Source organism: Ovis canadensis, chromosome X (assembly GCF_042477335.2).
Source record: "Ovis canadensis isolate MfBH-ARS-UI-01 breed Bighorn chromosome X, ARS-UI_OviCan_v2, whole genome shotgun sequence".
Lineage (NCBI taxonomy): Eukaryota > Metazoa > Chordata > Mammalia > Artiodactyla > Bovidae > Ovis > Ovis canadensis.
The window spans coordinates 102,251,705-102,323,793 of NC_091727.1; the positions used below are offsets into that span (position 1 = coordinate 102,251,705).

Genomic DNA, 72,089 nt, shown 5'->3' on the forward strand with positions numbered 1-72,089 from the left:
TTCAGTAAAACAGAATTGTGTTCTTGGGTTCATACTTCCATGCATGACTGGATTTCAGAAACTAGACCGAGCTCTTTTGCTAGTCAAATTTCAGAGGCCTGTGTCCTCTTACTACACACGTAAGTCTTGGTAGAAGGGGAACTTCATCTTGTCGGATTTCAGTGGTTCAGTAAGAGCCATTAATGTACTGTTTTTTTTCCCCCCCTTAACTATTTCTCACTTTAAAAACCGTTGCCAGAAAGAAATCTGTTTATCAGGGGTGCTCTTACACGTGTTGTTTTTATTAAGTTTACTTTTGTATATGTTCTTTGGTGAGCTTGAGGCAAGAGGGCCAGAGGGATATTTTGGGGGAGGTGATGACAGGGTATTACTATTTGGAGAGTTGAATGAGTTACCTTGATGTTACATAAAATTAGGCTTGTAGACTCTCATGGTTACATTGAATGCTGCTAGGAAATGGGGTCAATCTTAGGAGGTCAGTTTGAGTTTTGATTGCCAGTCTGATATTACTAGATTCTGAACACAACATGAAATTGGGCATATCTTTTGCAATAAATGAGGGATGTTTTTTCCTTGTGTTGTGAGAGCTTATCTAATAGTTCCTCTATATATTAAATATCTTTTAACAGAGGAAATTGAAAATGTTACCACATTTAATGTAAAAAATTACAGAATACAAAATTATAGCCTTCATTTTAGATCTTGAAAGAGTAGACTGATTACAGACAAAATAATTAGATGTAAAAAGCATTTACTTCTCTTGTATATGTTCACATTTTGTGAAAAACTGAAATAATTTTTTTCTAAGAGCTTAAAGGAACCCTGAGATCATCCATTCAACCCCTTCCTGACTTTGTTTTAGACTGTCTCTTATTTAATATAAAATCTTTTTGTATCATTTTACTACAGAAGGAATCTAATTATTTAGTCAAAGTAGGTTTTCTTTTACTCCCTTTGAGGATGTAAATTATATTGCTTACTGGCTCTATTTAGAGTATTACACTGATTTTACTTTACCAGTAGTAACAGAATTTTCCTTACACGTGCTTATTAGACTTTGTTAGGTTACATTGTATTATTTTGCAGTGAGTCTTAAAATTTACTTCATTTTTTGATGGATTCATTTATGCACTTCATGTGTATGTTGGTATTCAGGTGTAAGTGCATTTATGTTTACTGTCACACAGTCCATCATAGGGGTAGAACTTGTGTTGTTTTTATTGTTTAGTCTCTCAGTTGTGTCTCTTTTGTGACCCCGTAGACTGTACGGGCTCCTCTGTCCGTGGGATTTCCCAGGCAAGAATACTGGAGTAAATTGCCATTTCCTTCTCCAGGGGATCATCCTGACCCTAGGGATTGAACTCAGGTCTCCTGCATTGCAGGAGATTCTTTACCGTCTTAGCTACCAGGGAAGCCCATGCATACATTCAGGTAAATACTCTAGTTAGGAAAATTGACCAAAGTAAGGAGACTAGGACTACCCTTGGTTTGTACAAGCTTCTACATTTTAGGCCTTTTGGAGGGGACCCCTGACGGTAAAGCTGACCTGTTCCGACAGTAATGGGCAAGGTTTTCTAGAGGAGTTCTTAACAGAGAGCCTGAACTTCCCTCTAACATTGAAATTTTAGACCTCTTCATCTTACAAGTTAGGTCATTGTAAATCTGAAGTTGGTAGTAGAAAAATGTTCTTTCAATGGCCGTGCACTGTTTTTTCCCTTGGACAGTCTGGCAGAAAAAAATGTGCAGCAGTTATTTTGAGAAGGTACCTCCAGTGTCTAATATAAACCCAAGTTTTCTGTTAACCTAGTCCTGAGAGAAAATATTATCTTGTATTTTCATTATGTTCTGGACTTATAACAAGTGTGTGCTCATAGCATCTATTTGGTGACAAAGAAAAGAGAGACTTAAATTAGTGGTTCTTTGAAGATTGTGTAGCTGCAAAATATGAAAGGGCTGGATAGAGTTGAGGTTGTTTACTTTTGTTCTGTTTGTTATCTCTAATACAACCTGTTTTAACTAAGCCAGTTTATCATGAAAGACTGGACTATGAACCTCAGTGTTCTAATTAACATAGTTAGATCTTAATTCATTTTAAGATAGTTTAGAGGAACCATGTCAGATTTAGAGGAACCATGTCAGACTTTCTTCTTGAATAATTCCATTCATATTGAGCTGTAATGTTTTCAGTGTTAATTTTTACAATGAGAAAGTTTCTAAAAATGGAGTAAATGTTTTTCATATGTTGTGCATACAGAAAGTCTCAGATCAAATACCCCCTTGTCAGATTTTGGACTGGACTTAAGGAAATTTAGCTTTTTAAAGATTTGTGGTTTTGGGGAATACTTGATAATGGATTTTTAGTGGCCATTTTGTGTATCAAGATTATCCTTATGCAAGTTTACGTCTCCGCTCTCCCCTCAGAGTAGTTTTCAGGTATTAATATTCCATATAGCTAAACATAGTTTGCTTTGATTTGTTTACACTTATCTCATTTCCTATAAAATTCACTAGGTTGAAGGTTATGGTTTTTCTTTGAACCTGAAGGTGCTGCTGCCCTAATAGTGTTATTAGACATTATTTCATCTAGGATAGACCATACCTGTTCACACTAGAGGCTGTTATCTGATAGAATCACATGGCCGGTAATTGCCTCCTATTAGTGACTTCACTTTCACTTTTTACTTTCATGCCTTGGAGAAGGAAATGGCAACCCACTCCAGTATTCTTGCCTGGAGAATCCCAGGGACAGAGGTGCCTAGTGGGCTGCCATCTATGGGGTCACACTGAGTCGGACACGACTGAAGTGACTTAGCAATAGCAGCAGTGTAGTTATCCTGTTTGTGGCTACTCCTTAAAGACTTAACTATTTCATAAGCATATTAAAAAAGGGAAGGAAACATGACCAAAGGTCAAGTTATTGGTAATATTTAAAAAAAAATTTGTAAAAAAAAAGATGAAAAATAAAAAAATAAAAGCTATCTGCAATATTATACGTCTGACTTAAATCTATTTAAGTAAAACAGTTGTTTGGCTAAAGTCATAAATACCCAATTAGCACAAAATGTTAAACTAATGGCATCAAGTCCTGGTTCCAAATCAGGAAAGGAGTACATCAAGGCTGTATATTGTCATACTGCTTATTTAACTTATATGCAGAGTACATCATGAGAAATGCTGGGCTGGATGAAGCACAAGCTATAATCAAGATTGCCAGGAGAAATATCAGTAACCTCAGATATGCAGATGACACCACCCTTATGCCAGAAAGCAAAGAACTAAAGAGCCTCTTGATAAAAGTCAAAGAGGAGAGAGAAAAAGTTGGCTTAAAGCTCAACACTCAGAAAACTAAGATCATGGCATCCAGTCCATCACTTCATGGCAAATAGATGGGGAAGCAAGGAAATAGTGAGAGACTTTATTTTGGGGGGCTCCAAAATCACTGCAGATGGTGACTGCAGCCATGAAATTAAGATGCTTCTTGGAAGAAAATCTATGACCAACCTAGATAGCCTATTAAAAAGCAGAGACATTACTTTGCCAACTAAGGTCCATCTAGTCAAGGCTATGGTTTTTCCAGTAGTCATGTATGGATGTGAGAGTTGGACTATAAAGCTGAGTGCTGAAGAATTGATGCTTTTGAAATGTGGTGTTGGAGAAGACTCTTGAGAGTCCCTTGGACTGCAAGGAGATCTAACCAGTCCATCCTAAAGGAAATCAGTCCTGAATATTCATTGGAAGGACCGACGCTGAAGCTGAAACTCCAATACTTTGGCCACCTGATACAAAGAACTGACTCACTGGAAAAGACCCTGATGCTGGGAAAGATTGAGGGCGGGAGGAGAACGGGATGACAGAGGATGAGATGGTTGGATGGCATCACCAACTCAATGGACATGAGTTTGAGTAAACTCCAGGAGTTGGTGATGGACAGGAAGGCCTGGCATGCTGTAGTCCATGGGGTCGCAAAGAGTTGGACACGACTGAGTGACTGAACTGAACTGACGGAATGGCATCAATTCATTCTTGACTACATTCAATTTATTCTTTAGGAACTTTTTTGATAACCAAATATTCACGTATTTTCCCCCTAATTTATTTACTTATGGCTATGCTGGGTCTTCCTTGCTGCGCAGGTCTGTCTCTCGTTGTGGCGAGCAGGGACTCCTTTCTAGTTGTACTGTACAGGCTTCTCATCCTGTGGTTTCTCTTGTTGAAGCACAGGCTCTAGGGCACTTGGACTTTAGTAGCTGCAGCACCTGGGCTCAGTAGTTGTGGCTCCCGGGCTCTAGAGCACAAGCTCAATAGTTGTGGCTTATGAGCTTGGCTGCTCCATGGCATAGTGGGATCTTTCTGGACCAGGGATCAAACCCTTGTCTCCTGCATTCACAAGTAGATTCTCTACCACTGAGCTACCAGGGAGGCCCCTATTCACGTTATTTTTACCCTTATTTCTTATTTTATATTCAGACATGCAGGTGTTTGAAATTCTTAAATGAAAAAAAATTCTAGCAGATAAGCTAAAAGCATGATATGTATATCAAGTCATTTTTTCTAGTTAGTCTTAGATTTTATTCATACAAGGACAAACCAAACTAGTTGAAAAGGTCAAGTGATTCTACCTTATTTTTTACATAATTGAGCAGTTGTTAGACAGTGTTTGGGGAGTAGGAACCATCTCAACAGAAAAAGGTCATAGGAATTCTTCAACAAAACAGTACAAAAGCCCTTCAAGTACACTGAACTGAGTCACATCTGACCCTGGACACACAGAGAAGATCCATCTGGTGACAGTGAACAGCTATGAGCAAGCTGTTACTTTTCAGAAAGCAGAATGAAGGGAAACGATTCACCAATAATTAATATAAATAATAATACATATAAAACTGTTCATAATACATATGAAACAAAACCTTTTGATTTAATCTTTTCACAAATGAAATATAGTGTCCAGTTTTCCAAAATAATTCATATTCCACTCTGAGATATAGTCTCTTTGGTCTTTACAACAAAATCAAAACTCCACAGAATTCTCTATAGAGCATGTATGTTTTTTTAAAGGCTCCACACCTCTTTTTCATTAAAAAGCACTCCTTTGGAGTAGCAGAGCAGGGAAGCTTAGTCCCTATAGGTGGACTTTTAAATTGGTACAAATTTTTTGGATGGTGATTTTTTAAAATCAAAACTTTAAATGTACATACCCTTTACTTAGAAGTTCCACTTCTAAAATATAGCCTAAGAAATGAATTGCTTAAGAACATGAAGATATACATGAGACTGGACAGAACTCCAGTTCATCCATACACTCCAATGCCATGGCGCTGCTAAACAGAATGTGAGAAATCTAGTTGTGCTGACCCTTTATAGTGTTGTTCAAGTGAAAAAGACAAGGTGCAGAACTGGAAGTACAGCATGAGACTATTTATGCTAAGTTATATCTTAACATAAGCATTTGGCAGAATACACATCAAGTATAGGGGAATAGGCTGGTGGAAAGGGGGCATTTTAGCATTTTGCTTTATGCATCTGTATATTTTCATGTTGCACAATGACTACATTTTTTTAAACTGAGGTAAGGTTCACATAACATAAAATTCACCCTTTGAAGTATAAAATTTGTGGTTTTTAGTATAGTCACAAAGTTGTATAACCATCACTACTATTTAATTTCACACATTTTCATCACCCCCAAAGAAACTCCATGCCAGTTATTTCTTACCCGCCCCCACCCCCCCACAGCTCCTGGCACCCACTGATCCGCATTCCGTCTCTATGAATTTGCCTCTTCTGGACATTTCATATAAACAGAATCCTACACTATGATGATCATAGTGTAGTAAGCTGGCTTCATCCATGTTTAGTATGAATCAGCACTTCATTTCTTTTTATGGCTATATATGACTTTAATAAAAAAAAATCTGTAAATAGCTCTGATTTTAAAGCTACTCAAACAGAAAAACCCTTACCCTTTAGTATATATGACTTTATAGAAACTCAACAGCTCTAAATCCAGTGTCCATATTACAGTTTATTTCTACCTCCCTGCTCCTAACACTCCCTTGAACATTTTCTCTCTCAGGTCCCATTTAAAAGGTTGCCTCTTCAAACAGTACTTTTGTTTTCACATAAATCTATTAGACTATTATCATCACACAGCAGAATGCTTTTTGCCCAGCTGTACCTTCCCTAGCTCCCCACCACTGGTCCCACCCCCAACATAAAACACATTTGTAAGTCTATAGACGTGTATAGGCAAAGGTAGAATTTGGGAGTTTATGGATCCACTATCTTGACAAGGACCTGGGTCTGGTTGACTTCAGTACATTTACCACAGGCAGAAATGTCTGCTACAGTGTAATGAAGTAAAATGCTATCATTAACTTCCATAGTAACTTATGATTAACTTCCATAGGTATTTTATAGCTTTCATCTTCTGAATAAAAATCAAGACTATATTTTTGATTTGTCCTTCAAGTTTGGTTACCTCATTATCTGAACAAGGCAAAATTATGTAATACTGGTTGATACATAAAGCAGCACTGTCACAGGGACTGGGTTTTTCTCTTAAAAACATGGACTGGCCATAGAATTTTCCTAGGAAATTCTACCGCATTTATGCTTTGGAATGACCTCAGCAATGCTGAAAAAAGAAAACAAAAACACCCCAATCCCAAACCCCAGCTGTAAATAGTTTCAATTAGCTGAAGAAAAGCACCCAATTCTCTTCTCCATATTTTTATTGGGTAATTAAAATGAAGCTAAGTAATGGATTTTCAATGTGCGTGCACACACACACACACACACACACACTCACTCAAACATGACAGGTAACATCTGCAATAAAGCACACTATAGTTCTAGTTCCAGCATTAATCAGAAATCTCTTGCTTGATTTTTTTCCTCTTTGAGTAGGGATGCAGGCATGCAGGTTAGAAATTATATGTATGGAATGAGCATATTCTACCAACTAAAACTTTGATTTCTGCCCTCAATAGGACCACCCCAATATATGAGCACTACTGCTAGAAATAAGTTGTCCACAGTAAAGGGAGTACATTTAAATCTTTAAGGTGGAATTCCTTTATGACAAGGATATTAACCTTGCACCCTTATGAGCAAACTGATAAACTATACTAGGAGTTTGGGTTTATCTTTAAAATCACCTTCTAACTAGGTTTCAGAGGATCTGATGTAAGTCACAGGTATATGAATCCTGTAATGATAAAAGAAACAAGATGTAATGCAGTTCTATCATACTTTTGAAAGATTTGCTGTTTCTCTCGCTGATAAGGCCTTATGTGTGAAACGTCAAAATTAATTCAAATTCACATTTTTCTCTCTCTCATACTTATTTAACCACAAAGTTATTAAACAAGCTAGGCATTTCACCTTGAAATAATAGCAAGACTAAAAGGAACATAATACTATTGCAGTTACAGATAAGCTTCATCATACCCTTGCACAAAAAAGACATAAGTACAAACATGAAAGTCATAACTCATTTATTGAATGAATAGTATATGCAAGAATACCAATAAAAGGAAACTAATACTACAAACTACAATTTTGAAAATAAAGCCAATATAACAGGAACAAAATATACATAATATGAGAGGAATGTTTGATTTTGACCCATAATGCATTCCTTATCTTTACAATAACCTAAATGTCTGTTAGAACAAAACTGTATACCTTGGTCTAACTTTAGTGCTTCTTAAAAAAGCAACAACATTCTAGAACACTTTTCTTTTGCTTTGAGATATTTAAGATTCACACATTTGTTCAAGTACATAGATTCTGATTCAACAGTAGATCTACATATCTTGTTATTCTCTTAGTATCTTGAGTAACACGTACTCCTGAGCAAGTACTATCTGAAATTCTCAAACTGCTGATCCTTGAAATAAAATGTACTTCAGTTGTGGGTTTTTAATAAATTGAGATAAAAGTAAAACTCACCCTTCCCACCCCCCTCCCCCCAGGAACAAAGAGCTCATTAAAGTATAGAAACTCAAGTCTATCTTTCTACTCTAAAGAACATTTCTTACTAACATTTCTGGTAAGGCAATAAATGCTCCAGAATAATCTTCAATATATGCTTGCAAAGATTACACTGTTTAATATTGATAACAAAAACAAAACAAAAAAAAGGGAAAAAAGGAAAAAAGAAAAAATGCTTCAAAATTTTAAGCTAAAATATGCATAAAGGACAGTCATGGCAGTATTTTTGGAAATGATGTAAATGTTATATACTTATCAAATAATGTCATGCTTATTAAAACTACAGTTAAGGACTTAAGAGATGAACAGTAAATACACTGCTGAGGTCCATTTTTCTAAATATTCATACCACAATGTAATTACTACCCAAAAGATGATGATGCTACTTGGGAACATAAGTACTGTACAATTTTTACATTGTAAGGCACTTTTACTCAGCATGTGACGAAAACATGGATAGAGAATCAAAATATTGGAAGTTTACAACCAAAGGTGATTTTTCATGTGACTTCAATTTACATTTCAATTTTTAATGAAAGACTGTTTAGCCAATGACACCACAGTGAGAAAAATAGGTAGCCAGCCACTTATCTAGCCAACCAAATGGTAAAGTGCTATTCTGGTTGCTAGTGGCAGAGAAAGGGTTGAAGAAACCCATACAAAGTCATACACTTTATTACATAACAAATTTATTAACTGACAGCTATAGTATTTGAAGATCATTACATGATTATTGACTGGCCATTATTACCCCTTGGCACCTTCCATTTTTCCTAAAAATATCATTACAGTAGTTGTCCAAAAATGAAGGTGCTCTATTATTCCGTGGGTAAGTCTATGGCACACAATGTAAAAATGATCTAGACACAGTGATTCAAAGATTTAAAATAATGGGTTTCAAGCTGCTGTAAGGAAATAAAGTACAGATCCTTTGGGAAAAGTCACATAGCTTGGTAAACAAACATCTAGATCTGTCGTTGCACTTCAAGTCATGGTGAATTTTGAAAATTCATCACATACATACACAAAAAAATCCAATGGTATATTTAGAGCAAAAGGAGAACAACGTATAGGGCAATCCACTACTAAAGCTAGTTTCCTTCTAAAAATAATAAAAGATGGTTAAAATAAAGCAATCATTGAGTCCCTTGATTTAAGTAAATGTGTGAATACACACTTGACAAATGTGACTTTAAGGGACTAGCAGTTATAAAAAAAATCAGTCATTAAGCACAGTGTAATTTTCCACCTGTTACATTTTTAAGATGCTTTTCCATAAGCTGCAGAACATCTCAATGTACAGTCAAGTTAACATGTTATTTCTTGTTGGCTAATCTGCTTTAATGTGGTAGGTTAATAAACCAGAAATCAGAATCCCTACCCTTGATACTGAGGTGCTATGGTAATATTAGGCAGAACACAACTAAAGTTTTTTTTGGTTTTGCCATAAAGAAATAGATAAATGTGCTTCAGCAGGTAAATGGAAGAAAATATCACTAGCTAGAAATGCCAGTGTGAAAATCCTTTCTAAAAAGCTGGGTTCTTAGGCTTTGAGAAACAATTCTGATGATCAATAAAACAATACTGAACGTTACCAGAAGAAAAATAGGTCACAGAAGCCTATTTTATAGATAAGCAAAGCAATGAATGAAAACATTAAATAAAGTTTCTAAAATAGTGGTCACAAAATTAAAAATAAATACTGTTTTATGCAAAGACTGTTGTTTTTTTTTCTTCTACAGCACATGAGACCTCCTTACATACTTTGGGCCAATATATGAAGTGTTCCACAAAAACACGGCACTTGAGAGGAACAAGTTTCAGACATGGTGGCTAAAGTCCTTAGTAAGTGGTAACCCCTTAAATCTTAAAGAGGTTTCATTTGCTGTTGCCAAATGTTAGTTTAAACTTGAAAGGATCCAATCATTTTGCTAGAAGCTCTTTGTATGACATGAAAAGAGAAGAGGTTTACTGTCAAGAGAATTTTGGCATAAGCACTGGAGCTCAAAGCTTATAATCACCAGTTGCCCGAGTCCATGCTGGTCAGTGAGAACAACTTTAACAGGAACCAAATGAAAAGCTTTAGCACACTTCTTGGAAGAGATTTTTTAGCATGTGCTGTCAAAGCCAAGAGAAAAAGAAGGTTCTCTTCATTTCTAGCCTCCGTTACTTGAGCGTGGAAAAAAAATTCAAAAATTCCCATGTGTTGCCACCAGAGGCATGTTTGCACTGTAAAGTGAAATTTGCTTACGCTTTCCCTTGAGTATGAATCCACTAAACAAACTTAGACATTCTAAACAGTAGAACTTTGTTCAGTCCAGAAATATAGCTTACTTCATTTCAATGTCTGCTTTAACTGTTGACACTATACACAGGGTTAATAGTGTTTCAATTGCTTCCCAGAAACTGCAAACTACAGCTACGTAATATCAACATGTCAAATCTGCCATCTAGTGAAGGCTCATAAAACAAACAAGATGCTTTTAGGCAGTTCAATGAAGGATCTAAGAGTTGGGCAGTAAAAAGTTACAAACCCTTTTTGATTTTAGAAAACAGTGAAAAAAGAATAGTAGTTATGGATGTCTTATTCATTCCCAGTTTTCTAACTCTGTCCCATGAACCTGTTTAAAAGATGATAAAAAAATGTAAAATATGATGCTTGAAGGGAGCACAATAAATAAAATGTTATTGAGGAGCAAGAATATCTTATTGGTTTGACACTACAACTACATTTATTGATAAAGTGGATAGCTTGTTTTTACAGTTACAAAATCAGCTAGTTAAAAGAAAAGAAAAACTATGCAAGCCTACACATCCTCAGCATTCTAGTAACATGCTTAACTAAATATAATAGCATTAAAAAAAAACCAAACTGCACATTATTAGTTCAATATATATTTATCAGTGTGTACTGTATTTTGACAACACAGCCAATATAGTTAACTTTCATACCTAGTTTCCATTAAGCTGCTGCTGAGTTAGTTGTTGCTGATCAATTTCTACTTTTCCTCGGCTTTTACTCTCTCGTTCTTCATCTTCTTCATCTCTCTCATCATTTCCACTATGATTTTTACAATATAGTCTACAATGATGAAAGATAAAAATCTCAAAATGTTTTGTCATTATTGATGAGAACATATTTACATCATTAGTGGATGAGGTTGATGCCCATTTAAAATATGGTCTCCTCATCCATGCTTAAAAACACTCCAAAATTAGGTAAAGGTTCATTTCTATTTAATAGAAAGGAAAGCACTCTATTAATGAGATACAAAACTTCATCTCAAATAAAACCTCTGGTTTAGGATGAAAGTTACCACATATGTCCAAATATAAGGCAATTCCTCACTTTGCCCAATGAGATTAAAAAGGTTTTCAGCCAACATAAAATAATATCAATTTTCAGTATATATGTGAAAGTGTCAGTTGCTCAGTTTTGTCTGACTCTTTGTGACCCCATGGACTGTAGCTCACCAGGTTCCTCTGGTCATGGAATTCTCCAGGCAAGAATACTTGAGTGGGTAGCCTTTGCCTTCTCCAGGGGATGTTCCCAACTCAGGGATCAAACTCAGGTCTCCTGCATTGGCAGGTGGATTCTTTACCATCTGAGCCACCAGGGAAGCTTTACTATTGGTGCTTTACTATATACGCACCAACATATTTTGCACAATCAATCATCTCCACCATAGTCAAAGAAGGGTGGGGGATGATCTGAGCTTAGTTTTAAGACAATTATACACTAGATGACAAGATGGAACAATGCTTAAAAAATGTTCAGTAGATGCCCTCTTGTGGGCAGTAATGGATAAAAGATGATCACATAAGAATTCATCTGCCACAGACAATGTAAGAGAGCTTTAACATGAAAGTTTCTAACAAGTGAGTAGAATAAACGGCAGAGGTGGGGTCGGGGGGGCAACAAGGATAATTGACTTCTGACATAGTTTTGCACATCACTTTTTATTCTTAAAACATTTTCAATAATTTTCAAAGAACTATGGAGAATTTCTACTCTTCAAACACTGCACATTAGGAATCATTTTTTAAATCATGACTTCAAATATCAAGAGTGAGACTTTTTTATAGTGTACCTGTGAAGTATCTTCCTTCAAAATACAACCTGAATCTAATTAAGCCTTTGAACCAAGTTATAAATGCAAGAAATAGAGGGGTACGAAATGAGGTATATGAAACCACAAACAAGCGAATAGATAAAATCTAGGACAAGGGGCTTTTCCAGGACAACTTATCAGGGTTCTTCAATAAGCAGGAGGAAAAGGCAAGAGTGGAGTGGGGACTGCTCTTTATTGACAGAAACTTAAGAGACTTCCATTAAATGCTATATAAGGACTGTGAATGTATTGAAATGTGAACAAATCAAGGCCAAAAGAACATTTTCAAGACAACTGGGGAAAGGTGCAAGTGGACTGGGTATGAGATGATACTAAGAATTCACTGTTAATTTTAAAAAGTGTGATAATAATCGCATAGTGATACTAAAGTATATAAGGATAAAATGACAGAAGATCTGGGATTCTGCTTTAACATAGCTCAGAAAGAAAAAAAATGTAGATGAAACAATTGTGGCAATAACTTGGTACCTGCTGAGACTAGGAGTTGTATAGTTTTAGAAATTTTTATAACAGAATTTTATCTAAAAGATGAGCTCTTTCTTTGTTAGAAAAATATTAATCTTTTCTGGGATTATTTTTCACTCAAGGACTATTTCCTATAGGCCTATTACATGTCTTTCCCCAGTATGGACACCTAGGCCACAGGAGTCAACCAGTCCAAGAAGATCTCTGCTGTCACAGAACTTACTGTTTTATGGTGGGAGGCTAAAATTTTAGAAAACTACATATTTATATAGTTTAGAAATAAAATAAAACAGGATACAAAGATCACTATATAATCTTCCCTTGCTTTTTTAATATGAATATCTTGATGATCCATCGTAAAGGAAATCAGTCCTGAATATTCATTGGAAGAACTGATGCTGAAGCTGAAACTCCAATACTTTGGCCACCTGATGCAAAGAACTGACTTATTTGAAAAGACCCTGATGCTGGGAAAGATTGAAGGCGAGGAGAAGGGGACAACAGAGGATGAGATAGTTGGATGGCATCACCAACTCAATGGACATAAGTTTGAGTAAACTCTGGGAGTTGGTGATGGACAAGGAGGCCTGGAGTGCTATAGTTCCTGGGGTCGCAAAGAGTCAGACATGACTGAGCAACTGAACTGAACTGATTCATGATCCAGAGAGGACTGGTAAAGAAAGAAGGGAAGGAAGCCATTTCATACAGAAATATTCCTCCTTTCATTTCCTCCTATCTGCCCATTCTTCTCTCCCCAAACTACTCGGTTATGGACTTATTTGAACTCAATGGTCTCCATGAAAAAAGCTAGATTCCACCTTCTAGAAACAAATTTCAATGTGCAAAAATAAAAAGAACATTTCAAATCATCATAGATCCCAGTCCAAATATTTTTGTTCAGAGATGACCACTGCAACATGGTGTTCTAACAACTAAAAAAAAAAAAAATCTAAACATCTAAAAGAACTGATTAAACAAGCTAAATCACACATTCAATGGAATACTAAACAACCATTAAAATGGTGATGTACTACTGTTTAACATCACAGAAAAAATGCCTCTACTAAAGATACAGGAAGTGGAAAATAGGTTATAAAATATTATATATAAGAAAGTTTGGATTTTTAAATGTATACATGTAAATAATCACATAAATGTCTAGAAGAAAATATTCCAAAAGATTGGGAACGCATGTAAGAATTAAAGATATTAAAATTAAAAAAAAAAAACTAAAAAAAAAAAGATTTAAAAGTTATCTTTGATGCTAGAATTAAAGTTGATACTAAGTTTTATTTTTATCTATAGTTTCCATTTTCTTTCGGAAATGAAAATAGATAACTATTGCAAAAAGAATATCTAAATAAAGTTAAAATTTAAATACAATAATTCTCCATATATTTGATTTTCAATATTTTAAATGAGCTTGTTATTCTAAAATATTATTGGGGGACTCCCCGGTGGTCCAGTGGCTAAGACTCCATGCTCCCAATGCAGGGGGCTGGGGTTCAATCCCTGGTCAGGGAACTAGGTCCCATATGCCACAACTAAGACCCAGCCCAGCCAAATAAAATAAATAAGTAAATAAAATTAAAAATAAAGTATTATTGGCTACTTTAAAAAATAATGTATTGCTCATGAACTATATAAAGGAGAATATAAAATTGTCTCTTCTCCTTCCCTATGCAATGAATAAGAGGTGACAACTATTACATTTGCTGACTATACTCCTAGAAATTTTTCTATGTATAAAAACCATGCGACTTCCCCGGTGGTCCAGTGATTAAGACTCTGTGCTTCAAATGCGGGGAGCATGGGTTTGGTCCCTGGTCAGGAAGTTAAGATCCTACATACTGTGCAGTGTGGCCAAAAACAATCTTATAATGTGATGGGATCTAAATATAATTTGGACAAACAGGCTTTAAAAAATCCACATATCTTGTATGCATGTATACATGTATACACATATCTTGTATGCATGTACTTTTCATATGCTAAAACAGAATTATGCAACTTTCCCCCCCTGACTGGAAATACCTCTTTCACAACTCTGCACGTGGGTCTACTTTATTCTTTAACTGCTGCATAGCATTCCACTAGATGCTTGTATGTACTAAAATTCATTTACTAAGTCTCTTGATGGAATTCTGATCTTTTTCCTTTCTTTCTTTTCTTCTTGCTATTGTAGGTGAAATGTTAATAAAAATATTTCCCCTTTCTGCATGAGAATTTCACCTTTGGTTAACTCTTTAGCTCTGTTCCCCTGGCAACTTAACAAACATTCAGTTCAATTCAGTTCAGTTCAATTGGTAGACTATATTGGGACTGAGGGCTTCCCTGATGGCTCAGCGGGTAAAGAATCTGCCTGCAATGCAGGAGACAGAGGAGACACAGGTTTGATCCCTGGGTCAGGAAGATCCCCTGGAGAAGAAAATGACAATCCACTTCAGTATTCTTGCCTGAAAGATAAATCCCATGGACAGAGGAGCCTGGCAGGCTATAATCCAAAGGGTCACAAAGAGTTGGACAAGACTGAGTGACTAAGCACATCATTGAAACATTACGACTTCTCTAAGCAGAAAGCCTCCAACTCTGTGAACATTTCCCTTTCTAAAATTAGTTTTAATGGTGTCCAAGTCCTTACTGGCAACACACACAGGTTAACCAGGAGAGGAAACTTCCTCTGTAAACTCTGCTTCCCCCCAAATAAAAGCAAAATATTTTAATTCTCTAAAGAACCACAGATATAAAATGGAGAGCAGTTTATCACTGGAGACCTAAACCTTAAACAATATATATCTTTTACTACTAGTCTGCTTGTGTGGACTGAGCAGACAACAGTGCAAAAACATGTATGTGTAAGAAGTTCCATTGCTTGTTAGTGCCAATACCCACTAAGGCATCTTCTTAGATTCTAAGATTCCAACAAAGATATGGATCTGTCTTCAGTGATCTTTATCCCTGGGCCAGTACCATATTATTTTCACTACTATACTATATGATTGGCTTTGATATATAACAGGAAGATTTCTCTTCTCAACTGCATTAAAATTTTTCTTGGCTTCATGTGATAAAGATTAGTTGGCTACTCCAACATCTATCCCTGCCCTTACCTACATAGTACTAAACCATATTTTGTTTGGGTAGCAATGTGTCCACTAAGAGTATATTTCCCAGACTCCTTTGGACATGTGACTAGATTCTGGCAAATGAGATGCTGAGTGTATGGAAATTCCAGGAAGGCTGATTAAAGCCTGACTCAGGTGGAGCAACAGCAACTTTGTCGTTTCATGTTCCTTTGCCCCTGCTTCCTCCTGCTTCCTATGGAAGGAGGAGACAATGGGAAGAAGGAAATGGGGACCAATGATTAACACTGAAAAGCTGCCTACCACTGCTTTCCCCTGGACGTCTTTCAGGAGAGAAACAAACTTCTATCTTGTTTAAGTTTCTATTTCTTTTTCCAGTTATATAAGGCAACAATCATTACTAATAGACAATATTACTACATTTACTTTTTTAGATAAAACTGTCAAAAAGTTGGGTTTCGTTAAAATTGTATTAAAATATATAACTTGGGAAGAACAGGTATCTTTCAAAGTTGAGTCTATCAAGGATCATAATATACTTGGTCATTCACTGGGGTCCTGTGTAAGATGCTATTTTTTTAAAACAAAGTTCACCTTTGGTATATATATGTGTGTGTGTGAAGAGGGGTAAGAGTTGGAGAGGGAGTGGGAGACAGTTTTCCTTTACATTTTTTAACTAGCTATTTGTTGTTTAGTTGCTAAGTCATGTCTCAATCTCTTGTAACCCTATGGACTATAGCCTGCCAGGCTACTCTGTTCATGGGATTCTCCAGGCAAGTGTACTGGAGTGTGTTGCCATGGAACTGTGGGGCTTTTTCTGTCATGGAATTGTTTTTAAAAATTCATCTCATATTCAGCAGCCTTACTGAGTGAGCTCTTATAAATTGTTAATAAATTCAGAGTTGATTTATTTGCATTTTCTTGGTAGACAATGAAATCAATGATATTGACAATTTTTTCTCCTTCACAATATTTACTATACATTTTCCTTCCTTTCCTTGTTGTACTAGCTTAACCCTCCAGAAGAACAGTGGAAGTGACTTTGGTAGTTGGCACCCTCGTCTTGTTGCTGATCTGAATGAAAGTGTATTGGTACAGTGGTTCTCAATTAGAGATGAACTTGAGAATCACTTAAGTGAAGTGAAGTCACTCAGTCGTGCCTGACTTTTTGCGACCCCATGGATAGCAGCCTGCACCAAGCTCCTCTGTCCATGGGATTTTCAAGGCAAGAGTACTAGAGTGGGTTGCCATTTCCTTCTCCAGGGAATTTTCCCAACCCAGGGATCGAACCCAGGTCTCTCACATTGTAGACAGACGCTTTACCATCTGAGCCACCAGGGAAGTCCTGGTGAGTCATAAAATACATGGTTTGGGCCCCAGCCTACTGTGAGGGTAGGGCCCAGGCATGACCATTTTTAAAGAGGGCTCCCTCTACCTTCTGGTTAAGAACCGTGGTCCATTTACTTTAATGCCAAAGCAGCTGTTTTTTTCTCTTAACACTCCAGTAAGACTCCTAGCTTACAACCAAGAGCACTTTTGCTACTTTACTTTAAAATTCAGAAATGGATGTTGAATGATATCAAACGTCTTTTCAGTTTCCATTAGGAAGCGCTAGGATTTTTCTTTAGTAATTTTAATAGGTCACATTCCTAATTTTGAATAATCTTGAAACTGTTAGACTACAGCCCTGGACTTGATTTTCTAGTATTTTATTTTGGATTTTGGTACATATATTTATAAAAGTAAGATCAGTCTCTAGTTCTTAAATTTCTGTTGTTAAATGGTATCTTTGTCAGGTTTAGTGTCACAACTATGAAAGTGTTACAGAATGAATCAAGAAGTTTTCCAATTTTTTGCTATGTGCTGGACTTTTAAAAATAACACGGGAATTATCTGTTCCTTAAAGGCTTGATGGAATTCATTTGGAAAACATGTGCCTTTATTATTAAGCAAAGTTTGGCCAAGTTTATAACACAGCATTAGCACCTCCTGCAGTTACCCAGATGGCTTGGTGACTGCTGACACAAACTGCTTTGTCCATGAAGTAGTTGACTCTGGGTCATTGGTTTATTGCACACTGGGAATGTGAGAGCAAAGAAGTCCTTTACAACTTGCAAAGACAAACCAAATAAATAAATATTCAGGGATCCCTATCAACTTATTCTCCATTTGACTAAACAATCGGAACCATTATAGATTCATATTGATACCACTAGTCCAATGCAGCACAGGTAAGGAGAAGACAATAAAAAAATGAAGGTAACATATAATCCCAAATCTCCAAACCTTACTCTTTCATCAGTCTTCCAAGAGTACCTTTAGACTTCTATCTTCACAACTACTATTCTAATCTACCAGCAATTCTCGCCTGGACTTTCAGCAGTGGTCTCCTACCATCACCCCCCCCCCCCACCATTTGCACCCTGGCTTGGGTACCACCTTAGGGCCTTGCACACACTGTTCTCTGCCTAGAACACCTTCCCAACACCCACATCCATTTTGCCTTTCATATCTCAGCTCAAGCACTATTTCCTTAAGGAAATTCCTAGACACTTCTCTACTACAGACTAGGTTAGCTCCTCCTCGTTATATGCTCTCACAGCACTTTGTAACAGAACTTTTACATCAGGGGTCCCAACCCCTACCAGTACCAGTCCATGGCCTGTTTAGGAACCAGGCTGCACAGCAGGAGGTGAGTGGTGAGTGAGGAAACCAAGTTTCATCTGTATTTACAGCTGCTCCCCATTGCTTGCATTACTGCCTGAGCTCCACCTCCTGTCCGATCAGTGGCAGCACTGAATTCTCACAGAAGGGCGAACTCTACTGTGAACTGCACGTGCAAGCGATCTAGGTTACACACTCCTTATGAGAATCTAATGCCTGATGGTTGGAGGTGGAGTTGAGGTGGTGATGCTATCGCTGGGGAGTAGCTGCAAATAAAGATTATCATTAGCACAATAAATGTAATGGGCTTGAATCATCCTGAAACCATCCCCCCACCTCCACCCCAAGTCCATGGGAAAACTGTCTTCTGGTTTGGAACCAGAAACCTGGTGCCAAAAAAGTTGAGGATCACTGTTTTATACCATTTATGAAGTTTGTGATTGTATATTTATTTATGTGGCCATTTGACTGATATGTTTCTCCCGCTAGACTGTGAGCTTCCATGAAGACACAGTCTGTGTCCATTTTGATCGCTGTTGTATGCCCAGCTCCTAGCCCAATGCCAGGCACATAGGAAGCATAACAAACACTGGATAAACAAACTAATCCAGAGATGTCTAGGCACAGGAAAATGTCATTGCAGTACTCTGTACAGAGTCCTCAGTATTCTATACTTGGCTAAACATCACCTAAGAAGAGCGAGCAAGTAAACTAATGTCATCTATTTAAGGGCAGTTACTTACTGCCAAGTTTAGGAAAATGGACAATTGTTGTTCTCTTACTTGTAAATTCCTCGTGACATATTTTCAATGTATTTAGCTTTGTCTTGTACTCCACAGTGGTAATGGTAAGTCTTAACACAGGCTTTTATTTCACATCCAATAGTAGCACCGGGCTGACTGCAAAGTGTACATTTCTGTTTAAGGGAAGAGAAAGAATAATTATAAGCAGTATTTCCAAGTTTATGCAATCTTATTTTTTCTATTTTAGCCATATTTCAGCCAAACATTCCATGCTACAAAGAAAAGTTTTGCTATTAAAAGAGAGTGCACTGAACTTATAGTATAGCATATATCTTAAATAATGTTTCAATCTAAATCATACTTTGACTTTCTAATATGTAGTCACCCCTGATGTTTCCATTATTTAACTCTACTAACCATTAGCAATCTGACATTGAAACATAAAGGGAACACTCCTTAATACTGGCAAACACACATAAAAATATATTCTGTATTTTAGTGGTTAGCTTCTTCTCTTCTCTGCAATCAGTCCCTTTCTTATTATGACCGGGGGAAGAATGAGAAGATAGGAAAGCAATGCCCCCCAGAAAGGGATTGCTACCAAGTAGGCAAAAGGGCAGAAAGAGACTAAGGGGCTGAAATTCTCGTAAGACTTAAGGTGATTGTTGGCAAAAGAGTTTCATAGTCAAAGAAGTTTGAGAAATGCTAGTTTTTAAACAGATTACTTGATTGCAGAACTTCTAACAGCCTCTCCTCCAGGAAGGAGGGTATAGTAAACAATTTCCAAGTTTATTGAATTTCAGATGCCCTTTTAATTTTGGAGCAGTGGGAGAGCATCTTGATGGAGCGATTTCCTTTGAAGCACATATGGGAAAATGCTAGGTTAGTGCTGACACTAATGGTCAACAGCGTAGAAGTAAGCAAGCTGATCAAGAGAACTGAATTGTTATCCTAGTCACCTATTTGACTTCAGATGTATGACATAACAACATTGCTCAACATAATATGATTGTTTTCCCCTTTATTTTTTTTTAATACTCCACATTCTGTTTTAAAGGAGTTTCCTTTTTTAAAAGAATAATCAAAGTATCAAGAAACTGAACTGGATTTAAATGGAACAGATGATATCAATAACCTTTGCACCTTGAAAAATGCAGTTCCACAGAGAAAAAGTCATTTCTAATCAACTCAGACAAAGATCAGCAATGTCTGAAACAGATCGAAGGGGAACTTCACAATGGAGGGATTGACTCACCACCTGAATCCAAGGATCAGACATTATGACTTGTCTGATGTGATAAAATATGGACGATATAGTCCCACCTGTGAAGAGTTCTTACCCCCCAAAATGTTGAAAACTGAATCTAATCAGTTTTTTACATCTAACTTCCACTTTAAAAGAAAATCTGGTGGATAGAGGGACAAGGTAAATGGCATTGTGAAAAAGCAAACAAATAAAACATGTGGGATGTTCTATAGGACAATTAATCCTTTTTCTTCAACAAGTCAATGGCATACAACAAAACAGAAACAATAAAGACAGGGAGGATGGAGTGCCCTAAATCACTTAAGGGATATGTAACAACCAAGTGTAATGTGTGAACCTCCTCTGATTCACACAAACCAACTTTAAAAAGATAGCTTTAAGACAACTGGGGAAATACAAACTAGGTATTAAATGATACTGAAGACTCATTGTTAATTTGTAAATTATAATAACATTGTGGTTAGGTAAGAAAATGCCCAACTTTTAAGAGATACATACTGAAATATGTAGAGGTGAAATGATATGAAGTCTCAGCTCTGCTTTAAAATACTTCAAGCAACAAGAATAAAAGGCATAGATGAAACGAGTGCCGCAAATTCTTGATGAGTCAAGGTGATGGATAGACGTGTTACTAGTCTTTCTAACTTTGATGTTAGAAAACTTTCACAATAAAAATTTTTAAAATAAAGTCATTTCTAGAGACAACTGCTGTCTTAAATATTTTGTATTCCTAGAACATTTTATAATATTTATAAACTGTAAAGGAGTAAGTGATCAAATAAAGATGCCAATATTTCTTAAAGCTATTTATTAGTAATTCAGTATGTTTAAAAACACGAGACTTAGGCACATTTTAAAGGAAACTTTAAAGCTATGATAAACATATTAAAAGACAACTATGTATGTGAACTTTAAACAGAAGGCTCTGAAAAAAATCTTTTCCTTTTATTTAAAAAAAAGAATGAATAACAACATGGGGAGGTTCTCCATACTCTATTGGGGTCATGAAATTTTTCTTGAAGAGAGCTTAAACAATTTAACATTTTAAACTTAATAAGGTGTGTCACATTCACATCTTCATTTATTTTATTAAAAGACTCTCAAAATACCCTGAAATATAAATCTCTGTATAATTCTCTTAAGTAATGAAGTTACATAGAAAGAAGAATAACTTTCAGTAACATCAGCATTCTTTATTATATTACAAATGAGTCAAATATATACTTTGCTTTAACACATGAACTACTTTATATTAAAATTTTTGGTAACTGGATGAATTTAAGATATGTTCTAAATTTAAAGCACAAAGTCAGAAGAGTAACGTTGCATAGCATAAACATAAAAGCACAGACCATTCTTTTCCCTCGTTTAATCTCCTGCAGTACAGTTTTAATATCAAAATCTCCAAATTCTGCTCTTGAAGTTGTTGTGAGCTGCACGGTGCCAGAAGAAAATAACTAGAGAAGAAAAATGTAAAAACATGTAATATTCAGAATCCTTGTGAGAAAAAGATTACACAATGTGTGCACAAATGTGTTACATTATTTTAATATCCTGAGAAAGATGACTTTTCCTTAATCAAATACGACTCATAATATTTTTTTTAATCTAGTCACATGTCTGATTAAAATATAACTCAAAATAAGAACAATGGAATAAAACTAATATTGCCAGTACAGAAACAAGATTAAATGCTTCATTAAACAAAAAGAGTTCAGCAGTGTCATCCTGTCATGTCAACTATTTTACATTTCCACAAAGTTTAAAAAAATTGTTTCAAATGACAAATTACAACCACAGATACAGATCAGAATCACCTGGAGATTTTTTTTTCCAACTAGACATGTTTGGGATCTACTCCAGGGATATGCATTTTGGAAAAACCTCCCCAGGTAAATTTGATATGCATCTCTGATTAAGAACTCCTGAAATAAGTAATATAATTTTTTTAAAAATTTGGGGCCATGTCACATGACTTGTGGGATCTTCCTTCCCTGACCAGGGATTGAACCCAGGCCCTCAGCAATGAAAGTGTAGAGTCCTAACCACTGGACCACTAGGGAATTCTATAAATAATATAATTTTTAAAAGCTAATCATCAATGGGATAAATAATTTCAATACAACCTATTTCAAAAATGCTTACATATACTATATGTCAGACCTGTATCTAAGGATGCAAAGATAAGCTATAATTTTTACCCTCAAGGAATTACAGCTTATAAATGAATTATTGCAATACAGTGTAAGAAATACAATAAGAGAAATTTTTACCAGGTTATAGTGGGGTCTAAACACAGCTTCCAAGACAAGTTTATAAAGGTGATGTTTTTAGTTAGAAGACTGTTAACTATGGATTATCTGGAACATAGTAACGACAATCAGGATTACTTTAAATCCCACTAAAATCATAAACACTATATATTTTAAAATCTAGAGTTTATGAAGATTTGGGATTATAGAACATAATCTAAAAGAGATGCTCAGAGGGCTCAAACAAACCTTGTGTCCACCAGGACCCAGAGACCCCAGAGACTGAAACAGAACTGTGTCTGAGTGTCCCTGTGGAGGTACAGGTCAGCAGTGGACTGCTGCAGGGGCAGGGGCTTTAGATGCAGCAGACCTGGGTGTAGCTGCCTTCTTGGAGGACGCCGCCATTACCCCCACTGTAGAGCCGCCAGAATTTACAGAGGACTGGGGAAACAGACTCTTGGAGGGCACAAACAGAAGCGTGTGCATGCTAGGACCCAGGGGAAAGGAGCAGTGACCCACAAGAGACTGACCCAGACTTGGCCATGAGTGTCCAGGAGTCTCGGCAAAGGCATGGGTCAGCGGTAACCTGCTGCAGGGTTGGGGGCACTGAGTGTAACAGTGCCTGCGTGGGACCTTTTGAAGGAGGTTGCCATTATCTGCATTGCCTCCACCATAGTTTGGCCCCAGGTAAATAACAGGGAGAAGGAAATGGCAACCCACTCCAGTATTCTTGCCTGGAGAATCCTGTGGATGGAGGAGCCTGGTGGGCTGCTGTCTGTAGGGTTGCGCAGAGTCGGACATGACTGATGCAACTTGGCATGCATAGCAGGCATGCAAATAATAGGAAGGGAACACAGCCCTACCCATCAACAGAAAACTGAATTAAAGATTTACTGAGCATGGCTCCACCCACCAGAACAAGACCCAGTTTCTCCCTCAGTCAGTCTCTCCCATCAGGAAGCTTTCATAAACCTCTTATCCTTCTCTATCAGAGGGCAGACAGACTGAAAACCAGTCACAGAGAACTAACCAATCTGATCACCTGGACCACAGCCTTGGCTAACTCAATGAAACTATGAGCCATGCCATGTAGGGCCACCCAAGACAGATGGGTCATGGTGGAGAGTTCTGACAAAACATGCTCCACTGGAGAAGGGAATGGCAAACCAAGTCAAGGTATTCTTGCCTTGAGAACACCATGAACAGCATGAAAAGGCATAAGATAGGACACTGAAAGATGAACTCCTCAGGTCGGTAGGTGCCCAAAATGCTACTGGAGATCAGTGGAGAAGTAACTCAGAAAGAATGAAGAGACAGAGCCACAACAAAAACAAAACCCAGTTGTGGGTGTGAGTGGTGATGGAAGTAAAGACTGATGCTGTAAAGAGCAGTATTGCATGGGAACCTGGAATCTTAGGTCCGTGAATCTAGGCAAAAATGTAAGTGGTCAAACAGGAGATGGCAAGAGTTAACAGCGACATTTTAGGAATCAGCAAACTAAAATGGACTGGAATGGGTGAATTTAATTCAGATGACCATTATATCTACTACTGTGGGCAAGAATCCCTTAAAAGAAATGGACTAGCCATCATAGTCTACAAAAGAGTCCAAAATGCAGTACTTGGATGCAATATTAAAAACGGCAGAATGATCTCTATTCGTTTCCAAGGCAAACCATTCAATATCACACTAATCCAAGTTTATGCCCCGACCAGTAATGCTGAAGAAGCTGAACAGTTCTATGAAGACCTACAAGACCTTCTAGAACTAACACCCCCCAAAAATGTCCTTTTCATTATAAGGGACTGGAAAGCCAAAGTAGGAAGTCAAGAAATACCTGGAGTAACAGGCAAATTTGGCCTTGGAGTACAGAATGAAGCAGGGCAAAGGCTAATAGAGTTTTGCCAAGATAACACACTGGTCATAGCAAACACCCTCTTCCAACAACACAAGAGGAGACTCTACACATGGACATCACCAGATGGTCAACACTGAAATCAGATTGATTATATTCTTTGCAGCCAAACTTGGAGAAGCTCTATACAGTCAGCAAAAACAAGACCAGAAGCTGATGGTGGCTCAGATCATGAACTCCTTATTGACAAATTCACACATAAATTGAAGAAAGTAGGGAAAACCACTAGACCATTCAGGTATGACCTAAATCAAATCCCTTACATGGAAGGGAGAAATAGATTCAAGGGATTAGATCTGAAAGACAGAGTGCCTGATGAACTATGGATGGAGGTTCATGACATTGTACAGGAGACAGGAATCAAGACCATCCCCAAGAAAAAGAAATGCAAAAAGGCAAAATGGCTGTCTGAGGAGGCCTTACAAATAGCTGTGAAGAGAAGAGAAGCAAAAGGCAAAGGAGAAAAGGAAAGATATACCCATCTGAATGCAGAGTTCCAAAGAAAGCCTTCCTCAGTAATCAATACAAAGAAATAGAAGAAAACAACAGAATAGGAAAGACTAGAAATCTCTTCAAGAAAATCAGAGATACCAAGGGAACATTTCTTGCAAAGATGGGCACAATAAAGGACAAAAATGGTAGGGACCTAACAGAAGCAGAAGATATTAAGAAGAGGTGGCAAGAATACACAGAAGAACTATACAAAAAAGATCTCCATGACCCAGATAATCATGACGGTGTGATCACTCACCTAGAGCCAGACATCCTGGAATGCGATGTCAAGTGGGCCTTAGGAAGCATCACTACAAACAAAGCTAGTGGAGGTGATGGAATTCCAGTTCAGCTATTTGAAATCCTAAAAGTTGATTTTATGAAAGTGCTGCACTCAATATGCCAGAAAATCTGGAAAACTCAGCAGGACTGGAAAAGGTCAGTTTTCATTCCAATCCCAAAGAAAGGCAATGCCAAACAATGCTCAAACCACCACACAATTGCACTCATCTCACACGCTAGCAAAGTAATGCCCCAAATTCTCCAAGCCAGGCTTCAACAGTAGGTGAACTGTGAATTTCCAGATGTTCAAGCTGGATTTAGAAAAGGCAGAGGAACCAGAGATCAATTTGCTGACATCTTTGGATCATCAAAAAAGCAAGTGAGTTCCAGAAAAACATCTACTTCTGCTTTATTGACTATGCCAAAGGCTTTGACAGTGTGGATCACAACAAACTGTGGAAAATTCTGAAAGAGATGGGAATACCAGACCAGCTGACCTGAGAAATCTGTATGCAAGTCAGGAAGCAACAGTTAAAACTGGACATGGAACAAGAGACTGGTTCCAAATCGGGAAAGGAGTACGTCAAGGCTGTATGCTGTCACCCTGCTTATTTAACTTATATGCAGAGTACATCATGAGAAATGCTGGGCTGGATGAAGCACAAACTAGAATCAAGATTATGGGGAGAAATATCAATAACCTTAGATATGCAGATGACACCACCCTTATGGCAGAAAGCGAAGAAGAACTAAAGAGCCTCTTGATGAAAGTGAAAGAGGCGAGTGAAAAGTTGACTTAAAACTCAACATTCAAAAAACTAAGATCATGGCATCCGGTCCCATCACTTTACGGCATATAGATGGGGAAGCAATGGAAATAGTGAGTAACTTTATTTTGGGGGGCTCCAAAATCACTGCAGATGGTGACTGCAGCCATGAAATTAAAAGACGCTTGCTCCTTGGAAGAAAAGTTATGACCAACCTAGACAGCATATTAAAAAGCAGAGACAAAAAAAAAATAAAAAATAAAAAAAAATAAAAAGCAGAGACATTACTTTGCCAACAAAGGTCCATCTAGTGAAAGCCATGGTTTTTCCAGTAGTCATGTATGGATGTGAGAGTTGGACTATAAAGAAAGCTGAGTGCCAAAGAACTGATGCTTTTGAACTGTGGTGTTGGAGAAGACTCCTGAGAATCCCTCGGACTGCAAGGAGATCCAATCAGTCCATCCTAAAGGAAATCAGGCTGAAGCTGAAATTCCAAAATTTTGGCCACCTGATGCAAAGAACTGACTCATTTCAAAAGAACCTGATGCTGGTAAAGATTGAAGACAGGAGGAGAAGAGCATGACAGAGGATGAGATGGTTGGATGGCATCACTGACGCAATGGACATGAATCTGAGTAAACTCCGGGAGTTGGGGATGGACGGGGAGGCCTGGCGTGCTGCAGTCCATGGGGTCACAGAGTCAGACACGACTGAGAGACTGAACTGGGGATGTAATATAGAGCATAGGAGACTTAGTCAGTAATATTGTAGTAACTTTGTATGATACATGGTAACTAGTCTTATTGTGGTTATCATTTCATAATATATAAAAACATTGAATTGCTATGGTGTATGCCTGAAACATATAATATTGTAAGTCAATTATACATTTTAAAAAGATTTGGGATTATAGGATATGCTATTCCTAATTCTAAAACACCAATACTGTGGAGGGAAGTTCTATATTTGGTCACTAGCTAAATGCCTTTCCAAAACTTGGATTTAAAAGCATATAAAAAGAACCGTACTTACCATGCACTTATAATGTGCAGCTGCCTTCTTGGCATTAAATATATGCAGTTTTCCTCTTGCTTGATTTTCTTCCTCCCCTACATGACAAAATCCACATTTAGGCCTGGTGTCACTAGGGCTGCTTCTATGTGGAGACCGATCTCTCTGCAATGTGAAAGAAAAAAAGAAACTTGAAAAAAATCCATCAAAAATATGCGATCAGTACCTCAAGCTTAGTTAACACTTCAAATGATTAACTTTACCTATAAACACAGGTAGCCACAAAAGTAAGAATCCAACATTTTTCTACTTACATAGGAACTACTTTCCATTTCATCCGTTCCATGAGAGGATGTAGACCTGGTATCTTCCGACAGTCCTTTAAAATTAGTTTTTCGTGGCCTTCCTTTGCGACTTTTCTTTTTACTTTTAGGCGATGAAGGCTCCAGTTCATGTTCATTAAAACTTTCATCTAAATCAGCTGCTTAAAAATAAACAAAAGGTTTATTCACATGGACCAATCTTAAAATGAGCATTAGTTCATGGGTCCTTAGAACATACGTTTTTCCTCAGAATATCACCTCAAGGTATGAGGAGAAATGGTCTGTGGTATGTTTGATGTAACAGCCTAACATTTCATATAAATGCAATGAAAATCAAATACAAAGAAAGTTTTATTATAATCATTGTAAATTAATTATTTCCATACAATTTATAATTCTATGCAAATGAGTTTTGTGATCCTAACTGTGCACATAATTCAGTAAACATTTCCAAATACTCATAAGGGAAATTTTAGAATTAGATCTTGTTGGACTTCCTCGGTGGCGCAGTGGATAGCAATCCGCCTGTCCATGCAGGGGATACAGGTTTAATCTCTGGTCCAAGAAGATTCCACATGCCATGAAGCAAGGAAGCCCATGAGCCACAACTACTGAGCCCACAATTCAGAGCCCGTTAGCCACAAATACTGAGTCCGTGGGCCACAATTCCTGAAGCCTGCACACTCTAGAACCTGTGCTCCACAAGAGAAGCCATTACAGTGAGAAGCCCACACCACAACTAGAGTATAGTCCCCACTTGCCACAGCTAGAGAAAGCCCATGCAAGGCAACAAAGACTCGGTGTGGCCATAATAATAATAATAAAATAAATAACTTTAAAAAAAAAGAATTAGATCTTGTGTTGTTGTGTTTTTGGTTTTTTTTTAACCATAGGTTTCATAGTTTTCCCTCACACTATTGGTGAAATCAGAAAAATTACCCAAAATTTAAACTTACCATAACTTGGAAAACTAAATGAAAATAAAGTAGGTATAACAAGCATGTGTGCTCAGTCCCTCAGTTATGTCTGACTCCTTGTGACCCCATGGACTGTAGCCGCCAGTCTCCTCTGTCCTTGGAATTTTCCAGACAAGAATGTTGGTGTGGTCTGCCATTTCCTCCTCCAAGTAGTGGTAGTGGTTTAGTCACTAAGTCATGTCTGACTCTTGCAATCTCATGGACTGTACCCTGCCAGGCTTCTCTGTCCATGGAATTCTCTAGGCAAGAATACTGGAGTGGTTTGGTTTCCTTCTCCAGGGGATCTTCCCAACTCACGTATCAAACCTGGGTCTCCTGCATTGCAGACGAATTCTTTACTGACTGACCTACCAGGGAAGCTCAGTCACCTCCTCCAGGGGATCTTCTCAACCCAGGGATTGAACCTGTGTCTCCTGCATTGGCAGCTGGATTCTTTACCACTGTGCCACCTGGGAAGCCCATGTGTATGTGTGCTGTCCAATATAGCAGCCACTGGCAGTATGCTTTTTTAAAAATTTAAGTCATTTACAATTAAGTAAGATTAAACCATCAGTTTCTCAGTCTGACTGACCACATTTAAGTATTTATTAGTCACATGCAGTAAGCTGAGTCTCTACTGGACATCACAGATATAGAATGTTTCTATCATGGGAGAAAAGTTCTATTGGGCAGCACTGTTCTACATAGCTCTTTAAACTAACATGAAAATCAAAAGACCTAATTCAACAAAGAAGTCATCTACAAATGAGCTAACCAACTGATCAAGTTAACAAATATTAAGCCCTGGTGGCTCTCAGATGATCAAGAATCTGCTTGCAATGCAGGAGATATAGGAGACCCGGGTTCAGTTCCCAGGTTGGGAAGATCCCCTGAAGAAGGAAATGGCAACCCACTCCAGTATTCTTGCCTGGAGAATTTTGTGGACAGAGGACCCTGGCAGGCTACAGTCCATGGGATCGCAAGAGTCGGACACGACTGAGCGACTAACACTTTCACTTCCTAAGTATAAAAGGAATTTCTAACGTAAGCGGTAGGAAAGCTATGTTGCAGGCTGTCTGTACATATTTTAGTGGATTAAACAAAATTAATGTAGAAGTTTCAGAACTGTACTTCCCAGCAATTTGAAAAGAATTTGTACCACTAATAGAGGTGTTTCATTTGGTTATTCACTACAAATATTTTATTCATTGAGGGTGTACAGAATATAAGACAATGTATTTAGTATTCAAAAGATATAAAAACCATATATTCAGTCTTAGAGTCAAACTATAGAAAGTTTTAGGTACAGTTCTAATACCTATTTTGATTTTTCTTTCACCATAAATTATTGACTATAATTCCATGGACTAATTTCTCCATGAGAAAGCATATTAACTCCTATTCTCAGATGCTGATCTTTCCTAATAAATATTTTAAGGGGTTTTTTAAAGCAATAAAAGCACATTAATTATGATAAGAAAAGGGTAATTTAAGTAGTGTACTTGCATATATAAACTCCAGGAACTGAGAGCATTAGATCATTTGCAGAACAGTTACTAAAACTTGTATCAATGTAACTTCACCTAACTATGGTAGAATCTGAGAGAAGAAAAAGGGGAGGGGGAGAGTTATACCGGCAAAAATCTGGATAACTCTCCCTGTGAAGACAGACAAGTCAATTAAAGATATATTCTAATCTTAACACTGTAGCAAATTTAACATCAGAACACACCACCTACTTTTTTAAACATTTAATCTGAGAATTCTTAAGACACAATTTCATTAAAGCTATTAGAATTACTTGTATGTACCAAAAATTAAAATGAAAAATCATAACCAAATGTTTCAATTATCCTGGCACATACTATATCATATATGTAAAATACATAATATTCTGTCATTTACAACGAAAACAAAAATCATTAGCACTATAATAATACTACATTGTTAATGTTAAATACCTATAAAGAAATTACTTGACTGATTCCATTATCAGGCCAACATGTCTAACTCTCTACATGTCATATCTGTCTGTCCTAAATATGAAATCATTCAGTATAAAATTTCAGGGGACTTTAATAGCAATAGTAAAAAAAAAAAAATCACAAAAGATTGACAAAATTTAACTATAGACTCTTAAACTTCTGAAAGTAAAAAAATAAGTGATAAATTTAAAAGGCAAACAATAAACTGGAAAAATATCTTCTGTATTTATGACAAAGGATTAGTATCTTTATGATCTGATAAGCTCATAAAAGATTAAGAATCCAACAGAAAAATATGATCAAATAATTCATAGAACATAAATAGTTAAATATACTTTGAGAAAATTTGACTTATCTGGAGTCAAAGTGTAAATTAAGTGATATGTCATTTTCACCTATCAAAATAGCAATCTTTAGTTATAAAAAGCTACAATAAATCCAACAAAAAATGTGTTAGAAATACAAACATAAAAGAAACCCCACAAATATACTGAGATAAATGATGCTTCTGGATGAACCAGATCAAGATGAGAATGGTATCAGTTCTTGCTAACCTTATTTAATGAAATGTTGAAAAGACAGAACTTAAGTTGATTTCCCAGTTTTCTGGAACAGTAAATGTATAATACTATCTTTTAAAAAAAGATATCAAAATATACCATAAAGTGAAAGTACTTAAAAAAACACTGGCATAGGAATAGACCCATATCAGCAGAAGAGAAAGCTAGGTTGAAAACAAACCCATATGGATATGGAAAATCAGAGTATGATAATGGTGGCATTTCAAATGAGTTGGGGAGAGACATAATGGCACAAATGGCTACCTATTTTCTAAAAATGGAGATTCCTATTCTCATACCATATGAAAAAATTAGAGATGGAGCCAAAAAAATCTAGTAAAATAACAAACTATAAATGTAATAGAAGAAAATGGAAGAGAATTTTGGGATTAGGACACCTAATTAGAAGCCATTTAGTGGCAGGGAATGAATACCTATACTTTACAGAGAGCACTTAAAATCAATTTTGAAAAGATAAACCTTGAAAGAAAAACATGTAAAAGACAGAAGTGACAGTTCACAGAAGAAATATAAATGACCAAAAAAAATGGGCAGAAGCACAACCTTATTAGTGATAATAGAAATGGAAATTAAATGAGATAATCATATGGGTAAAAGTTATAAGGCTGATAATATCCAACAAAGGTATAGGGAACTGGACACTCTCATACAATGTTGGTACATATTACAGTACTTATTTCCAATGTTAAATGCATAGACTATCACCTGCCATCCCCATTTCTAAGATTTTATCCTATAGAATCACTTGCGTAAGTACATAAGCACATATGTATACGGAAGATCAATGCAGTTTTATTTGTATGTGGAAAAAGCAGATATAGGTGAGTTTTTAAAACACTTTGTTCGTATTTATTTGGTTGCACTGGGTCTTAGTTGCAGAATGTGAGATCTAGTTCCCTCACCAGGGATCAAACCCGGGGCCCCTGCATTGGGAGCGCAGAGTTTCAACCACTGGAGCATCAGGGAAGTCCCAAGGTGATTTTTTGAAGTAGAGAAATCTATAAGTAAACTACAGTTCTATTTATTCTATGGGATATAAATAACACTATTCAAAAGAATGAGGTTGATGTGTATGCAGACAGAGAAGGGTGTCTGATATACCACAGAAAGAAAAGAACAAGCTCACAACATCACCTATATATATCCTATGATGCCATTGTATTATGAACAGTGCATAAATGGATACATATGTAAGATTGTACCTATGTAAGAAAGGTTCTGAGAAGATATACAAGCCATTATTAGTAGTTACTCATAGAGTGTGATTCTGGGGTAAAGAGAGGGCTTTCTGAATTACTTCAATAGTACTATTGTACTATTTAAATTTTTAAAACAATGGGCAGTATACTACCTTTGTATTTAAAAGAATTCATAACATACAATGTGGTGAAAGGAGGGGGGTAAAGTCAGCCACTGCTGATGGGAATATAATCTAGCACAATCTTTCTAGAAAATAGCATGGCAGTGTGGATTGAGAACCTTAAAAAGATTAAACCTTTTGACCCCAGCAATATTATTTTGGGAAATGTATTCTGAAAACTATTTGCACATGAAAATGTGAGTAGGAAGCTAGTCCCAGCACCTTTGTTTAAATTTTTCATGGTTGCTTACTGGTTTTTTTCCTATTCAAAACTGTGAAAATATTTTACATTTTTTAAAGTTATCATTTTTAATAATAATTGTAAAAGAATTATCTGCATGAAAGAAGGAAAAATCTTCCTTTCCACCTTCCAATTCCAACTGCTCTGCACTCCCAGCTCTTGTCCTAATTTTCTTGCTTCCCTTTCTTCATATTTGCTCCCTCCCTTCTCAAGGTACTACTGTTAAGGCTTCTTTTCTCAATCTCAAGGGTAGAGAGCTTGGTTTTGAATCCCAGATCTGTTGTCAGAGACTCTGTGTCCTTGGACCTGAGACCTACTTTAGAGGGTTCTTCAACTAAAAGAGTTAAGGCACTTAATCTGGAACAGGGCCTGGCACATAAGACACTCTCAATAAATGTCAGCTGTTATTTTCTATGCATATGCAAATCCAAGCATACTGCTCTACATCTTGCCCTTTTCCATTTAATATATAAATGCAAATACCCAAAATATAAGACCTAACATTTGAGTTTTTACTATACCAGATGTGCTATGCAGTTTACATGCATTATTTCATTTGAGTCTCGAAACAACCCCATGAGGTTGTATCAGTCATCATCCTCATCCCCCATTTTACAGATAAGAACAGTAAATTCAGAAAGTTAAAATTATTTTGCCCAAGATCACAAAGCTAGGGAAGAGCAGAGCTGGGACAGACATGTGTCAGCGAGTGACTATATGCTCTAGAAGTATTAATACCGACTATCAAGGAAATAAACATTTTTATATGCTCCTGCAAGGTAGAAAATCAATAGCTATACATATACTTATGTATGCATATTAGTGCTCTTGAAGGACACAAAAGAAACTGATCCTAGATGTTGCCTTCAGCGAAAAACTTTGGAAACTGAGAAACAAGGACAAGTATGAGAGGAAAGCTGCCTTTCCAGTACTTAGTAAATCTATTCTATGCACCTAAACTTAAAAGATTTTTAAAGACCTTGATACCACATTAAGATCTCCCTAAATTTCCATTTAATAAAAGTAATGAAGATTGGAAACTGCTATCATCCTGGGTGATTTCACTGTCCACATGGACAATCCAAGCAACACGTAGTCATTCAGTTCCTTAATCTTCACTAATGTCGTCCATCAACCACCTAATCCCTATAATCACACCCAGATACCTCATAATCACCTAAAAGGATTCTATCTCTGAAATCACTGCCTCATACCGTGGGACCACAGATGACTGCTTTCCTAAGTAGTTTCATTCTCATTGTTCTTCAATCTTACCAGGACTTCCAGTTTATTAATTCCTTTCAGTTTATTTCTCTCTAGCAAATATTCTAAACTTCCTATCCCTTTACTTTTTTGTTGAACTCACTTGGAAAAAATCCTGATTCTGAATGAACCAACTAGCCACTTTCTCTGTGCTACACCCAGGATCCTGAATTGCTAAATGAAATGTCACACACCTGACAGCATCATTTTATAAATTCAGGGTTACTAACCTCAACTGCTCCAATAAGGTCTGGAAACTTTACACTTCTTTATGTAAACTTTCTCCCCTGGTCTTCACAACTAGTATTTCAAAACTCTCTCCAACTTCCAACCCTCACCCATCCCCCTACAGTTTCCCTCACAGAGAAAACAGACCTAATAGGAACCACCTATCTTCCTTCTCTCCTATTACAGTGGAAAGGTTCTCCTTATCACAGGGCAGTTGTTCCACCTGTGCGCTCAATCCTCCTCCTTGTACCTTCCCCACAAGGCCAACTAAGTGAAACAAACCAATCTGAAAAGGCTACATATTGTATGATTCCAAGTATATAACATACTGGAAAAGGCAAAAGTATAGAAGATGGTAAAGAGATTCTCAAATTTAATATTTCAAAACACAGTTCATGTTATATCAAGCTAACGTAACAGACTGAATTATATAGTATTTATCACTTTAAGTATTAAAAGTAGGTACTGAGCCACAGATGGCAAATGATCAATACGCTGCCAAAGGTATCAATTCCTCTTTGCTCTATAGACTAGTGCGGTACAGTTCTCAAAGACAGTCCCTGAAATACAATCCTATAACCCCCCACCATAAATTACAATCATAAAGTAGAACATATGTTTCCCATTAGAATAATGAAATAAGTGGAAGTTCTGTTTCTGACAATGCACCCAATATCTAATAAATTCAAGCTAGATAAATGTGATAAAAGTCTAAGTTCAATAAACAGAAATTGCCATATTTTTAAATTGCAAAGTTATGCTCTCAAGTTCTAAATATGAGTATATACAGACACTACATGTCACTAATACAGAGAACCCCAATATGCTATAAAGTATACACCGAACCCAAATTTCAAACCAATTGTATCATAAGTTTGAATTGTAGTATTCCTGCCAGTACTACTAAAAGAAAAGTCCTCTCGAAAAGTATGAATTTAGATCTTCCTCATTAAAAAGTTTCTCAAAGCAAAACGGTGGTTAAAATTATTTCACTTTCTGTAGTCTGCAGTGACTTATCTCCACCACTAGATGGTACTATCAGCTTCAGAAAATGAGGGAATAAAAGGGGTGATGTCTATATGACTCTGTCGCCACCCTTAAATACCCTGCCCCAGTATGCTGATACACTTGCCAGATCATTAAGTCTCAATCCTTGATTTACTACATATGCTCACTAAAATTTTGAAGAGAATCAAATAAATACATTGTTAAAATCTGAAGCAATGGAAGGTGAGAAAGCTTACATTTAACCTTTCACTAAAGGTTTTTCAACTCAATTCCAGAATTAAATGAAAAAAACTGAAGGAAAACACTATAAAGTTTACCAGTTGTACTTTATCAATTTAAAAAGATTCTGTTCCTATATTTGTCCAATATCTTATCTTAATAATAAGTTTTTGCTAAAGACAACCTTTAACCAGCACTTCTAAAGTATTTAGATTAATCTGGTCCTAAAGGGAAAACAATACTATTTTGTATTATAAAACCAAGACCTAAGATGTCAAAAAGAGCCACATATTTTAATGTGCTAACACTGATAATTAGGTAAGTCTTTATAAAAGAGACAACTTCCTAAAACAACAGGCTCAAATCATTCTTAATTCTAAGCAACAGGCTCTCAGAAGCTTACAAAAACTTGAAAGATCTCTAATCTAAATGAAAGGATAGAACAATCTCAGATTAAATCTGAGCTTTTCATATTGCTAGAAACAGTATCAAAACCATCTGTATGAGAAATGTGAAACAAGTCAGAATTCAGTTTCAGAACTTTCCCATACCTTTTAAAAAACCAACTATACAGCTTGGCTAACTATATATAAACACGACTGTCCTGGTTTTGTACAAATTTAAGTGGAAACAAACCATAAAATAACTTTAAAGGTTTGTATTTTTAAATTGATTACTTCTTATGAACATGTCTATATTAAGGGGGGGGGGGTGAAAGTACTGCAATGTGAATAAAAATTCAACAGAAAGATTGTTTATCACAAAATGTACCAGTATTTCTAGTCCACGTTTTCTTTATCTGACAGTAGCAAGGACTCTATATAATTATTACTTTTACAATCCACTAACATAGTTACCTGAACACAGAAACCCATAACCACTAGCATCATTTCCCCCTAAAGATAAATATATTCTCCATGTACTCTTTACAGGAATTTAAGGTAAAAGTTTTCTTTAAAAATTCAGATCTTTTTCACTATTAGTTTAATGTAAACTTTTCACATTAGTTTATCCAAATGCTTTTCTCTTTTTTTCCCCATTGTTCTGGTTGATTCATAACTTGAGTAATTTTTATAGTGCCTTAACTTAATTTAAAACGAACAAACATGTTCTCTATACTTAAGTATCTTCACTATAAATCTTAGTAACAGGAATAAAAATTCATTTGCAGATATAATAAAACTGCTCCTCAAAAGGCTTTGAACCTCTGTAGGAACTGGATTAAGTATTCTTAAAAAAAAAAAAAACAAAAACTGAAGTATAGTTGATTTACAATGTTGTGAAAAATATGGAATGCTTCATGAATTTGTATGTCATGACTGCACAGGGGCCATGCTAGTCTCCTCTATATTGTTCCAATTTTAGTGTATGTGCTGCTAAAGTAAGCACCCGAGTGCTTTTCTTAATTCTTCAAATAGCATTCAATTTTAAGACACCTCTTGTGCTGAAAATTAACATAGTATAATTCACTCATATTTTACTCAAATTTCCTCTTGAAATTAAAAAGTGGCTGAATGACGTACCTTCAGAATTATGTGCAGTTTTCTTGTGTTTTCGACAATAAACCCTACAAAAAATGAAAAGATTAAAAATTACCAAGTAAACAAACCAACTCATTTTTCAAATTAAGAATGGGCAGTATACTTCACCCCATTCACTAGATTCCAAAAACCTTATCATTAAACTTTCTATGCCATTTCTCGAAGCAGTCAATTCCCTACCAAAAACACCCTTTACAACAGATGATGAGATGCTTGGAATCAGGCAAAAGTTTTTTGCAAAGACCTAAAGAAAGTATGACTTTTAAAAAAGCTAAGAGAAGTTAAATAATTACATGTATATTCCTTGTGAAGGTTTCTCTCGTATTTGAGCTTTATCATGCAATGCACAGTGGTAGTGGTATGTCCTGTGACAAGTTTTCACATCACAACCAATTGTTGCTCCGGGACAATGGCACAAAGAACACATCTACAGCAAAACAATAAAATATTATTATTAGTGTATGGTTTTGCTACAGCTATGGTATCAGGTTAGAGGCATAGCAAATCTCTGTCAAGGAAAAGAAACTGGTTATTGAAAAGTTCTATAACTAATATTGTTATTTTTCTTATTTTTCTCACCTAGAAATAATTCAAATAAAATTCTACTGGGAGTATTTTTTCCCATGTTAAACAATGACAAAATTAATGGAATATTATTGATGTCTATTGTTTTATTGTGGTCAAGAGAAAATCTGAAATGTTGCAGGAATGTAAACTGTAGACCTTTTCACAATCCAGATCTTCCTGGAAATGACTAACTGGGGAAAATGGCTCATACCAGAAAAAACTGTCCTTCACATTTCCACTTATCAGTGAGAATTTTTAGAAAAGAAATCTCACATACTATTTGGGAACCTGGTAAAATCAATTTCAAGTGAGGGAGGGAAAGAAGATAAAAGAATTAGGTAGATTTTTAAATCCCTCGAGCCCTAAAAATATTCTGTGATGTCAAACTGATTGTGAAAACATGCTCATCTATTTTAATTTAAACTGTTACTTACCTCTCACAACATACTTTAATACAATTTACCTCTAACTTTACTGGATAATTCATATCATTTAACTAGCTCATATCTAAATTTAGAAAAAAATTCTTTCAGAAAAGTACATAACGATGACTGTTAGTGGTTTTGATTAACATATCATAGTATACTGTACTATGGTGGTGGTTTAGTTGCTAAGTCGTGTCCAACTCTTGCCACCCCATAGACTGTAGCCTGGCAGGCTCCTCTCTCCATGGGATTCTCCAGGCAAGAATACTGGAGTGGGTTGCCACTTCCTTCTCCAGGGGATCTTCCCCACCCAGGAATCAAACCCAGGTCTCCTGCACTGCAGGCAGGTTCTTTACCAACTGAGCTACAAGGGAAGCCCATTATGAGTGGACTTTTAATGAGGCTCTCTCCTAAGCTATAAATGCCATGCCAAAATAAATTCACAGGAAGGTAAATCTTAAAAACTGTTCACTTGTTTCTTGGTAGGGATGCCTCATTGGGAACTGTTCTCATTCCTCTTTACTTGGCCCCTAAGTAATTTTGGTGTACCAAGAGGCTAATGTAAATTCTAATAAAATACCTTCTATTTCTCTAAGCAAGTCAAACACTCAACCTTTCATTCAAGCTATCATTTAAAAAAGACTCCTATATAAGTCAGAAACAGAAACATTCTCAATACAGGTACTTCCCAGAAAACACGAGGGCCAGTGCCCATTATTAATGCTAAAGAAATACACCACTTCCTTAAATAAATACAGAAACTTCAAAGCAATACTGTAAAAAGAAACACTGTGCCAAATTATCAAGCAAGGAAACTTGTTAAATCCTTTTGGGTGGCTTATAAATTGTTAAGGACATGGAACATTCATACTCAGCTTACTTATGAGGTTCTATTATTTTAGTAAATTATACTTCTAATTAAAAAAACATAGACTTATAGAAATTGCAGAAAACACAGAAGAGCACAAAGAAAATTAAAAAATCATTCATACCAACCAAGTGTAGACACCATTACAGTATTGCAATGCTTATGTGAAAGTATTTTTCTCTGTAATTCTATACATATTAGTCATTTGGTTTTTAACTTAATAAATTGAACATTACCACTACATTAAGAACTGTACTGCAAGTAGCTCATCTCGAAATTACATTGAAAATGGGTTTGCTCAGGTACATTTTGAAAATATCGAATGCAATGAGCAAGCAAAAATACAAGGAGAGGTATTGTTAAAAATCCTGTACCAGCTCAGCACTGGCACACATAGAGTGAGATGGGCACTTTCAGATACTGCTGGAAATTGGTATACTCTCTGGACAGCAACTTGTGTTATTTATCACAGAGCTTATTAAAAGTTTATATACCCTCTGATCCAGTAATTTTCTATTAACCTAGTCTACAAAACAAATCAGAGCTAATTTATATGCAATCACATTCACTGGAGAATTAGTTAGAATAATTCCAAATGTAAAACCACCTGTGGAAAACAGCCATTGAAAAATGTTTAAATTAAGTTATAGTACAACCATATGTAGGAATGTTCTTTACTCTTTTCAGAAACATTTTAATGGCATGGGAAAAGGTTTATGCATAATATTAAGTGAAAAAACAGGACACAAAGTTAGGTATGCAAATTATGACCCCAATTATGTTTATAACTTTATTCTTTGAAAATAGCTGAAAGTAAACATAGTGAAATGCTGAGTGGCTATCTCTAATTGGTTTTCTGTCTCACAATTTCCTATATTTTCTGATTTTTCTACAATGGAGAAATTACTTATATATATGAAAAATTATTTTAAAACCATTGGGAATACTCCAGCAAATAATTTCAATCCCCATCTCTCAGTTTATTGAGAATGAGAAGGAAACCAAATACTAAAATATATCAAAATGTGTTTTGGTTGGTTATAAATTCAAATCTGCCTAAAGGATAACCAGTTAACTACAGCAACTCAGTACAAGTAACTTTCTTGAGTGAGAAAAAGCTTATTCTCATTTTTATTTTGTCAGTTTCTCTCAAGGAAGAAAGGAAAGAGGAAGATATACCAATAAAAATGTTTTCAGAGAGGAAGATTCTTCTCAAGGTTAGGAGTAGGAATTTTTCTTAATTAGAATTTATAGGAAAAAGAAGAATTTACAAGATTTTATGCAGCATTCATATACCAGCAGATATTTCTGCTTATAAATACATTCTGGGAAGGTACAAAGAAAATACCGAAATATTATCCATAATAAAACTAAATATGAAATGTAAATCTGCTTATGTACCTGTGAATACAGAATGGGAACACTACTGTTACGTTCAAGATATCATTGCTATATTGCAACCCCTGAAATAATACTTGAACTCCTATGGGACTTAAGATAGACTATTCATTTTGGCTGTTACCATTTTACTTCTTTGTATGACTAATTACCTTTGTAAATGTACAGATTTTATCCACTGATTGCTTCTAGACCAAGTTTTTTGAAAGATACACACTGTGACTACCATGTAATACTCAATAAACATTTTGATTTTAAGCTTACTATGTTACTGAAAATTTTAATATCATATACCATATTTTTTCTCATTCATGTTTTTAACATCTGCAGACTTGACTACTTATCTTCAAGTATGTCTAAAAAGTCTGATTTGAAAAGGTAAAATGGAGAACAATCCAATTGAAGGGGCAGAGAATGAGCAGAGAGAATGAGGAAGAGATAAAAAGACAATTAAAGACATAAAAATCCCAATTAAAGTTAAGAAACTAGATAGGTGGCTAGTATATTTTTCTTTTAAAAAATATTGTGGAAAATAAAATAAAGAGGACTTCTGGAAAAAAAAAAGTTGAATAATAGGAAAATAACCCCTACACAGCAAGGCACTAGCTGGTTGGACCAGAGTGATGTTATCCTGTATTCCTCTTTAAACAAAACATTTATTTGCCCTTCAATCAGTTACAGGCTCTATTGGGCCCTCATCAGAAAAGTGTTAACCTGCCATTTAACATCATGCTTGCACTGCAGTGAGAGTTCTCTCAAATGTGGAGAAATGAAAGTTAACCTGATGGGAACACATTTTTCAAGGACAATGGTGGACTACTTCCTCCTTGAAAAAAGGTCTTTTCCCACATATCAAATACACCTATCAAATATTCTGTTGAAGGCCAACTTCCTGTCTTCAGGATAGGCATAATGTCAATTCTCAGCTTATCCTGCCTAACCCTGATTTCAAGTTCTTTAAATAGAGGTGAAAATTTCTTTGTTGTTAATGATTTTTCTTTTACTTTTATCCCTCTATTCAGTTTGCTATCTAGTAGACCTAACAAATTCAACAATCTGTCTACCAAAATAGGGAGATTAGAAAACAAGACTCAACAGATGTTTGCATAACATGCTATCTTTTTATAATTTTTTAATAAAAATTACATATATTTAGGATATATAGCATGTTTTAATGTATACATACAGAGTGAAATAATTACTATAATTGAGCTAATTAACATACCCATCTCTCCAATATAGTTGCCATTTTTTGGTGCATTGGTATAAGCCCCAGAAGTCTACTGTCAGCAAATTTCCAGGATACCACCGAGTATCATTAACTATGGTCATCATGTTGTACAACAGATCTCTAGACTTATTCATCCTACGTAAGTGCAACTTTGAAACTTTTGACAAACATCTCCCATTTCCCTGACTCCTCCAGCCCCTGGTAACCTGGGTTCTACTCTCTGGGAAGCTATACTATATTAAGTTGAGCCATACAAGCAAAGTCTCAAGGAGCTAATCCACAAACAAGAGGAACGAAGTCAAGCATGAGAGTAGATGAACAGAACGGAAAGGACTATCTATGACTTAGCTAAAGTCCTGCGGGAGCCTGAAATTCACTCTACAGAAGGAAGAAGTCTTAAGTAATAAAAGGACAAATACTGCTTTGTTGGCAGCTATGGGGGAAACTCAGGGAAAAACTCAATTAAGACCACAGACAGAGACAAGGCAAAATAAATGAGATACCAACTTCTAGGACAGGTAGAAAGAAACGGCTCTTGAAGAAAAGTTCTACGACTTAGTTTGCCCAGCTCAATTGCTGTGTATCTACTATGTACGTCAGTAGCTGACCACAAGTGTATAGGTATAAATTCTCACAGCCAAGTACTTACTACTCTCAAGACACTTGTTCTAAGAAAACTGCTACAAATGTACAGAGAATGCAAGAGATTTCCAAAAGAAAAGTCTGTAAGGAAAAAAAGGACCAAAAGCACTTGGAGTTGGGACTAGAGTACCTAAGATATTTTCACAGGAGAGATGAGAGAAAAAATTAAGTGAGAGCAGTTTACCTTACACTGGTGTTTGTCACTTTGTATTTTCTTAAATAACAGAAAACAATACTACTAGTTATTAGTAATAACATAATTAGGTCTAAATGGAAAGCTAGAAAGCAAAACTGAACTCTTAAAGTTGTCTAAGTCATTTAAAAAATGACTTGATAGATTAGGACCTTAAATTCTCCAAGTGCTTCTAAAAAACAGGGCCACTGAAAAGTACTTTATTAGAGTGACAGACTAAATCTAAGCAGTTACTGAATAATTTCAGAAGTCTTTTAGAAATCAGAGGGCAAGGAACTAATAATAAGTAAGCCTATCAAGCTCTTACTTAACCTCGTCTCCTGACCTTGCTCTCAATATCACATACTCCAACTCCATCCAACTTTATGAATCACTATTATTAGGGGAAGCACACTGATTGAAACCACCCACCCTGGCCAGGCACCATAGTAACCATTTGCATGAGTTGTTTTATGACAGGAGATCCTGATAAGGAACACGGAACTAATAAGCCACCACCAACAGGAAGAGTTCGGGAAAAGTCAAAAGGAGACACCACGTGTCCATCCACTTCCCAGAATCCCTCTAGCTAGCATCTATCTTGGCTGAGCAACGCGTGTGCCACCAAGGAAAGACTGCGAATTAGAATGACTGACCAAAGACCACCCGGAAACTAATCCCATCACCATAAAACCCGAGACTGCGAGACTGCGAGCCACAGAGCAGAGCAGTTCTCCTGGGTTCCTTTACCCGACTGCTCTCCACCCGGGTGCCCTTTCCCAATAAAATCTCTTACTCTGTCAGCACATGTGTCTCCTCGGACAATTCATTTCCGAGAAGAGCCCAGTTTCGGGCCCTGGAAGGGGTCCCCCTTCCTGCAACATTATGAGGAATAGAAATTCTCTTATTGGAGCTTTTGAAATTTGTTTTACTTATCTGAAAGATTCAGATTCAGAGTTTTTCGGAGCTCAGATCTTTATGTTTAAGCTCTTCTAAGATGTAGGTCTTACAGGCTGAGGGTATATACTGCTTGCTATACTTAATCTGTGAACACCAAAAATTCATGCTCAAATAAGTACCAAGACATCCCTTCCAAATCAGACGTAGATTATTTTATATTATTGGTTGGGTTATCTTCCATTACCACAAGTAATTCCATAATGACATAAATTTACAGTATTCTCAACTGCAAAGAAGTATTAAATGAAAGCAAAGGAGAAAAAAATTTGAATTTTTAAAAGATTAATTTATTCAGTAATAGCCAAAGACCTGATTTTCTCCATCATTAGACTTGAAGTTTCTCTTTGGCCTCACATTTATTCTCTTTAGTCACCTCCAATGTAAAACAAAGTTATTTTTCTTTTTATAAATGACAGGTAAAATACCTGTACACATTTCATCTGCATGCCATAATCTGAGCTTTGAAAACAATTTACAGTTATATGAATACCTTCATGCTGCATGTACACTTAGTTACACAGATGACAATGAAGCCAGGGAAATTTTCTGGAAAAAAATTTACCTGTTTACCCCCAAAAATACTCTAAGGCAAGCCCAATTTGGCCCATCACCTGTCTTCACAAAGAAAGTTTTACTGGAACACAGTCACACTCACTTCTTTGGGTACTGTCTATAACTGCAACTAAACAATATGGCTAGCAAAACCTTAAATATTAAGTATCTAATCCTTTATACAAAGTGCGCCAACCCGTCCTAAGGCAATGATCCATAACTGAGTGCTCATCAAAAATCATTTGGGAACCTTTTTCAACCCACCCACCCTTCTTTCTGATTGCTGGTTAAGTATCCCTGATCTAAGGATTTAGTAGCACCATTAAGTCCATGAGCATTTTGTGCTTCTTTGTATGTAGTAAGCAGTGGTAACATTCTATACACTTTGGGTGCTTCATTTTACCCTTACTGAATGCCAAATAAGCCACATACTCTAAATAGCACTGGAGGTTATATATGTATAATTATGGCAGATTTGCATTGTTGTATGGCAGAAACCACAACATTGTAAAGCAATTTTCTTTCAATTAAAAAATAAATTTAAAAAATAGCACTGGCATTTACTACTCTGTACTTGTTAAAAGTACTTCCTCCTCCTTGAAACTCATCCCTCTTTGAGTTCTACAGTATCACTTTCCCAGTGGAACACACTTCAAATGTCACTCTCTCTGAAGTCTTCTGATTTCTCAGGTAGAATTAATTATGGTCCGCTCTCCCAGATCCCCTGTGGCATTCTTTACATTCTAAGGCTAAAGTACATTTACTCATGATCGCATACAAAGTGTCTAACATTGTGCTTGGTACAAAGTAGGTGCTCAATTAAGTATCTGATAAATTGACAGACAGATGATTTCTGGACTCTGGATAGAGGCCTTGATGAATACAATGCCTAAGGAAAACAAAAATTTAACACCCTACTGGGAGAATGAAGGTTGAAGAAACATGGAAACGTCCTTGTTTGAGGCATACACAGCTCTTCACCATCCTGAACAAATAAGCAACCTGATCTTTCTTTCTAGATTTCTCTCATTCCTCTTTAAACTGCTAGAATTGCAAACAACACTCAAACACTGATTAACCAAAACAGAGGAATTTTATGCCTATACTCTTATCTCCATGGTCAATTTACACCTAGCCCATTATTAAAGCTTCACACTATTGTCCCATTGAAGCCCTTCCCTCCTTCAAATTCAGCCAACAATTAAGGAGTGCCCACTTAATAGAGTACAATTGAGCACAAATGAGATGTCAAGCACCGTGCTAAGTGTTTTCCATGCATTTCCCCGCCCCCACCCCCACTTAATCCTATGCTGGACAAAAAGAATAGTCTCTGCTCTCCCAGAGCTCATAACACAGTGGAGAAGAAAGGCTTGCACACCTGTAACAAATACAATACAGGGTGTTAAACCCTATGTCAAAGACGAAGGTTGAGTTGGACTCAAAAACTGGAGTTCTGAGAGGCAGCTAGGAGATGAATAATGTCAGTACATGCACAGCAGTGGGGGACAAGTGGAGGATATTCAGGAAACAGCTAGAATGAGATAGAGGATGAGATAAACAATGAAAATGGTGGGTTAAGTTATGCCTTCTGAAGGGTAGATATTCTATAGGCAGAAAGGAATCAGTAAAGGTTTGGAGTCAGGGAGTGAGTGATATTAGGTTATAAAGGTAGAGATCAAGTAATTACCAGCAGTATGCTGGAAGGATGGAAAGAGAAAGACTGGATACAGGGTCGCAATAAGAAAGAAGGCTGAGACATCCCAGAAATAGAATCGATGTGAGTGATATGGAAGAAGAAGGTAAAGGATTCAGAAAGAGAATCGGGTTTCAGGGCAAGGAGACGAACAGTGGAACAGACAGGTTGAGTTTAAGATGCCTGCAGGACATCTAGGTACAGCAGACAAGTATGCTGCCATTATTGTATTTCATTTTCCACAATGTGTATCACTTATCTCCTGAAAAATCCTGCTTTGCCCTTCCCTTCCCTTCCCTTCTTACCTGAGTTGAAATTCCTGTCTAACGTTTAAAGACCCTGTAATCATCCCACTTTTCTCAATTCTAATCTATTACTGCCAGTCTCAGTGGCCCATTCTCATACAGTTAACCTATTTCATGGACTCATACGTTTTTTCCCTTTTAAATCTTACCATCTCTGGGATATAGTCTTAGCTACTTAAATTGGCATGACTCCTCCCACACAAAATAAAAAGGTGTATCTATAAATTGTCATACTGCAGATTCATATATGCAGATCATATCTAGATTATGATCTCTCAAAACCAGATATCCTGTTTCGCTGGGGTGCCAAGCACTCAACTGGTAGAGAGTAAATAACAAAGTCAATATGTAGAATTGGTCTTTTTATTTTCAGAGGCTACTAAAAATATCTTGCAAGTAACAGAGACTCAGAATATTCTTAGATAGTATGTAGGTAGGATTTTTGTTCTAAAAACTAACAATGCTATTAACAGACTATATTAATAGCAGCCTGATAATGTCCTAAATTCAGTATTATTTCCATCTTTATTAGAAAACTATTAAGTTTTAATTTTAAAATGTGATTTTGGGTTAGGGAGCTTAAACACAGTCTAGCATAGCCTAGTGATTAAGATTTCTGGCTTTGGAGTTAACTGGCCCTGGATTCAAATTCTAGCTCTGGCACTTACCAGCTATATGATCATAGTCAGGTTACTTCTCTGAGCCTCAGCTTCCTAATCTGTAAAGTGAAAATAAATACCTTCCTATCTCACAATATGACTGTGAGGATTAAAAAGGATCATGTATTTAAAGTACTTAGCCCAGTCCCTAGTACATACTAAATGTTCAATAAATGTTAGCTATCTCTGCTACTGAAGAAGAAAACAGGAAAAATGTTCAGAGGATTTCTCAAGACGTGAGAAAAATTTAGTTTAAAAAGGAGAAAGTTTAGGAATGATCTGAGGATAGTCATCAAGTATATGAAGGACTTTTCATTCTTAACACAAGAAAAAAAATACTTCCCTTAATGGAAAGAGACAGACCTAGAATAAATGACTCTAAATTAAATGAGATAGTTGATTTATATAGAAGGACGAATTTCTCAATTGTGAAGAGTGTTATATAATATTGGTCCTGTTTCAGCTTGCTTGGGTATAATCACAATTTCTTAATATATTTAAACATAAGATAGACCCAAAAAAAATTTGTTATATGGCTTGTAGGTAATCTTGCCTAAGGGGAAGGAAAGTGAACTAAATGGCTTCTTAACCCCTTTCGGTCTTAAGAGTTCTTGATATATTTGACACAGGTACCAATTAAAACAGTTCATTATTTGATGTAGATATCTTTTTTTTGATGGGGGGGGGGGAGGATTTTAGTTCCCTGACCAGGGCTTGAATCTGGGCCCAGCAGTGAAAGTGAGTTCTGATCACTGGGCTGCCAGGGAATTCCCGCATAGATACTCTTAATGATCTCACCACCTAGCTCCATTCATCAAGAGTATGTTCTTCAATATTTCTCCCAAGTGTCTCCTTAAACAAAACAAAAACAGCAACAATAACTCATAATTTTACTTGGAAATTTGCATTTCTTGGCTAGATAGCTGGAGAATAAGAGTAAATGGTACAGATGTTGTATCTCCACATATGGATTCAACAGGAACTAGAAACCATTCTGGAAAAGAAAAAATTGTCTTAATTGCAAAAAGACTTTCAAATTATAAAAACCTTATATGCTGGCAAATGTCTTGATGTAAAAATGATAAACATGTTCATGCAGAATGGCTTTTCTCTCCAATTCTTGTAGCTGACGTGATCATCTTGGAAAGTGGACTATGGCAGCAAGAACACAGAAACTAGCCACCTGTACCCCCTTCTTTTTTGTGGCTTCCCATCCTCTCAAGACTCTGATGCGCCTGGCCACCTATATATTTACACCTTATACCCCAGCCTCTTCTCTTTATGGTTTCCTTTGGGGCAAGCACAAGGTACAGACTAGAACCTGCCTTAAAAGCACCTATGGACCAGCACTCTTGCTTCTCATTATTTTCAATGGATATTGACCCACTTCTCACCTAGAAATCTAGATGAACAAGAGCCAGGGCAAACAGATTCACAAGACAAAACGCCTTAAAAAGTGAATTGTGCTTAGTTGCTCAGTTGTGTCCAACTCTTCGTGATCCCATGGACTGTAGTCCACCAGACTCCTCTGTCCATAGGAATTCTCCAATCAAGAATACTGGAGTGGGTTGCCATGCCTTCCTCCAGGGGATTCTGCCATATGGCAGGTGGATTCTTTACCATCTGAGCCACCAGGGAAGCCCAAAAAGTCAATTAGGGAAGCTGATTATCTAGTTTTCATACAGTTTACCTACTTAAATGAAACGCTTCACTTTTTCTCTTGCTTTCTGATTTATGCCCTTTTAATTGCTTAGATTACACAGGGAAAAGTAAAGAAGAAAACCAAAAATTCTGGTTACCTGACAATATTTCCTGTAAAAATGATATAATGGAAGAGCCAAAACTAAGGGTAAAAAGGAGACTTAAAAATTATTTCAAAATTTAACATATAAATGCTACTCTAGTCCTAGGCCCTATGTAAATTATTTAAATTTTGACATTTTAAGAGAAGGAAAGGGAGCAAAATTATACACCTGGCTCAAAAATTCTCTCCTTCTGCCACTATTACTCAAGGTTGGATGCTCACAGCCCCAAAATTTTGGCTGCAAAACACCTTTCCTAAGAAATGTCCCTGGCAGTCCAGTGGCTAAGACTCCGCTATATCACTGCCAAGGGAGTGGGTTCAATCCCTGGTCGGGGAATGTCAAAAAAGAAAAGAAAAAAAAATCCTTCCCTAAGGTTAAACTCTTTACATCTTTTATAGCACGTTTTAGTTATGCAACATCACTGTATAGCAAGCAGTGATACAGCATTATCCATTTATACTGCTGGTAAAAATACAAATAAGGTAATGACTTATCTAAAGTTACATAATGTATCAGTGGCAGCTATTAACAAAACAGGCCTCATGAATTCTCAACCCAGTAGGCTTTTCATTAGCCTACAACAATGTTAGCAGGGTCTTATTATTACTTATGAACAATAACTACAACAGGGCTGCCATTTTTCAAGTCTTAACTATGTGCCAGGCACCATGCTAGGTCCTCTACAGTTTCTTTTTAATTCTCACAATATCCCTGGGAGGCAGGGACTATCGTTATCGCCTTTAGGCAGGTGAAGAAAATACGGCACAGAGGAGTAAAGAACTTGTGCAGGGTCACCCAGCTAGTCAGTAAGAGAGCTAGGATTCAAATCTCCGTCTGTTACTATAGCTTGTGGTCTTAACCTCCAGTTCTGTTCTACTCCCTAGATCAAGGAATAAGCTTAGTTATGCATAACTCACTAGGGCAAAAAAATTAACTCCCTACATCTTGCCATTAAAAATTAATCAAGACAATTTATAATAGTGAAATTTGTACAAAGTTCTGATGCTTTCCGCACAAAGGGGAAATTTGATCTAATTTAAATAAATTAAATCTCCACTGAATTTAGCAATACTGATAGATGTATGTTACTGCTTCTTATAAAAATAGGCATCACATTTGTTAGTAACACAGTAACATCAGGGACCAAACTGCTCCTGTTCTGACTAGAGCAGCCACACAGAATAACAACAATGCTAACAAGTCAGGGTGTAGACACATTTTCTATGAATATTCATCATGCCAAGGAAAAAACAATGGGTGATAAGGGTTACAGTACAACTAGTTTCAAATAAATAGTACTCTTTCTTCATATCCAAATTGGTTTTTAAGGACTAGGAAATAAAAACATACTGCTCTGGTTCTCAAAACTCAGCAAGCACAGTAACATGACGAAATCTAAAACCATCAAATGATAAAAAGATCACATTTTTTTTTAAATGGGGCATTCTATTGTTATCTGCAGTTTTGGGGATGGGAAAGATAAACATTGTCATGGTTAAGGTCTCATTGCAACAACAACAACAAAAATGTCTGACCTCTAAATTCCCATTTCTGCCTATAGTGACTCTAGAGTTTAAGACTATTTATCCTAAGAACAAATCTCAAATGTTCTCTTTGAACTTCTTCATACTGCTTTTATTTTTAAACTATAGAAAACTGACTACTTTTCAAAATAGATTATTCCCAATATCAAAATGATAGCCCTCCTTCCCATCAAGATTCTTTATGAAGTATGAGATTACTCAGTGTCTACATGTCCTGCCAAACCCATCTATAAAATAATGAAACACTTGATAGTGAAGCTATTGAAGGTACATTTACAGATTCAATAAAGAGCTTAGAAGAGAAAAATAACCAAATAAGAAGAAATTGTTTCAATGTAAACTATAATGCATCAAATACCACCTGAGACAATACTACTTTTCCACCAGAACAATACAGTATCTTGCCAAACTGGTTACTTGGTAGTGAAGACAACTGCAGGAACATTACACTGGTGAAGTTTCGGAAAAACTGTAAAATTCACCGAAAGTTATCCAAAGTCATAAATACTGTGTTGTATAACTGAATCACAGTAAATACGGTGTTCAGGCACTGCTAACATTTTCTTGTTGAAACAGTTCTGTCATCTTCATTTGTAATGATAACAATTACTTTATCATGGAAAGTAAAAACATTTCAGAATTTTAATTAAAAAAAACTTGAATGATGACTTTAACATAAAAAATTCAAATTAAGCAAACTGCTTGTTTCTAAGTCAACACAGCCCCCAAGAAGATTTTAATACTTTTTTTGGGGAAAAAAAAAAAAAGATAAATATACATATTGATTTACTCCTTTTTTGTTCACTGGCAGACAAAACTAGCCTTGCAATTTGCTGATTTTGGGGAAAAAATAAGACTGCAATGTTTAAAAAATTACACTCAGTTAATAAGGCAATACACTTTAAAATAAGCAATTTCCTCCTTAATGAGCTTAAAATAAGTTTCATTCTCAAGAGGCAGAAATAGCAACTTACCAGCTTCGTGCCTCTTTTAATTTCCTTTTGGACATCTTCAATAGAAAATCCACCAAGACTTTCGTTATCAGAGTGTGATGATACCAAAGCGGATGAGAAGAGCTATAAATTACATTTAAAAGAAATTAAGGTTCATATAAAAAGAAATTACAGTGAAACGTAATTTATAGTGAATAAGATGCTAAATTTCAAAGGAAATAGTAAAGTAAAAATGACACAACATTAGCGAGGAAGCAGTTCTTAGCCATTTAACTGGTTTTGGTGTTGTTTTGTTTAGTATTCAGGACTATTCGTGGTTAAGATTCTCCGCTTCAGCTCTCTCGGCTGCTGCGCGCATACTTACCATACACTTATGGTGTGCTGCCACCTTCTGGTTTTCAGATATTAGTAACTGTCCACATTCCTTGTCTCTATTTGACTTACAAAAGCCACACTTGCGCTGTCTTGTAGGCCCTTTTTTCTGTTCAACAGAGCTTGACATGATTTTTAAATTGCCTTTAGAATGCCACTTTATGCCTCAAGAAAAGCTACAGAGGATAAGAAGGGCAACAAAATGGTTAATTTGTTTTAAAAATCAATTTATACATTCATGTAAATTGTTTAATATTTGACCTAGGTTTTAATATGTATAATTAAAAATAGCTACTTAGTACAGACAAATGAACACTGAAACCTCTGTAATTTTACAAAGTGTACTATCTATGCATAAAGATAAATTAATGAAGTAACTGGGAAAAATCAAACTGCTCTCAAATTAAGGGACATGTGAAATAATTAGAACTACTTCTGCATGGATAAATAAAACATGAACAATGTGTGAAATTAAAATAGTCATCTGCTAAAATAGTCATCTGCTGACATAATTAATGAAAAACATTTTTCATGTATACCAAGGTGCCCCTTCAAGGAGACAAAGAATTATATATCTAAGAGCAGAGCAAAAACCACTGATAACTACACAATGTCCAGAGTGAACAGAACTCTTTAATTGCACAATTCTGTAAAGTTCACATATTGATAATCCAACAAATGAGAAATAAATTTTATATAACCATGACGTTGGAACACTTATTTTTAAAATTTGAGTTCTTTTCAAGTTTAAAAAAATCATTTATACATCTTTACTAGTTTTTGCTACTGTATTCCTTTTGCAAGTAAAGGAAAACTTAAGTTTTACAGCAGTCTATTAAAAAAACAGACTTTAAGAACCAATCATTTATAAAAACAACTATGTTATCTGACTCTGAGATTTACTCCAAAAGTCTGCTTATTAAAGTTACAAACTGACAGTGGTGTTCTATATGCAGTAACTTTCATACTAAAATTAGTAATACTGTATAAAGGATGGGAAATTTTTCTAAATGAGCCTTCAATTTAGTCAAAATTATAATTATAGGTAGTATAGTCAAACAAAAAAAGGGAAGAAAAGTTCTAACATGAAAGGTTTCAGATTTAGATCATCAGTCTCAACATGGATTCTTCAGAAGAACAAAAACAAATGTAAAATCAGTTATTTGAATTGTGCCGTTTTCCCAAATCAAAAGAACTAAGTAGTTCAGGACCTAGGTTACCATAACACATTTCAATCAATAAAATCTCAATTTTTTATCTTAAAACTTCCTAAATTCTTTCCATTCTTTCATATATTTGAACCTTTTCATAAAATGCTGAAAACATGGACTCACTAACACTACACACTGGCTTTCTGAGGAGCGCTTGTTCACCAAGAGCAGCAGCAGCTGGATGCCAGCAAGGTGGTAGCTGCAAACCAGGCAGTGCTTCACAATATAAAAACACAAATACTGAAAAGTGAACATAAAGTCACAAAGAAACAGGTCTTCTCATCAATTTATATCTAGGTTTTTCGGTGTAACAAAACTTCACAGGCCCTGACAGTCTCGCATTGATGGGTTTAACAAACTCTTAATGCTATCAACAATTTTAAATACCTCCCTCTTTCAAATGGCATCGGATACTTTACAACAGTACTGTATTCACAGCACTGGCTATAAACTGTGAAACTGATTGAAAACAGGCAGCAAATACTTTTAGGATTAAAGAAAAAAAAAAGAACATAACAGAGAAACAAAAGAAACAAAAGGGGAAGTGTGTTTGCATTTGCTCAGGCAAATATGTGTTCAGTTGCTTTATCAAGAATATAGCTGCCAACATCTTTAGAATTAATTATGCAAAACACCAAAATTCATAAATAGCACCAGAATTTGCTACTTGGAGTTCTAAATTAGCTTTCTTTACTACTGTGCAATGAACAGTAAACACTCTGAAAGCACTGTAATGTATTCAGCATTTTTTCCGGTCATCCTTGGCTAGTTGAAAGGATGGCACCACTACGAATCCAATCTATACAGACATCTTAATGTGTAATTTCTGTACACCCCAGCATAAGCTATAAAATCAGCTTAAGATAAATTCCTAGATTAGAAAATTACTCTTTATTCTTAAAATTAATTCTGAAAATGGTGTCCCCAAAATTCCACCCATATTGAATTCTACCTCTTTCTGTTTATAAACAGATAAATGTCTCATCCTAATTTTGATATCTACTTTACTAGATATCAAAGACCCTAAAATCTAAAAGAGAAAAAAAGGTACTTTATTTTGCATTCAAAAATATTCTAGTGTATCTTTTCTATAATCAGTTTAAATATAATCTGTTAAGTGAACAGAAACGCACACAAAAGTGCACCAAACCAATTAAAAACTTTCCCCAACGTGCAATGACTAAATGGATTTTTCCACTAAAATTCAAATAATGCATCTGTGCATATCTTACTGATTTTTTTTACAACCTCCTTGTAAAACATGAAGTGGAGAACATCATGGAAACAATGACTCCTAGCAAAAAAATGTCTTTATAATAAAAATATAGATTTTTATCTAATGCTGCCACATTTGTGGTTTCTACTTAAGAAGAAAAAGGGCATTCCAAGGACCAATATTAAGTTCATAATGATCCATACAATACATGGCATTTTAGTTCTAGTCTAAAAGGTTTTTTCAGGCATGCAGAGATCAAACTTTGATGCTTTCGCCCAACAATGAAACCTTTTCCTTAAAAGAAATACAGCATTATGAATCCTGTTATAAAGCAGAAATAAATAGGCAAAGATACCAGCCTGAGAAACATCGTCTGAAAAAATAGAAAAGCCTGTTTAGTTAGGCTGAAGCAATCAGTGCATTTCTGATTTTCCAAGATGCTGTAAAACACCAAGGTGGCAATAACCTGAAACATCAAGGAGAGCCTTCAAGAACCAACTCGAGAGCTCATTCAATGTCTGGTATCTGAAAGACCATTTTCATAGAAAAACAAAACAAAAACTGCAGTTCCGGAAGATCAAACAATTCCACAGGCAAGCAAGTTGAAATATACAGATCAAAATATATATAAACATGATCCAAGAAGCAGTATTTCTATCAGTTACACTGGAGAGAAATTAATGAGTAAGAGACGAACCGGAAGGGCACCTGAATTTGGTTGCACGATATTGTTACATGCTTCGCACTGTTTTTGCGGTTATTCAAAAGGAAACTGAAGGAATTTTCCAGTTGTTTCAAACCCAAGGGTAGAGAAAGAATTTGAACTGTATGAAGAAGACCTGATATTACGTAGTAAGCCGATGAAAAGAAAAGGCATTTCAAAAATAAAGGATTTTTCAACTTCCACGCAGAATATCGAAACGAAGAAATTTCAAAAGAATGCCGAGCTGCTCGTCCATATAATAAAGGATGGCACACAGAACGTACCGGATTCCTCTCCGTTATTTATTCCTCAATACAAACTAGACTCCAAGATCTCCCTCTAATCAAGCGCTAGATAAACTCGCAAAACTATCTCCCACTTAAACACTTTAGCAGGTTCCTTTCGGTCGTGAAGTCAGGGTCCCCTAATTGTCCTTTTCCAATCCTCCTGGATCCAGGAAAAGATCTCCCTACCACTTTCTTGAACCCTCCTCCCCTCAGGAGTTCGCCCTCTAATAGTCTTCGTTTCGTATCTCAGTTTCACCCCCAATACCCCCACCCCGGAGTTTTTCCTCATTCCGAAAGGCTAACCTTCTTGTCATCCTAACAATTTTTCCTCTCACTCTTCCCAAACTGCGAGTCCCCCTCCTCCCAAAATATGTCCTAAGCGATGGGAAAGACTAAAAATTCCCTGTATTTTGTCCTCCTTAAATGTCGCGCCCCCTCCCCCGAAGTCTAGGCTTAAGCCTAACGTCTCCCTCCGCTCCTCCGAAGCACTTTTCTCAGCAGCCTCTTTGCCAAGCGCCTTCAATAAGTGGCGCTTCTGGGGTCCCTGACAATAAAGCGAGACCACCAAGAGTCCCCCTTAACAACGGGCAGGGGCGGCGGCCTGGCCACCGCCATCCTCCTTGTCTTTCCCCGCTGGGCAGAGAATGGGGGGCCCCAGGGTACCGTGGGGACTCACCGGCGGGGCCCGGAGGCGAAGGGAAGGGGAGAAGCGCCAATAAGGGGAAAGAGAAAGAAGTCGATCTCGGTTCTCCGGCAGCGCCTGGGAGCGGGGCTCTGTCGCCGGAGGTTGTTTCCTTTCATTCGAGGAGAGACGGGCTCGCGGAGCGCCCTTACGTCGCCCCCCTCGCACGCAACGACACACTGAGCGTTAATACGTCTCGAGCGCGCCGCGGGCCCTGATTGGCCGCAGAGGGGACAGCTGAAGCCGCCCAGCCAGGACGCATGTGTAGAAGCCACCCCCAGGATGGATCCGGGCAGCAGGCCCCACCTCTTGCTCGCGCGCGTACCTTCTATTCTCCGGTCCACCGCTTAGCCAAGTGTTTGGGGGCAGAATCCTAGGAGATGGAGAAAGAGATTCCAAGATAGCGTTGTGGGTTGGGCGGAGAAGGGACTGGGCTGGGACTAGAAACCGTTGACCAGGGGCCCTGGGTAACCAGTTTTCAACAGTGATTCAAGTGGGTAGGCCTTATCCCTTGCACTTGTTCACTGAGGCCTTTTCACATCCATTATTTCATTGTACTCTCGTGGCATCTCTTTCAGGTCCTCCATTCTCTCGTTTTACTGCCAGGAAAAACTGAGAAGCTGGTAGTGGAGTCAGTCTGCCTGGATTTCAGTCTGTGGGCGAATCATGTTTCACCTCTGTGCCTTAAATTTGTGTGTATCTTTAAAATGGGGATAAAAATAGTAGTTCACGGGTTTATTGTGAGGTAGAAATGAGATAATGCCAGTAAACCGTGTATTAGCGTTCCTGACGTATACCAGGCCCTGTATAAGTTATGAGATTTTCACAATCAGAAAAGATAAGTGATTTTCTTCATAATTCGCACAGGTAAACCCAACACCTAAACTGAGCACTTTCCTCTTTAATGTATGACGCCAGACTGCGTGAGTTTGAATCTCAGCTCCCCCCACTTCTAGTTCAATGACCTTGAGCACGTTGTGTTACCTGTGTCCCTCAGTTTCGAGATATCGAAAATGGAGATCACAGCGGTGTCCATCTCATAGGGTTGTTAAGAGAAATGGATTGATATTTGTAAATCACATAGAATGATGCTTGCGCACATAGTACGCCATAAGGGTCAGCTTTTGTTATTTTTCTCCTGGGCTCACAGACTGCTAACTAGTGGTTTAAAAGAACAACAAAAAGCCCTAATAAACCGATTTAAAGATGTCCTTCAAGTAGCTATTTTTCCCGTCTAAAAAATAAAGAGGAGAGCAGTGGATTTCCATTGTTTTGATCCGCTACCATTTCAATGCTGTTTCACCATTTTTTTAATCCGACCTCAATGGCAACATTAGATTGTAATCCTCAAGAAAACAGGAACCGCGTTTGATATAACACTGTATCCCGTTTGAAAGTGTTAGTCGCCCAGTTCTGTCCGACTCTTTGGGATTGCATGGACTTACGCCTGTCAGGCTCCTCTGTCCGTGGGATTTTACAGGCAAAAACAGGACTGGGTTGCCATTTTCTTCTCCAGAGGATCTTCCTGACCCAGGAATTGAACCCGTGTTTCCTGTGTTGCAGACGGATTCTTTACTTTCTGAACATGTACCCAATAAGGGTAGACCAAGCAGGACCCTTTGCCCTTTCATCCAGGCCCTGTACCCTTGAAAGGGAGAGACTAGAGATTTTCATAAGATCCAGAATGTGTATTCCAAATATTTACAGTGTGTTTGAAAACAGGTTCTCCCCCACCCCAAGCCCTAGCATCATTTTCCACCAACTTCACACACTTACTGATGTGAGGATGAGACTGATGATTGTGTAAGTGACAAAATGTAGTGCCTGTGCAGTATGTCATCATTTTAGATTTCCTCACAAATCCCTATATTTTGCTCTCTTTTATTAATTCTCTCATCCATGCATTCCTTCTAACACAATTTGATTGAGTAAACATCTGCACAGCTACTAAGTTCCAAACACAAGAAGAGACATAGATCAACTCAATCCCTGACCTTGAACTCATGGTCTAAAAAGGGAGACAGACAAGCAAACAAAAATATTATGATGTGAAATATGCTATATTAGGTGTGTGCCTGGTACAGACATCCTCTATTATGTACAAAGTACTATGCTAAGGCACAACGCAACTGTGAATAAGACACAGTCTTTGCCCTCAACTCTTTACAGTGTAACAAGGTTAAGATGAATAGCTGCGATAGGGGATAGACTATAGCAAGTGCCTTTACAGTGGAAAGGAAGTGCAAGGAGAGTTCAGGAGAAGAGATCAGTGACCCCAGTTAGTTTCAGGTCCCAGATCTGGTAACTAGTTCCAGTTAGTCTGACTGATAGATTCAGCCTGTTACTTCAAAGGCTACAGAAAGGAGTCAGATGGTGATAACTTGCTCTTAACAATGCCTGAGGATGGAACATCGGATCTCTTCATCTCTTACTGATTCACCAGCACACTCCCACCCAATACTCTTTCTTTTCCTTTCACTTTTTCTTCAGGCTCTAGGTCTGGTTTTTTGTGCCTGATTCTCAGCAAATTCTTTAACTTCCTGACTTATTTAGTGTAGGGCCATCTGAGCTACGCTACTTTTATCTTGTACACCCGTCCTCTCTGGCTTCCTTCAAGATGTAGAGAGAGAATCGTCCTTCCTTCTTTTTAAAGTTAAAGCTGTAGGTTTAATCACATTGTTTCTGTACTCTGGAGGAACTGATTCCCTACTTATTTTCTGCTTCAGCAGCATCAATTGCCCTGCTCTCATTTACCTTCACTGCCAGACTCTACCTTCACTGGTAGACTGTATTATTTCCCTCAAATTGCTCTCCCATCACTCATTCAGCAAGCATTTGCAGATATTTTCTATATGCCAGGTATTATGCCAGACATTGCATGTTTGAAAAGGAATAAGACACAGCTCCTGCCTTCAAGGAATTCTCAATCTAATGAGAAAGACAGAATTTCTTTCTGTCTGTAGGTGAAATGCCACAGTAGAATTACATACCTCCAAGATTTATGGACTCTGTCCAGTGGAGCAGGAAATACCTCCCTGCAGAGTAAATGTTTTGAGTTGAGTCTTAAAAGACAGGTCCTGGTCTAGAAAAATCTGGATCCCATCTTCATGACTTTTCTGTCTTCATTCTTTACATCTTTGTTACATTTGACTCTTTAGGCCATTTACTTGTTCTGAAACGTTCACCTTCTTTGTCTTGTAGCAAGGACTCTGACTCTGGCTTTCTGGCTGTTATTTCAGTCTCTTTTGTAGGTTTCCCTTCTTCTCTTTTTAAATGCAGGCTTCTGCCTAGCCAGAATCCTATACCTTCCCCTGGTCTACTGTTCTATAAGCCTGTGTGTGTGCTAAGTTGCTTCAGTCATGTCCAGCTCTTTGCAACCCTGTGGACTGTAGCCCACCAGCCTTCTCTGTTCCATGAGATTCTCCAGGCAGGAATACTGGAGTGGATTGCCATTTCGTTCTCCAGGGGCTCTTCCCAACCCAGGGATTGAACCTGCGTCTTTTATGTCTCCTGTACTGGCAGGCAGGTTCTTTACCACTAGTGCCACCTGGGTTGAACCCAGATCTCCCACGTTGCAGGCAGATTCTTTACCAGCTGAGCCACAAGGGAAGCCCAAGAATACTGGCGTGTATAGCCTATCCCTTCTCCAGTGAATCTTCCCAACCCAGGAATTGAACTGGGGTCTCATGCATTGCAGGCAGATTCTTTACCATCTGAGCTATCAGGGAAACCCTGTATCAGCCCAGCCAGTCTTAAATTTTGGAGGTGAGAATTACCTAAGGAGTTTGTTTAAAATGCAGAATTTTTGACACCCCTCCTCTGAGGATTCTGAAGGTTTGGGTCCAGGAATCTGTGTTCTTAAACTGGCCAGATAGTCTGATGTGGATATGCTCGGGATCACACAGTAAGAAACTTTCCTGTGTTCTTTTTTTGTAGAACAGATACAATCTCTTGACTTTCACTAACTTGTAAACAACCATTTAGCAACTGTGCTTGCTCTGCTTAGATCAGCCCTGTCCTTGAGCTTAAATCACTAAGTCCAATATAAGCAAATTCATCCTCTCCAGCAACTACAAAGTACTTTTTCTTCCATCTTCAGTGTTTTTGTGTAAGATGCCACTAGCATTTCTGCTCCTGCCTAAACCAAAGGCTAAATTCGCCTAGTGCCATGACCTCCCTTCTAGCTGTAATCAACACCAGTGGATTATACATTCATTCATTAAGTACCTATTGATTACCTACTACATTGTTAGATAAATATGGACATGGTCCATTTGGGTCGAGTGGGGGAGACAGACAGTAATCAATTAATCACATAAACCAGTGTAAAATTATAATTATGACAAATTTTGCACAACTTGTTCCAAAAAAACAAATGTCCCTTATATGAAACTGAAGTCTATTTGCATTTTGTATATTGGATACATATTTTTTTATTCTTTATTTTTAAAAGTGGATGGATTAAGCATTTGAAATGTTTCTGTGAAAAAAATACAATGCTATGTATTTGTGTGAGATGCTGCATGAGAGTCAGAAGACCTGAGTTTGAATTGCTGGCCTGCCACTAACTAGCAGAGTTACCTCAGGTTATTCATTTGGCTTTGTTTACACATCAGTCAGATGAGATTACTGTTACTTGAAAAATTGATTGCAGGTTACTTGCAAGATTGCTGTTAACTTGCAAGGACAGATAATGAGGTACAGGAATGTTCTTGCCCAATAAATATGAAGGACAATTTTGTATCCCTGAACTGCCGTATCATCTGCTTGATCTACCTGCTAACGTAGGCTCCCAGCATTTGGCCACTATACTTTTCTACTTAGTTTTTGTTGTTTTCAACTTCCACTTAGTCTGTTGATGAGTCTTTATAATATTGTTAACTCTCTCCACCCTATGGAGCTATTCTGGTACCTAAGTGAGGAGATGGGGGCCTTGAGGGAATTTGTATAGATCTCTTTCCCTAGTTTAGCAATTTGAAGCTGAATGTGGAGAATGGGCAATGGAAAAGAGAGTAGAAAATGGAGAATGGAAAAGAGACTGTAATGAAGAATGGGAAGAAGGGAAATTGGAATGGGATGACATCATCTCAAGAGTTTGTTAATAATACAGCAGTCCAAGCCCCTACCCCAATAATTCTGGCATAGGTATGAAATGAGGCCAGCAACTATATTTTTAGCAAGCTCCCCAGGTAAAAAACTGTGATAGATACAAAAGTTTGAGAACAACTGACCTATAGCCATCAGGCTGAAAGCAAGAAAAAAAAAAAAACATCACTTGGGCAATTCATCAGTTTCACCTGACTGCCTAAGATATTTCATTCTGATAAATATCATTCTTAGACATAGATGTTAGTGAGGACACGTGCTTATAACTGGCTTTGCCATTGGGTCCCAGGTGATCTTAAACATCGTGGTTCTGTGGCCGGCCCTATTTTGGCTGTTGGCTAAATAGCATGATCAGACAAGTCTACACTAATCTCACATATTATAATAATGTTTTAAAACAAGAAGATTGCATATGAATAAGATTTGTGGGGAGCTAATATTCACAATGAGATATAGTCTGAGCCAGGAGACAAAAAAAAAATGGTCTGGACAAAAATCCTGGTTTCAGGTTAACTTTTCAGTGCCTTAGTTTCTTCATCTGTACACTGAAGATGATGGAAGTGCCTGTCTCAAAGATTTTTTTTTTTAGGATGGCTGGAGATAATCCACATATAGCATCTGGCACAGTTCCTGGCCCACAGAACTCAATAAACATTAGAGCTAGCTTTATGGGCAGCAGTATGGAGTATTCCACTTAATGAGCAGCTGTAGTTGTCTTCAGTTTTTCTGATAAGTGGAATGGAGAGACAAAAGGCTTTTGTTTCTTTCTTTCTGCTGTGTTTGCTTCCTACAACTCCTTTGACAGCTTTCTTGGTCTTGCTAGGACCTAACAGCCTTCAAACTCTGGTTCAGTTGTCAGCCCTTAGCTTCCCGAAGCTTTAATTAGCCTTCCACTGGGTTAAGCTCCCATCCTCTGTTTCCACAGCATCCTGGCCAGAACTTGATCTCGTCATTTTCCACCTTGTATTGGAGTTATTCGTACTTCTGTCTCTCCCACTAGACAGTGAGCTCTTTGGGAGAACAGGCCATGTCCTATTCATTTTTCTACCCTTTGCACCTAGCACAGTGCTTGCCCCGTAAATGTTTACTGAACTTTCTCAGAGGAACATGCTAGGGAGCCAATGGTTACTACTTTTGGAAGACTTTTTCCTGTCTGAGATTGCTGTCTTTATTGTTTATTTGACTGCACTGGGTCTTAGTTGGGGCATGCAGATCTTTAGTTGTGACGTGGAATCTAGCTCCCTGACCAGGGATTGAATCCAGGCCCCCAGCATTGGGCGCACAGTCTTAGCCGCCAGACCTCCAGAGAAGTCTCTGAGACTGCTATCTTGTACTCTGGGCCTTGGCTCCTACACCCTTCTGTTGTGCTGAGAATCATTCAATGCAATTTAGCAATTAATTATATACTGTATACACTATAGTATTTTAATTGCTTCATATGTTAATCTACCGCTTATTTCCTCTTCCCTCAGGCATTAAGAGAAGACAGGAAGTGGATAATCTAGCTGGAAGCCACACCCAGTTGTCAGTCAAGCCTGCTTATTGAATGCCCAGGATACCGCGAATGATACTATCAATCACCAGAGGTGAATGCAAATGAAAAAGTAGCATAATTTACCACAAGTGCCTAGAACACTTAGGCACTCAGTATTTGTTAAATGAACGAGCAATTTTGTGAAAAACAACAGTGTACTTGATTAGACTAGAAATCAGGAGCCCTGGCTTCCAAACTTCATTTTGAACTTGAAAAGTCACTTCATCTTCCTGAGACACCTTTTCTTGTTCTAAAAAAAATATGAAATCAGACTAGATTATCTTTAAGATCTCTTCTAGTTTTAACATGAAGTTCTGCCCAATAGTTAGGCTCCTCAAGGGTAAACCTGGTAGATATTACCTCTTATCTTCTCCATAGCACCTAGCACCGTGGTGAGCACACAGGAGGACTTGAGAAATAGTCAAAGTCAGAAACTTCACCAAGATATATTTTCTTACCAAGGTATTTTTTTAAAAAGCACAACCGATGGACTCCAAGTGTGCCATGAAACATGCCTCATCTCTAAAAATGGGACCTTAAAAAAGTAGGAGAAAACCTGGAAACCTGAATTGTTGCATTGTGAAATCATTAAAATATTTAGGATTTGAAATCCTAACTTCAGCTCCAGTTGACAATCCAGTGATTTCCTTTCCTTAATCCTAGTGAAAACTTGAGTGCGTGTGGGGTACAATTACAGCTTGATCTTAGACTCTGTTCTCTCTCTTACTTGGTAATCATCCACCCCCACCACTTTATTTACCACCCACTGGGATTGACAGCACACTCATTTAGCTCTCTAGCCAAAACATCTCTCCTCTGAATTCTAGGGCCATATATCCAACTGCCTATTTGAAATTGCCAAGTCACCTCAAAAGCATCTCAGACTCAGTATGTCTGAAACAGAACTCGTTATCTTCTGCCTATCACCTTGGTACTGGTCCACTGTTTGCTAACTCACTGACTGGTACCTCTGTCCACCAGTTCTGCAGGCCAGATATCAAGAAGTCATCCTTGACCCCTCCCTCTATTTCACTCCCCACACTCACCTCTAGTCTATCAATAATCATGGTAATTTTGACTCCTAATGATCTCTAAAATCAGCCTAGTCTTTGTTATCTCTACTGCCTCTACCATTTCCAACGTGGACCACTCCACCAGTTTACTGACTTGGCTATCTGATTTAATTTTCTCTCTTCCAATTTATCTCCAACACTCCTGCAAGTGTCATTAATTCATTTATTTACCAAAAAATATTTATTAATAAAAGAAAAAGAAAAAAATATTTATTGAGTACCTACAAATGATGTGCCAAGCACTCAGGATATAGCAGTGTACAAAACAAGCAAAAATCCTTATTTTCATGGAGTTTGCATTTTAGCAAAAGAGACACACACTAAAAATAATATGTAGGGACTTCCCTGGCAGTCCAGTGGTTGAGACTTCGCCTTCCAGTGCAGGGGTTACAGGTTCGATCCCTGGTCAGGGAATGAAGATCCCACATGCCTCGTGGCCAAAAAAGCCAAAATATAAAACAGAAAGAACATTGTAACGATTCAATAAAAGATTTTTAAAAATAAAAATAATATGGAGAATACATAGTATGGGGAATTTACTTCCAGCATGATGAATTAAGAAAGTTAATAACTCTTCTCCACCCAAAGCAACTATGAAGCTTTACAAAACTATCAAAAACAGCCCTTTCAGTGCTCTGGAAAGCTGCCAAAGACATAACAGGGTGACCAATTATCCTGGTCTTCATTCTGTCCCAGTTTCAGCACTGAAAGTCCTGCATCCCAGGAAACTCATTCCCAGTATGCAAAATCAGTTTTCTGCAATGGCTGCCCAGGTTTGAGGGAAAGGTACCAAACTCATACTATGGCTCCAAATACAGGGGCTGAAAGCAATGCTATTTTCAGTGTCCAATGAATATGGTATCAATTATCTACCCTAGTCACTGTTGCTGTTTTTAATCCTGACCACTGATATTGGCAGCCATGATTCACTGTTCACAATATCCCATCATTCATTGTTGTAATAGTCAGAGAGACGCAACTTTAAGTTTGCAGCTTATATACATTGTAGTCATGATTTGTGACATTCTGTCTTTGATTTTGCCTGTGGATTAACTGTTGTGATTTGGATGGAGATAGTGGCACTGTAATTTTTTTTTTAATTTATTTTTTGTTGGGGTATAGACAATGTTGCGATAGTCTCAAGTGAACAGTGAAGGGACTCAGCCATATATATACATGTATCAATTCTCCCCAAAATGGGCTTCCCTCATAGCTTAGTTGGTAAAGAATCCACCTGCAATGCGGGAGACCCCAGTTTGATTCCTGGGTCAGGAAGATCTGCTGGAGAAGGAATAGGCTACCCACTCTAGTATTCTTGGGCTTCCCTTGTGGCTCAGCTGGTAAAGAATCTGCATGCAATGAGGGAGATCTGGGTTCAGTCCCTGGGTTGGGAAGATCCTCTGGAGAAGGGAAAGGCTACCCACTCCAGTATTCTGGCCTGGAGAAAGTCACAGAGTTGGACATGACTGAGCGACTCTTGCTCACTGTTCCTCCCCAAACTCCCCTCCCATCCAGGCTGCCACATAACATTGAGCAGAGTTCTGTGTGCTATTCAGTAGGTCCTTCTTGGTTATCCATTTTAAAATAGCAGTGTAGTGGTACTTTAATTTTAAACTTTATGAACATTGTGTTCTAAGTGTTCAGATAAAGAAAATGAGAACAATTGCAATACCAACTGCAGCTTGACCTAGGAATTGCCGAAAAGGAAAACTAAATAGATGACTATGTTATTTTGATGACAGATGGAAGGACACATACAAATGGATTAGGGAGGTAAACAATGAAAACAACATACTGGATAATAAACTGAAAAGAATTTGGAACTGAGCGTGGCAGAGAAGGAAATGTGTGAGCACATATGGAGATTGAATCTCACAGGTGAAGAGTAAGACAGATAAGTGCTTATAAAGCAGTCAAAGGCTGTTGGTCTTCCAAAAGGACACTAATGTTTGGTTGAAACTGGTGGCCACTAATTTACCCTAGGCATATCATAACAATTATGTGTTATTCTATCATTCCTATCATTGCCCTTTGAATAAAGTTACATTTCCTGATTCTAAGACAGCAACTAAAATGTCCTGTGGGTGAAAAAAAGGGGAAATTATGGTATAAGATGTTTGGCTCCTAGCAGTCTGGAGTTGATTTTGCCGAGGATCTTACCGAGGATCATGTTTTGTACAGTAAATCAAACGATGTGTCAAATCATGGCAACTGAAAACTGTTCCTCCTAGCTTTTAGGTACTTTGATTTGAAAAGGAGGATTTCAAATCATCTTCTTAACTTCTTTGAAGATCATAATGAAGCTTCAAAAAATAATAAGAATAAAAGATTGTTGATATCTATCTTTGATCATTGTTCTGCATATTCAGTAGACAGTGCCAATGTAAATTTTGGAAAGCAGATGGTTTTAGAACTCAAAATAAAATGTCACCCAGTAAAGGGCAGTCAAGTTAAACAGTGCTTCCTCAATTTGTTATGAACTGGAATCCAATTTTGATTTCACAATTTCAAATTTCCTCTGTACTTTTTTTGCCCTGAGAACAAGGGTTAACTTATGAGTAAAAATTATAGACATTTTAGGCATGGATAAGCCCATACAATGAATTTATAGATACAAAGGACCTGATTGGCAAACAGCTAGTCTAACAAAAGTAGCTTAAAGATACAAAATGAATGAATGTACATTTTTGGAGAGTTGGAAAATAATTCCTACAAGTCTAGCAACCTGTTTCCATTTAGTAAAATCTATGTATTCTGTGCTCAACACTTTTGTTGAGATTATTTTAGCTCTTACAGTTAAGTCTTTGATCAATTTTTGGTTAATGTTTGCATATGGTGGGAGGTAGGGTTCCAACTTGACTCTTTTGCATGTGGATATACTGTTGTCCCACCACCATTTGTTGGAAACGCCATTCTTTCTGCACTGAATGGTCTTGGCACCCTTGTTGGAAATCAATTGACCATAAATGTTAGAGTTTATTTCTGGACTCTCAATGCTCTTCCATTGATCAATATGTTTATTCTTTTGTTAGTACCTCACTGTCTTGATTATTAGAGCTTTGGAGAAAGTTTTGAAATTAGGAAATGTGAATCCTCCAACTTTGTTCTTCTTTTGCAAGGTTGTTTTGGCTATTCTGGGTCCTTTGATTTACAGATGAATTTTAGGATCATCTTATCAAATTCTGCAACAAAACCAGCTGTATTCTTAATAAAGTGAAGTGAAGTTGCTCAGTCGTGACCAACTCTTTGTGACTCCATGGACTGTAGCCTACCAGGCTTCTTTGTTCGTGGAATTTTCCAGGCAAGAATACTGGAGTGGGTTGCCATTTCCTTCTCCTTAATAAAAGATTGTGCTAAATCTGTAAATCAATTTGGGAGGTATTTCTATCTTTGCAATATTTAAGTCTTCTGATCTATGAGCATGTGGCCATTTTTAATATTTTAGGTTTTTTAATTTCTTTTTTAATCCAATTTATTTTATTTTTTTACCATTTTTAAAATTTTAATTGGAGGCTAATTACAATATTGTGGTCATTTTTGCCATACATTCACATGAATCAGCCATGGGTGTACATGTGTTCCCCATCCTGAACCCCCCTCCCACCTCCCTCCCCATCCCATCCCTCAGGGTCATCCCAGTGCACTGGCCCTGAGCACCCTGTCTCATGCATCAAACCACAGTTTTCGGTGTACAAGTCGACACATCTATTGTTAAATTTATTCCTAGGTATTTTATTCTTTTTGATGCCATTGTGGATAGAATCATTTTATTTTTTTAATTGAAGTATAGTTGATTTACAGTATTGTGTTAATTTCAACTGTACAGCAAAGTGGTTCCATTATGCATATATATACATTCTTTTTTATATTATTTTCCATTATGGTTTATCATAAGATATTGAATATAGTTCCCTTGCTATACAGTAGGACCTTGTTTTTATCCATTCTATATATAATACTTTGCATCCTATGGAATTGTTTTCTTAATTTCACTTTCTATTTGATCATTGGTAATATATAGAAATACATGTGATTTTTGTATTTTGGTTCTATGTACATGACTTTGCTGAAATCATTTATTATTTCTAGTAGGTTTTTAATGTGTTTGTTACAATATGCTATATATAAGATCAGTTCAGTTCAGTCACTCAGTCGTGTCCAACTCTTTGCAACCCCATGGACTGCAGCACACCAGGCCTCCCTGTCCATCACCACTCCCGGAATTTACTCAAACTCATGTCCAAATGAGTAGGTGATGCCATCCAACCATGTCATCTTCTGTCATCCCTTTCTCCTCCCGCCTTCAATCTTTCCCAGCATCAGGGTTTTTTCAAATGAGTGAGTTCTTCGCATCAGGTGGTCAAAGTATTGGAGTTGCAGCTTCAACATCAGTCCTTTCAATGGATATTCAGTACTGATTTCCTTTAGCATGGGCTGGTTGGATCTCCTTGCAGTCCGAGGGACTCACAAGAGTCTTCCTCAACACCACAGTTCAAAAGCATCAATTCTTCAGCACTCAGCTTTCTTTACAGTCCAGCTCTCACGTCCATACATGACTATTGGAAAATCATAGCTTTGACTAGACAGACCTTTGATGGCAAAGTAATGTCTCTGCTTCTTAATATGCTATCTAGGTTGGTCATAACTTTCCTTCCAAGGAGTAAGCGTCTTTTAATTTCATGGCTGCAGTCACCATCTGAAGTGATTTTGGAGCCCCCCAAAATAAAGTCTGACACTGTTTCCCCATCTATTTCCCATGAAGTGATGGGACCAGATGCCATGATCTTTGTTTTCTGAATGTTGAGCTTTAAGCCAACTTTTTCACTCTCTTTCACTTTCATCAAGAGGCTCTTTAGTTCATCTTTGCTTTCTGCCATAAGGATGGTGTCATCTGAGGTTATTGATATTTCTCCCGGCAATCTTGATTCCAGCTTGTGCTTCATCCAACCCAGCGATTCTCATGATGTACTCTGCATATAAGTTGAACAAGCAGGGTGACAATATACAGCCTTGACATATTCCTTTTCCTATTTGGAACCAGTCTGTTGTTCCATGTCCAGTTCTAACTGTTGCTTCCTGACCTGCATACAGGTTTCTCAAGAGGCAGGTCAGATGGTCTGGTATTCCCATCTCTTGAAGAATTGTCCACAGTTTGTTGTGATCCACACAGTCAAAGGCTTTGGCATGGTCAAAGCAGAAGTAGATGTTTTTCTGGAACTCCCTTGCTTTTTCCATGATCCAGCAGATGTTGGCAATTTGATCTCTGGTTCCTGTGCCTTTTCTAAAACCAGCTTGAACATCTGGAAGTTCACGATTCATGTATTGCTGAAGCCTGGCTTGGAGAATTTCAGGCATTACTTTACTAGTGTGTGAGATGAGCATTCTTTGGCATTGCCTTTCTTTGGGATTGGAATGAAAACTGACCTTTTCCAGTCCTGTGGCCACTTCTGCATTTTCCAAATTTGCTGGCATATTGAGTACAGCACTTGCACAAAATCTTCTTTTAGGATTTGAAATAGCTAAACTGAAATTCGATCACCTCCTCTAACTTTGTTCATAGTGATGCTTCCTAAGGCCCACTTGACTTCACATTCCAGGATGTCTGGCTCTAGGTGAGTGATCACACCATCATGATTATCTGGGTCATGAAGATCTTTTTGGTATAGTTTTTCTGTGTATTCTTGCCACCTCTTCTTAATATCTTCTGCTTCCGTTAGGTCCATATCATTTCTGTCCTTTATCGAGCCCATCTTTGCATGAAATGTTCCCTTGGTATCTCTAATTTTCTTGAAGAGATTTCTAGTCTTTCCCATTCTGTTCCTTTCCTCTATTTCTTTGCACTGATCACTGAGGAGAAGGCTTTCTTATCTCTCCTTGCTATTCTTTGGAACTCTGCATTCAAATGGGTATATCTTTCTTTTTCTCCTTTGCTTTTCACATCTCTTTTCAAAGCTATTTGTAAGGCCTCCTATGACAGCCATTTTGCTTTTTTGCATGTCTGTTTCTTGGGGATGATGTTGCTCCCTGTCTCCTGTACAATGTCACGAACCTCTGTCCATAGTTCATCAGGCACTCTGTCTATCAGATCTTGTCCCTTAAATCTATTTCCCACTTTCACTGTATAATCATAAGGGATTTGATTTTGGTCATACCTGAATGGTCTATTGGTTTTCCCTTCTTTCTTCAATTTATGTGTGAATTTGGCAATAAGGAATTCATGATCTGAGCCACAGCCAGCTCCTGGTCTTGTTTTTGCTGACTATATAGAGCTTCTCCAAGTTTGGCTGCAAAGCATATAATCAATCTGATTTCACTGTTGACCATCTGGTGATGTCCATGTGTAGAGTCTCCTCTTGTGTTGTTGGAAGAGGGTGTTTGCTATGACCATTGAGTTCTCTTGGCAAAATTCTATTTTTAGCCTTTGCCCTGCTTCATTCTGCACTCCAAGGCCAAATTTGCCTGTTACTCTAGGTGTTTCTTGACTTCCTACTTTTGCATTCCAGTCCCCTATAATGAAAAGGACATCTTTTGGGGTTGTTAGTTCTAGAAGGTCTTGTAGGTCTTCATAGAACTGTTCAACTCCAGCTTCTTCAGCATTACTGGTCGGGGCATAGACTTGGATTACTGTGATATTGAATGATTTGTCTTGGAAACCAACAGAGATCATTCTGTCATTTTTGATATTGCATCCAATTATTGCATTTTGGACTCTATGATGGCTTGTCCATTTCTTCTAAGGGATTCTTGCCCATAGTAGTAGATATAATAGTCATCTGAGTTAAATTCACCCATTCCAGTCCTTTTTAGTTCGCTGATTCCTAATATATCAATGGTCACTCTTGCCATTTCCTGTTCGTCCACTTCCATTTTGCCTTGATTCATGGACCTAACATTCCAGTTTCCTATGCAATATTGTTCTTCACAGCATCAGACCTTGCTTCCATCACCAGTCACATCCACAACTAAGTGTTGTTTTTGCTGTGGCTCTGTCTCTTCATTCTTTCTGGAGTTACTTCTCCACTAATCTCCAGTAGCATATTGGGCACCTACTGACCTGTGGAGTTCATCTTTCAGTGACCTATATTTTTGCCTTTTCATGCTGTTCATGGGGTTCTCAAGGCAAGAGTATTGAAGTGGTTTGCCATTCCCTTAATAAGATCAAATTATCTGCAAATAGAGATAATATTGTTTACTTTTTCATTTCCTATCTGGATGCCTAGTTTCCTTGCTAAGGCCTAGTTAGAACCACCAGTACAATATTGAATAGAAGAGATGTTTATGGATGAAAACTTGCAAATAGTAGGTAAATAAATCCTAGAAATCTAATATACAATATAGTGAATATAGACAACAATATTGTATTATGATCATCAAACTTGCAAAGAAACTAGATCTTAATTATTCCCACCACAAAAAAATGATAATTATGTGATGTAATAGAGGTGTTAACTATCCCTACAATGACAATCATATTACTATGTATATATGTATAACACAGTATTATATGTCAAATATATGTCTTTTAAAAATATTTATTTATTTAGCTTAGTTGTGGCACATAGTATCCAGTTCCTTGACCAAGGATCAATCCTGGGCCCGCTGCATTGGGAGTGTAGAGTCTTAGCCACTGGACCATGAGGGGAGTCCCTATGCCAAATATATTTCAGTAAAAAATGTTGAAACATGTGGTTGACTACTATTGACTTGAGCAGACATCCATGTTTCATTCCTGATCTTAGGGAAAAACTTTTAATCTTTCATCATTAAGTATGATGTTAGTTGTGGGTTTTTCAAAGATATTCTTCATCAGGTCAAGAAAGTTTCCTTCAATTCTTAGTTTATTGAGCCCTTTTATCAGTAAGGGATGGCAAATTTCATCAAATAATCTTTCTGCATCTATTGAGACAATTATGCTAACTTTGACCTTTATTCTGTTTATATGGTAAGTTATTAATACATTAATTGACTTGTGGATATTAAAACATCTTTGGAATCCTGGGATGAATCCCACTTGGTCATGGTGTGTAATTCTTTTTATATGTTGTGGGATTCAATTTGCCAGTATTTGATTGAGGATTTTTGTTTTTGTTTTTATAAGAGATACTGGTCTTTAGTTTTCTTTATTTGCTGTATTTTTGTCTGATTTTGGTGTCAGAGTAATACTGGCCTCATAAAATGAGTTAAGACATATTCCCTCCTCTTTTATTTTTTGGAAGAGTTTGTGGGAAAGTGCTATTAATTCTTCTTTAAATATTTGGTAGAATTCACCAGTGAAGTTTTGTGTGTGGGTAGGTTTTTTTTTAATTAATTTATTTTTATTGAAGGATAATTGCTTTACAGAATTTTGCTGTTTTCTGTCAAACCTCAACATGAATCAGCCATCAGTTCAGTTCAGTTCAGTTCAGTCGCTCAGTCATGTCCAACTCTTTGTGACCCCATGAATTGCAGCACGCTAGGCTTCCCTGTCCATCAGCAACTCCCAGAGTTCACTCAAACTCATGTCCATCGAGTCGGTGATGCCATCCAGTCATCTCATCCTCTATTGTCCCCTTCTCCTCCTGCCCCCAATCCCTCCCAGCATCAGAGTCTTTTCCAGTGAGTCAACTCTTTGCATGAGGTGGCCAAAGTACTGGAGTTTCAGCTTTAGCATCATTCTTTCCAAAGAACACGCAGGACTGATCTCCTTTAGAATGGACTGCCATAGGTATACATATATCCCCTTCCTTTTGAAACTCCCTCCCATCTCCCTCCCCATCCCACATCTCTAGATTGATACAGAGCCCCTGTTTGAGTTTCCTGAGCCAAACAGCAAATTCCCATTGGCTATCTATTAAAAAGACTAATTCAGTCTCTTTGCTTATTTTAGTTACATTCATAATTTTCTGTTTACTGTTCTATCCAGTACAGTAGGTTGTGTCTTTCTAGTAATTTTTTCATTTTATCTAAGTTATCTAATTTGTTGACATATAGTTGTCCAGGTGGTGCTAGTTGTAAAGAACCCCCTGCCAATGCAGGAGATAATAAGAGACATGGGTTCAATCTGTGGTTCAGGAAGATTTCCTGGAGTAGGAAATGGCAAGCCACCCCAGTACTCTTGCCTGGAGAATCCCATGGACAGAGGAATCTGGCAGGTTACAGTCCATAAAGTTGCAAAGAGTTGGACATGACTGAAGTGACTTAGCACACAATTGTTCATAGTATATGCTTATAATCCTTTTTATTTCTGTAAGGTTGGTAGTAATGTCCTCTATTTTATTCTCATTTTTAGTAAATTTTTTCTTGGATAGTCTAGTTAAATGTTTTTCAATTTCCTTGAACTTTTCAAAGAACCAACTTTTGGTTACATTAATTTTT

At 37.2% G+C, this 72,089-nt stretch overlaps 1 protein-coding gene and 1 non-coding gene across 6 annotated transcripts; both read right to left on the minus strand.

Annotated features, from left to right (window-relative positions):
• Positions 1–7,482: 7,482 nt before the first annotated feature.
• PHF6 (PHD finger protein 6) lies at positions 7,483–55,236 on the minus strand. Of its 5 annotated transcripts, none has more exons than XM_070290719.1 (11): positions 55,017–55,236; positions 50,916–51,099; positions 50,573–50,674; positions 37,071–37,204; positions 36,760–36,803; positions 27,387–27,553; positions 27,094–27,237; positions 21,706–21,810; positions 19,126–19,259; positions 10,951–11,080; positions 7,483–9,938 (listed from the first exon to the last, which is right to left on the minus strand). In XM_070290719.1, the coding sequence occupies exons 2-10, from the start codon at positions 51,051–51,053 to the stop codon at positions 10,951–10,953; spliced, it is 1,098 nt and encodes a 365-aa protein (XP_070146820.1). In that variant the 5' UTR covers positions 51,054–51,099; positions 55,017–55,236; the 3' UTR covers positions 7,483–9,938. The 5 variants fall into 5 exon arrangements, with proteins under 5 accessions (XP_070146820.1, XP_070146818.1, XP_070146817.1 ...); XM_070290717.1 differs by having other exon boundaries at positions 7,483–10,619; XM_070290716.1 differs by having other exon boundaries at positions 27,387–27,556; positions 55,017–55,200.
• On the minus strand, positions 36,519–36,625 carry LOC138931229 (U6 spliceosomal RNA). Its single transcript, XR_011446480.1, has one exon. It is a non-coding gene; the product is annotated as a U6 spliceosomal RNA (small nuclear RNA).
• Positions 55,237–72,089: the final 16,853 nt, after the last annotated feature.

What these genes read in the sequence shown, in the direction of transcription:
- PHF6 (XM_070290716.1), bottom strand. Translation starts at nt 51,053, where the DNA reads ATGTCAAGCTCTGTTGAACAGAAAAAAGGGCCTACAAGACAGCGCAAG. An exon ending in TTAAACGAGGGAAAAGAATG is followed by an intron (nt 19,260 to 21,705) that starts GTCTGTGCTTTT and finishes TCCCTTAAACAG; the next exon opens with AAATGTACACTTTGCAGTCA. An exon ending in ATGTCACGAGGAATTTACAA is followed by an intron (nt 11,081 to 19,125) that starts GTAAGAGAACAA and finishes TCATCATTGTAG; the next exon opens with ACTATATTGTAAAAATCATA.